The sequence below is a fragment of the Chiroxiphia lanceolata genome, chromosome 14 (assembly GCF_009829145.1).
Source record: "Chiroxiphia lanceolata isolate bChiLan1 chromosome 14, bChiLan1.pri, whole genome shotgun sequence".
Classification (NCBI taxonomy): Eukaryota; Metazoa; Chordata; class Aves; order Passeriformes; family Pipridae; genus Chiroxiphia; species Chiroxiphia lanceolata.
In genome coordinates this window covers 18,581,532-18,649,470 of record NC_045650.1, presented here as the reverse complement: position 1 = coordinate 18,649,470, position 67,939 = coordinate 18,581,532, and the positions used below count along the sequence as shown (strand labels likewise).

At 55.0% G+C, this 67,939-nt stretch overlaps 7 protein-coding genes across 12 annotated transcripts in view; 3 read left to right on the top strand and 4 right to left on the bottom strand.

The window, feature by feature from the left end:
* The first annotated feature begins 13,725 nt into the window (after nt 1-13,725).
* Nucleotides 13,726-17,255, top strand: LOC116794051 (proline-rich proteoglycan 2-like). Its single transcript, XM_032702369.1, has 2 exons — nt 13,726-13,769; nt 16,337-17,255. The coding sequence occupies exons 1-2, from the start codon at nt 13,726-13,728 to the stop codon at nt 17,253-17,255; spliced, it is 963 nt and encodes a 320-aa protein (XP_032558260.1).
* A 135-nt stretch (nt 17,256-17,390) lies between these two features.
* On the bottom strand, nt 17,391-24,355 carry CNGA2 (cyclic nucleotide gated channel subunit alpha 2). The gene is given in 4 exon segments (XM_032702058.1): nt 17,391-20,464; nt 21,162-21,268; nt 21,704-21,811; nt 24,114-24,355. Coding segments are annotated over 4 exon segments (1,881 nt in total). The 3' UTR covers nt 17,391-19,040.
* Nucleotides 24,356-27,382: 3,027 nt separating this feature from the next.
* On the bottom strand, nt 27,383-37,878 carry FATE1 (fetal and adult testis expressed 1). Of its 2 annotated transcripts, XM_032702054.1 has the most exons (7): nt 37,774-37,878; nt 34,935-35,162; nt 34,235-34,401; nt 33,398-33,486; nt 32,375-32,536; nt 29,986-30,064; nt 27,383-29,513 (listed from the first exon to the last, which is right to left on the bottom strand). In XM_032702054.1, the coding sequence occupies exons 2-7, from the start codon at nt 35,128-35,130 to the stop codon at nt 29,382-29,384; spliced, it is 825 nt and encodes a 274-aa protein (XP_032557945.1). In that variant the 5' UTR covers nt 35,131-35,162; nt 37,774-37,878; the 3' UTR covers nt 27,383-29,381. The 2 variants fall into 2 exon arrangements, with proteins under 2 accessions (XP_032557945.1, XP_032557946.1); XM_032702055.1 differs by lacking the exon at nt 32,375-32,536.
* Nucleotides 37,879-39,139: 1,261 nt separating this feature from the next.
* Nucleotides 39,140-49,028, bottom strand: PRRG3 (proline rich and Gla domain 3). 5 transcript variants are annotated; one of them, XM_032702057.1, is made up of 4 exons: nt 48,962-49,027; nt 45,875-45,916; nt 41,920-42,080; nt 39,140-41,407 (listed from the first exon to the last, which is right to left on the bottom strand). In XM_032702057.1, exons 2-4 carry the CDS (start codon nt 45,879-45,881, stop codon nt 40,868-40,870), a joined length of 708 nt encoding a protein of 235 aa, XP_032557948.1. In that variant the 5' UTR covers nt 45,882-45,916; nt 48,962-49,027; the 3' UTR covers nt 39,140-40,867. The 5 variants fall into 5 exon arrangements, 2 of the variants coding, with proteins under 2 accessions (XP_032557948.1, XP_032557947.1); XM_032702056.1 differs by lacking the exon at nt 48,962-49,027 and adding an exon at nt 48,753-48,822 and having other exon boundaries at nt 45,875-48,720; XR_004359614.1 differs by lacking the exons at nt 39,140-41,407; nt 41,920-42,080 and adding exons at nt 43,725-44,208; nt 45,113-45,286 and having other exon boundaries at nt 48,962-49,028.
* A 255-nt stretch (nt 49,029-49,283) lies between these two features.
* On the bottom strand, nt 49,284-52,663 carry RIPPLY1 (ripply transcriptional repressor 1). The gene is made up of 5 exons (XM_032702405.1): nt 52,184-52,663; nt 50,550-50,850; nt 50,231-50,306; nt 49,637-49,707; nt 49,284-49,557 (listed from the first exon to the last, which is right to left on the bottom strand). Exons 2-5 carry the CDS (start codon nt 50,693-50,695, stop codon nt 49,335-49,337), a joined length of 516 nt encoding a protein of 171 aa, XP_032558296.1. The 5' UTR covers nt 50,696-50,850; nt 52,184-52,663; the 3' UTR covers nt 49,284-49,334.
* A 603-nt stretch (nt 52,664-53,266) lies between these two features.
* CLDN2 (claudin 2) lies at nt 53,267-54,679 on the top strand. Its single transcript, XM_032702404.1, has one exon. It carries the CDS (start codon nt 53,527-53,529, stop codon nt 54,214-54,216), a length of 690 nt encoding a protein of 229 aa, XP_032558295.1. The 5' UTR covers nt 53,267-53,526; the 3' UTR covers nt 54,217-54,679.
* Nucleotides 54,680-67,157: 12,478 nt separating this feature from the next.
* The window catches only part of NUP62CL (nucleoporin 62 C-terminal like), a 6,442-nt gene continuing 5,660 nt past the window's right edge, over nt 67,158-67,939 (top strand). The window contains 2 exon segments of the mRNA XM_032702389.1: nt 67,158-67,537; nt 67,540-67,562. Coding sequence (XP_032558280.1) covers nt 67,277-67,537; nt 67,540-67,562 — 284 coding nt within the window. The 5' untranslated portion in view covers nt 67,158-67,276.

Genomic DNA, 67,939 nt, shown 5'->3' with positions numbered 1-67,939 from the left:
GTTGGAAGATTTAATGCCACCGTTCCGCAGCGTAGTCACCAAATGAGCCCCCCCACGCTGGCTGCTGCTACCTGGGATGGGCACTGCCCGGGCTCCCAGGGCTGGTCAGGGCTGAGCCACCACAGAGGGCAGCTCTGAGCCAGCCACAGAGGGAGAGAGGTTAAATAACAGAGGAGGCACTTCAGAGGGGCTCAGCATCTCTCCCAAAGTCCAAGGAGGGTCAGGATGCCACCAGCCTGCTGCAGCCCAAATGCAGGATGCACCGAAAGGCTCAGACACCAAGGGCATCATGCTGGTCCTGTCCAGTGGCACACAGCAGCAGACCCACACGTCCTTGTTCCCACAGCTCTGACAAAGGACACTACATTTCCAGCCCAGCTGCTGCAGTGCCCCTTGTCCCAGCCACGGAAAAGAGGACACAGCCCCACGACAACATCCCAGGGCTGGAGAGGGTCAGATCCTGAGAAGGTCCTTTCCTCGCCCAGCACAAGGTGTACAGAAGCCCTGCCCACCCTCTGAGCTACTCATCTGTCTCTGCATCACACGGGTCCTGCTGAGCAGGGGTGTGCACACACACTGCTTTACCTGCACCCTGCACGTGTCCTCCCCTCCATCCCACCAGCCCTCAGGTCCTTGCTCCACTGGTGGACCAGCAGACATGCCCAGTGGGTAGAGCTTTCATGGCAAGGACTTGGGGAGCATGAACTCAGCCAGAAACAATAAACCCAGGAGCCTCTCCCCGAGCCCGGGGAGGTGGCTCACTGCCCAACAGCACCAACAGCAAGGAAGGAAGCCCCTGGCTCCAGGCAGGGACACTGGGGCACCAGGGGACAGGGGAGGAGCAGCCACAGCCAGTGCAGCCTCCAGATCTGCAGATGGATGCCATGGGAGGTGCCTGCCTCCCCCTCTGCAACCGAGCAGCCGTAACATGCTCTCCCCGAGAGCGAAAGAAATCAGGTGAGCAATGTCTACAAGTCCATATGGAGGGGCTGGGATGCTGCCCAAGCTTCAGCTTGGAAAAAAAGTGCACATTTTATGGTATAAATATTTTGGTTTGCCTCCTCTTCTCCAGCCCACAAGCTCCAGCACGGAAACCACAACAGCAGCCCTCCTCACAGCCGTCTGGCTGATCCCCACAGGAACCGAGGTGTGCCACAACAAAAGCCCACACACACTGACCTGGTGGCTGGGGCAGAACCCCCCAGCTCTGCACTGCTCCTCTCCCTGCAAACACCCACATGCCTCCCAGGCAGTGCCTTGAAGGAGAGAGGCTTCTGGCAGAGTGGAGAGGGGCTCTGAGCTGCTGAAAGCGATTACCACGTTTAGGACCAATTTGATGCCAGGCTGCCTTGCAGCACCACCCAGCTCTCATGGAGCTGTTTGGTGCCTTTTGTTCCTGTTATCTCCCGTGATAGAAAAGAGCTGAGTCTGATTCCTTTCCTGTTAACAGCCTAAAATCATAGAATGAATCACACAATAGCTTGGGTTGGAAAGGACCTTAAAGATCATTTCGTTCCAACCCCCCTGCCATGCGCAGGGACACCTTCCATGGATCAGGTTGCACCAAACCTCATCCAACCTGGCCTTGAACACTTCCAGGGATAGGGCATCCACAATTTCACTGGGCAACCTGTTCTAGTGCCTCATCACCATCACAGTAAAGTATTTTTTCCTGATATCTAATCTCTAAAAACTAATGCTCGCTCTGAAATTCGAACAAAGGCTGCAATGCAATGGGGAATCTGTCCACCCTGTCACAGCACTCCCAACATGATGAGCCCTTTCATCATCAGTAGGGCATCTCCCTGGGATGCATCCACACTGTTGTGGGTCCTGTCTTTACCCCACACATCTACCAGCCCACCACAAGCCACAAGCCTCCCCATTTTCCAGTCTCTCCCTCTTTTCCTCAGCCCATCTGAGCTGTTCTCTGCCATGGCCAGTGCAGGATCTGCACTGTGATGTACGAGCACAGAGGGAAGAAGGGGGTGTTATCTTCTTAAACTATCAGAGCACCTGTGGCCTTGTCTTACCATTGTTGAGTACAAAGAGGACTGAGCTGCCACCTCCCACAGGTGCAAGGGGAGCACTGTGATTTAGCCCAGGTGCCAGCTCCAAAACTTCCTCCAAGGACTTGGGAAAATGAGGTAGGAATCTAGTGGTGTGAAAATGTATTCATTTCATTAAAATGGAGAGGAGAGAAAATCAGTCAGCGACTTTCTTACCCGTGTCCTCTTGGAATGAGTATAAGAGAAGGAAAGAGAATTTGTCTAATAAAGGTGTTAAAAGAAATTATTCGCCAGGGTGTGCTTTATGGGTTTTAATCTTGAGAAATGAGATTGAGTTCTGTCAGCCTCAGCCCTGCTTTAATTGTGACTGCAGCTGACCAGACCCAGTCCTTCACCCCGCTCTGTCATCAGGGAGAGACGGGGAGCGGCTCGAGGAGCTGCTGGTTTGCCTCCAGACATCCAGAGCAGGACAATCTTAACCTGCCAGGCTCGCTCAGACAGTGCCTCCCTGTGTGTGTGCCCCAAAGCTACACACCCAAGGCAAAACCTGAGCTTGAGATCTGCACTTACCTGGGCAAACATTTGTTTTGTTCTCTGACAGCAAGGTGAGCACGCTATTCCCCTGTGTAAACAGCCACTCTCCAGACATAAGCACTTCTGAGCTGTGCCGCCCTCCTCTCTTGAAACAGCCACTTTGTAGGTGAAATCTGCTGCATTCTCCTGTGTCAACAGAGTCAGTGCTTGAGGCTGTCCTGGACTCCACTGAAATGTCTCCTGTCTTGGATGGGACAGTCCGAGAGAGTTTGTTTATTTATCCGTTTATAGTTGCACTCTCTTCATTGTGCCATCCCAGCAGAAGGGGCTGCAAAGCAGGAGTAGAAAGAAAGGAGGATCAACAGCACAGGCACAAAGGAATAAGGGGTAAAATGCATTGTGTGTTTATCCTCTGAGGTTAATGCGACAACTGCCTTGAAAGAGAAAGGCAAAGGGAAGATGTTACAATCCCATTCCCAGCAGTCAAGGGGGCACTGGTTAGACCCTCAAGAAAATCCTTCAGCATCAACAGATGGTGGCATCACACAAGTTTCCCTGGAAAACATTTCTGTCATGACTTTGCCCCTTGGTTTTAGGTTCCTGTCAGGATATGTTTGGTGATGTGTGGGTGAGTTATCACCATTCAGCCCACTCTGGATGCTCATTTGGGTTACTCAGCTATTCTGAGCTGCCTGCAATGGTCTGGGACAGGACTAATGCCCCATATCTCTCCTTTTTATGTTTCTGAGATGTAAATTCACAGGGTATGGAAATGGGCCCCCCTAAAGGACCCAACCTGGGAAGGAGAAAGCTCCTAAACCTTCTATAGCACCTGACTACACCCCATGCCACAGGATGGGGTCATTGCCTCCTCTCTATAGTTAGGGAAGCCAAGGCAGGAAAAGTGAAATTATTTGCCCAGAGTCACTCATCAGAAGGCTATCCACACTCAAGAAGGTTAAAAGGAGCAGAGAAGGACACCTGAGTGAGCTGGTGAATGGAGGACACAGTATAAAAGCAGTGTAGAGGAACAGAGCTTGCTCAGCCTTGATAAAGCAAACTGCCAGTGATGTGATTTTTTTTCCTCTATAAATACATCTGGAGGCCAAACACTGGGGAGGGGGGAAAAAGCTATTTGAGCTGAAGGACAGTAGCAGCACAAGAAAACATCCATATTAATGTCTGAGGAAGTAAAAGAGCAAGTTACAGGGAGAAGGAAGGGAGGAATGAACAGCCTGAAGGAAAGACAGAAGAGATCCAGATGGGACAAACTCCAAAGTTGCCAGGTAGGTGCCAAGCAGGAGCTGCCTCTCCCAGAGGAATATTCATGTAGGAATGACACCCTTGCAGAGTTCAGGGTCCTTCCACACGCTTCCTGCCTGACGAGGTTAAATAGAGAGGCAGAATCAGACAATTTTTGGCACCAAATGGGAGAAGGGGCTGGATGGGAGAGCAGGAGCAGGGCTATGGAGGAGCATCTCTGAGAGGCAGAGATGTGCAGTGCAGGGCCTGAGCAGGGCGTGCAGGGAGCGCTGGGGAAGAAGCTGCCATCCTGCTCCCCCACAGGAGCACCAGGAAAACAAGTGCCTGGGCCCACAGGAGAAGCTGATGCCTCCTTACCCTCACCCTCCCCAAGGCTTTCCCTACACACTGACAGCTGCTGGGAAAAGCCATGATGTCCCTGGGTTGTGGATGGGACAGCACAGGGTACAGATCCCCCTAAATGCCACCAGCCAGCACAGCATCCTCAGCACATCCCCTGTGCTCTGCTGTCCTCTTGGCTCAGAAGCAGAGCCAGACATTGCTTTCTCAGCTCCCCTCTCCCAGGAGCAAGCTGAGATTTCCATAACAGTTAAAAACAAGCCTTTGTTATTAGCCCTGTGAATTATTTATTCTGTCATAATTAATGCAGGACCCTTAACGGCCATGGCAGAGCTCCCCAGCTCGCCTGTCTGCAAACACCGCCCCACCTCTGCTCACCGCCTCGGCATTAAATATGCATTGGGGCTGATAAATGGCCCCATCACACTGATCACCGCCAGGCTGTTGAACAAAGCGCTCGGAGCACGGACACTTCCCTCGGGAAGGGCTGTGCCGAGGTAAACTGGAGATGGTTGGGGAGGGAGGCAGCTCCCAGCAGCACAGGCTCACTCCCCTCTCACAGCCCCTGCTCTTCCCACCGGACAGAGACACATTCCTGGAGGTGGTATGTGAGCCATCCCCGGATAAATCAGTCCCCTCAGGCTCTGGGTTCGTGTCTGGCCCTCTCTGTTTTCAGGTCAGGTTTGGAGCAGATGAACACCCCCAAATCCTCCTTGCTTTTCAGCCCTGTTGGGTTTGCAGAGGTACCAGCTGGGGCACAGGTCTCCAGGAACAGTGACCATGAGACACTGGCACTTTCTGGGAAGGTGCCCAAGCCTGCAGAGGGCAGCAGGAACCACAAGCTTCCCCAGACTTTCCAAGCCTTGGTAGTGAAGGACACACAGCCACCTCCCTTTATCTCCCCCAGGCATCTCTGTAAACACTCCTTTGACATGGCAGAGGATTTTGGTATCCCATTCCTCCATCCCTTGCACCAGGGGACTCAGGTGCTCTTGGAGCAGCACCAGTGCTGGTCACTTCACCATTTCTCACCCTCCCAGCCACCTATAGGGAGATGGAGTGAATCCCACCTGTGCAGAGCACAGCACACTGTCACTTGTCCCCAGCCATGTCCAGTCACTTGTCCAGCAGGGAGGCTCCAGGACTGGAGGCTCTGAGTCTTCTGTTGTGGAGGTGACTGAGAAAGGAGCCTGCAGAGCCAGAGAAGATGCCCCCAGCCCAGCCCCTGGAGGGGGATGCCCACACTTCCTGGGCCTCCCAGGACCATAAAGAGAAGGGGTGGACTTCCATTGCCTTCAGGAGTTTTACAGGGTTTAATTAAATGCCCAGAGAGAAGGAGGGAGGGGGAATAGCTTGCCTAATTAATAAAACAAGAGGAAATTAACAGCTGCTATGAAGCTGCTGAACTCTTATGCTACTTTCTCAGACCAGCCCTTAAGAAGTAAAGCAATTTCAGAGTATGAGGCTTTCTCAGACTCAGAAGGCTTTTAGGCAGAGAGCTGTGCTGGGAACCTGAGGAACAGAATCCCTTAAGGACAGGTATTACAGAATGCCTCAGGAACTCTGTAACAAGCTCACTGGTCGTTAAACAGGTGAAAAACAAAACAAAGCAGCCAAATCCAGGCTCAATGCAACAAGTCAACCTGCTAGGGATCGACACCTGGAAGCTGTTACTCCTTACCCAAAATTCCCTCCCATTAACATCCCTCTGTCAGGCTGTGTCCTCCAGGACACCTTGTACCTCAGCACCCCAATGCTGCTCGTTCTACACCTTCTTCCTTTTCCAAAACTGCCACTCCTTCTGGTTGGCAGAGGCAAAAAAAAAAAAAAGAGAGAAAATCTGGTCTCAGTAACAGCTAAGTTTGATTTAAATGTGGAACATGGGTATAGAGAACACAGATTTGATCAGGAGGCCTGGAGAGCAGCAGTTGTGCAGCCTGGCTCCGTGACTTTTCTCCAAGCAGCCTTTCCCTGGCTAAGCTGGTGCCTGACAAAGGATTATTTCGAAACATGCAATGATCTGACTCTAACATGGAGGTCTGAACCCAGTAGTTGTGCCTGGGGCTCGTGGAGCTGCTCCCGTCCCACCACTCAGAGGGTTTAAAACAAGGAGAGGGAAAAAGAAGCATTAAACAGGTATTGTCTGGGCTAATCCTGGCCCAGCAGTGAAGTGCACTTAAAATGACCCTTCCCTAAGCTTCATCTCTCTCATTTGACGTTTCTCTTATTCGAGGATCTTTCTGTCTGCAACATCTATTTCTCTGTCAACAGCCCTCGGTGCATCTCCCTTGCTATCTTTAGTCTCGGTTTATTGATCCCTCGTTCCTATCTATCCATCTAACTCTTTTGTGCTTATTTCTGCCCGCCACTCCATTTACTGCAGTACACCTGTCCTGTTTTACAATGTGCAGCTCATGTCAGCCCCTTTTCCCGCGTTTCCCCTTCCCTGGTGAGGAGGGACACCAGGCAGGGCACTGCACGGCTGCTGGGCAGGGGCTGGGAGATGAGCAGCCTGGCAGACAGAGCTGCTTTCTGCCAGGAAGAAACCCCCTTTGGCAGGGCTGGAGCAACCCCTCGACTGCGCCTGGGAGGGAGTTAAATAAAAATCGGGCAGCAGCCACCGGAGCTGTGATGCCAGACCTTCTGCCCCGCAACTCCTGCTGGGACACACCTTATCGGAGGAGATTAGTCAGAACCTCGATCCTAATGCTGCCTCTGAATCCCAAACACCAGCCGTACCCTTGGAGATAAGGGCATCTGTGTCAGCGGCGTCAGCTCGCCACGCCGGCTGCTGGATCAGGGCAGAGCAAGGAACAGGGAAAGGCAGATGAAGGGAGGGGAAAAAAAAAAAAGACCGAGAAAAGAGGGAGGATGAAGGTGTGCCCTCAGAGCTGCTCTTGTTTCGTTTTCACCTTTCATGTCTCTAAAGGTGAACTGGGAAAAGGAGAGGCCAAGAACAAAGCCCTGTCACTTACTCCGGCTCGTTAACTCATTATCCTTAATGTGTGCCATGCTGTGGCAGGCAGAACAAGGTGAAGGAGAAGGATTTTCTGTCTCAGAGCAGGGAAATAAAGCCCCTCCCTACGCGGCAGGCAGCCACTCTCACAGGGTTTGAGCTGACGGATGCCCAGATTGTCCCCCCACTCCTCCCCAGGGCTGGGCAGAGCTGAAACCCTCACAGAGCATCTGGCCCAGATTTTCCTGATCTTCTGTGGGACCAAGCATGCTGGAGGCCCCTTCTCTGGACATCACCAAGCCCACGTCTACTGTGCACAGAGCATATCGAGAGTGACACACAAAACCACTGGGACATCCATCTGTCACGAAGGTTGGCAGCTGGAATCTCTTACCCTCTGCTGAGGAACGGGGCTGGGAGCTTTAACACAGGCTCAGACTCATCAGCAGTCACCACAGCTACATGTGGTGACGAAGGTGGGGATGGAAACCCAAACCCTGGGCAGAAAGTAGGTCTGGATCCTCAGCAAGTGCCCCTTGTGTCTATAACAGCTTTCCTAAGGATGGTTCCTAACTGGAAAGCAGCCTGCCCTCCAGGCAAAGCTAAGCAGGTACATTTGCAGAGTGTGGACTCACCTGGAAAGCCAGAAGAAAGTCCAGCACTTGTTGTGAGTGAAACTGAGACCTCAGAAAATCCCAGGGAATCCCCAAATCCTGAACCCGCCAAGGAGTGCGACGTGACTGCTCCCAGGAACATGGATAAAGGTTGAAGGGGGAAAATGCAGCTCCATGAAAATATGGCCAAGGGAACTGCCAAACCTGACACCCCTCTGTGGAGTGAGTGCAGACAAATATGGCAATTATCTATGGGAAAATTTAGGGGTTTCCACTGAGCACTGTCCTGGATACCACTGTAGGGTGGTATCCAGGAGGACAAAGCACTGCAGATGTGTCCTGAGTCACAAAGGACTTGTGCAGTAGAAATCTTGAGGCTAAACCTCATGGCCCACAGCAGCTCAGGGACAGAAATTCTCCATTTCTCTGCCTGGTTTCATGGACTTCTCAGGCTGGCTTGTTTGGTTGAAAAGATGTTCCAACCTGGGCCATGGCTGGTTCATGACCACCAGAAGATAAGGGGACATCCTTCAGGGACAGGATGTTTTTAGGGACCCAAATGCTCATCCACATTGCAGAAGAAAGAGGAGGGGAAGGGAAGGGAGGAGAGGAGAGGGGAGGAGAGGGGAAGGGAGGAAAGCTAATCAGCCTTAATTAGGCTCATCAAATATTCATCTGGTAATTTCTCTGAATTTACAGAGAACATTAGCAACATCAATACAATTCATTGACTCTTTGAAGATCTGCAGCATGAAGCAGAGTCACTCCAAAAAAGAGAGAACAAGCTGGGAAGGAAGGGCATGGGTTTAAGCAGGCAGTGAAGTACTGTGGGGATGGGAGGCCTCAGGCATTGAGATTTGCTCCATCAGGACCTTCAGAGATGCTGAGATTAGCTCAGGGCCCTCCAGCTGACACACACTCCCCTGCCCTGCATTCCAGCTGCGACTGAGGCTGGAGAATGGAAAAGGCATAACAGCCTACTGCTCCCTGCAAACAGGTCCATCAGTCTGAGTTCTCCCAGAAAGCACAAGCTACGCCCATCACGTCTGACAGAAAGCAATCAAGCCAAGGCCAACTTACAGGGAACCTTTGCCATTGCTCTGCAGTAGAAAGATTTCCATAAACTGCTGGTTTGGTTGGGTTTTTTTTTTCATGAGACATTTTCTCTCAGTTTGTCTTTCACTAAAGGTCACTCTTAAAGACAGCAGCCCACTGGCGCCCATCAGTCAGAGGCTCTGACAAGCCAAGGGACCTGTCAGACCACATTTTGCCTCAGGGTTTTACGTTCAACATTTTCTGCTTTCCTAACAGAGTTTCCCCTCCGAGGCCAGCACACCATCAGAAACCAGGGAGCACCAGTACAAGGTAGAACATGGCATAGGAGAGGTCTCACCAATCCATGTCACTGCCCGGGAGGTGCAGGAAATCTCAAAGCAGCCATTATCCAGGTAGCAGGATACAGTCCCAAATTCAAGAGTGTCCAGATAATGATGAGATATGCAGGGATCACAGGGGGTTGAATGGGAATAAGACTCCCTGGAAGAGTCTTATAAGAAGAGCTTGTATCAGCACACGATATTAAGAATAATCATTTACACTTCCCTTCCATGGAGGGGGCTGGAAGGCAGGCACGAACCACGTCTGCCAGAGTCATGAGTTCATTAAGGATGCAAGGGGTGGCCCAGGGAGACCTGCTCAGGACACCACCTGGGAATCCCACCTATGGGTTAAAGACCAGGCAGGAGGGAGAAGGGAGTGCCAGGGAGCAGAGAAGGCTCACTGTGCAGTACAGCACCACGTAGTTGTTTGTAGCTGTGGTATAGATAAATTATTTAAAAGCTGAAGTAGGGTGAACCACCAGAGGCCCCAGAATAAGCTGCAGGGGCAGCACTATGAGCCCAAGCCCTGAAGCTGTGGGCACAGGTGATGTGGGACCCCTCCACACACACATCTCATGGATGGGAATGCAAACTTGGGAGCTGAGCAAAACCCCCCTCAGGGGTAACAGAAGCATCAGACAAGGAGTTGCCACGTGGATGTGCAAGGTTAGCAGGTTTAGTCAAGTCAGATGCAATGTGACCTCACAGATGAGTGAAGAAAGACCCTGTTGGAAAACACATGAAAACAGCCCAAAGTGGACTCCAAGAGGAGGAATCCCCCGTGGTGAGGGGCTCAGTGCTCCTGGCAAAGAGCTGAGGAGGGTGATGGCTCCTTGCCCCCACTGCCTGCACCCCGAGGCACCCAGGGGAGCCCAACACCAGGGGAAATACGGGCTCTGACTTACAGAGCAGCTTTAACTGCAGCAGTGCTGATGGCATTTGTTAGGTATTGATTGCACAATCGATAGGCTGTCAGTGTTAGCAGCGTTTTAACTGGACTGGTAATAAAAACAACTGTTCATTGCATTTTTGGTTATATTGTTAAAATTTTAAACTAGGCAAACAGTTCATTTTGAGGCTTGGCATGAGAAAGGTGTATTTGGCTTTTGGCAGATAACACCCTCCAGCTCAGCTAACACATCTCGGTCCTGCCCTGCCTCCTAGAGTGGATGGGATACAGGGAACTGCCATGCCCTGAGAGCTCAACACCATCCCTTTCACAGAGACCTGGTCAGAGCTAGCACCTCTCAGCTCTTTCCCCTGCCAAGCAATACTCATGGGTCAGGGCACAGGCCAACTCAACTCCTCCACCTCACACAGCTGCCCACTGTGGCTGTGTGAGCTCTGAAAGCCCCTTCAGCAGCCCATCTCTGCCTTGCATCCAAGGCCTTGGCATGCCAAGGCAGAGTGGAAAAGCACAGAGCTCTGCTCTCAGTCTGCTGCTGATACCACTGCAGAGGTAGCTGAGGGGACAGCAGGGACTGCCTCACATCAGGTAGCTGAGCCACATCCCCAAGAGCAGCCCAGGTCAGAGGCAGGAAAGAGAGGCTTTAAACCTCTGTGAAGGACCAGTCTGCCCTTGGGAAAGTACATCCATGCCCATGTAAACAGCATGTTACCAGTTCATATAAGCACCTGAGGGTATTACAGCCTACTGAGCCCCTGTGGCATCAGGAAGCCTTTTGCTCCTGTGCATGGGGATCGACAGGATCCCTTTTCAGGGCAGAGGACATCCCCCTGTGGCTGCTGGGGCTTCCCACCTGCATCTGCCCACAGCACTAAGCTGGGTCTGAGCAGGGCTGGAGGGATGCTGTGGAGCTGAGAAAGTACCCAGGATATCTGCCTGCAAGCAAGGGCTCAGCCCCACACCAACCTCAAGCCAAAGGGTCTGTCCCTCTCTGCTTCACCTCCTGCAGCCTTCCCCAGGATGCTTCTGGGGGCAGATATAACAGGCACCATTCTGAAGACTTGCCTGGGCCTTACAGCCCCCCAAATTCTGCCCCAGTGTGAGGCTGCTCAGCCCTGGTAAAACCCCTCTGTGTGCCTGTGCACGCTGCACCTTCTCAGTCCAGAGGCTTTGCCCACCATGAAAACCAGGTGGAGGGATACAGAGCAGTTTGGCCACCTGGCAGAGAGCTGGCTAGCCCCAGATCCCTCATCTTAAGCAGGGACTCTTTGCTCAGCTTCCCCCAGCACCCCAAATAAACCAAGCTGTTCTCCATCTCCTTTGCATGCTCCCCCTGCAACTCCTCTCAGCCTCCATCCCTGTGCCTGGCAGCATCTCAGTCCTCCCAGGGGCAAGAAACAGCCTGTCCTTACAGCCCACCCAGGGTAACATTTCCCCACAACAGGCTCACTTTTAATTTGCTTACCCAAGCAATAAAGCAGAAATGAGAAATGGCAGCTAATTAAAAGTATTGATTCCTGTGGCATTCAAGACTGTCCGGACTGAGTCACAGGGGGAAAGAGGGATGAGGAGCCTGGAAGAAGAACAGGGGACAGTAAGACTGCAGTGCTGCAGACAGGTGTCTGCAGCAAATAACAGCTGCTCTGACAACCCTGCTTGTACAACACACTGTCCACAAGACACCGGTTCTTTTCTTTACCAGAAAAATCTCCAAGATTCCCATTACATCAGCTCCATGTGAACCCTCGTTTGACATGGCCCTTTTATTTCTAAGGCTAGCTGGTGGTAGGCAGACAAAAATCCTGAAAAGGGGGAAAGGCACGTTGGGGATGTGTTTGTGCAGCGATGGCACAGCGCACTCAAAGTCACCGCTCGCAGAGCCCCCTGACCTTCACGTCTGAGGAGCCACACGCAAACACACAGAAGATGTTGTCTTTGTGGCTCAGGTACACACAGGACTCAGAGGGTGCCCGGGGCCAGCAAATCCAGACAACTTCCAGCTCATCCACTCTGCACACACCACTGGAACCTCCCTGCTTCGAGACGGGTTTTAAAACCAAAGTCGGCGCCTGTCGCTGCCTGTCCATGGGGATGGGAGTGGGGGAGATGGAGGACACCAGTAGGGCCTCAGGGCTCTGCCATGGCCAGGTTTCTCTCAGCAGAAACACACAGTTCATGGAAATGTACTCAAACTGAAAGACAGTAGGTTTAGATTTGATATTAGGAAGATATTCTTCCTGCGAGGGTGGTGAGGCACTGGCACCAGAGGAGTTGTGGATGCCCTATCCCTGGAAGAGTTCAAAACCAGGCAGGATGGAGCTCTGAGCAACCTGGTCTAGTGAAAGACATCCCTGTACATGGCAGGGGGTTAGAACTAAATAATCTTTAAGGTCCCTTCCAACCCAGGCCATTCTGTGATTCTATATAGGTGAGGAAGATGCTCATGACAAGAAAGGAGCTGGAGTTGCCTCTGCCAAAGGGAACAGGGTACCCAAGTGCAGCATTTTCTTCTGAGGACTCAGAAGCAAGGAAGAACCTGAAGAAAATTCCTTCTCCTCTGAATATGCCCCAGAACCTTCACAGAGAAGTGCCAGAGTACCTTCAAAATTTCTTACCTTCAAAACTGCCCTGTCAGCTTCCTCAGCAAGGTTTGCACCCACTTCATGGGGAGATCTTCCCCCATTGCCTGGTGTGTTATCCTAGCTTCCCCTAAGCTCCAGGGGGGAATTCAGGCACACACTTGGGCTCCTTTTTCTCACTTCTTCCAGCCTATCCTGTTTTCCCCAGAGGGCAGCCTGCTCTGCCCAAGCTCTTCAGGCCATCCTGCCTTGCCAAGGGGGTAGCTCTTTCTAAAGCACAGCCAGGCATGGAGAGGGCCAGTGACCACTTCACCAGCACCCACCTGCCACCATCCCACACCACACACGGGGATCACAGCACTGGAGGGGATCAAAGGTCCTGCTGCAACTGCAGGTAATCCATCCAGGCAGGCAGGCAGAGGGATTCACTCTCTGCAACAGACTTTATCTGGCTCCGAGATGGATAAACCTAAATCCTCTACTGTATTTCCCCTCCACTCTCTAGTCCAGAAGATGTAATGTGACATGTGGCCGAGATCAAAAGGCAATTTTGGGAACAGTTCCAGCAGAAATGTGTCACTTGGGGCAGGGAGGGTGCAAGGATGACTGAAGTCACAGAGGAAGGAGAGGGAAGAAGACCTGCAGTCTACAAACATCCCTCCTTGCAGACCTTAAACCAACTGCATGGAGGAACCAGCCAAGGTAGGTGCCCCCATAACAGGTAGCAAGCTCACAGGCAACCAGTCCTGTTACCTACCCCAAGCCTGGATCCTTACTCCAAGACCTGCAACCCTGCCAAAGCTGCCTGGCTCCCACCCCCTGCACTGCCCAGGCACAGCTTGTCTGAACCGGGCTCTCCCAGCAAAGGGAAGAGTCTGCTGGGCTCTCCTAAAACCCACCTTGCTCCAGCTGAGATACTGAACACCATCTCAGCTTGAGCCTTTCCCCCATGGACCACCAGCCCGGGGAATTTCTCTTGGGAGACCACCTGCAGTTCTGGGCTGAGGAGGGCACCAGGGAGAGCCCCATGATGGGACGAGGAAACCTTCACCCTCAGAAGCCCCAAACCAGTGGGGCAAGGGGAGAAATGGTGCTGGGAAGGCACCCAGGATCTTCCATCCAGCCCTCCAAGGGAGATGGTTGAGATGGCTGCACCTCCTGCTCACCATCACCCCGAGCTGCTGTCATGGTAACATACACTTGGATTCAGGAATCCAAGTACTTCGGATTGGGTACTTCTGCCTGTTTAACCAAAGAGGAGGCAGCACCAGGAAAGAAGGGGAGCAAGTCAAACACCATGGGAGCTCACAGACAGGCTGGCCTGGACCTGCATGATGTGCAGGTCTGCAGCCTCCAGCCACCTACAAGAGGGGTGCGTTCATCCACTTAGGTTCTGCTCCTCATGGCTGGGAAACATGCTCATGAAGATGGTGATATGGCCCCCACACCACACTGAGACCCCACATGAAGACAGGGAGATAGAGGACTTTGGCTCCACAAGAAAAAACTGGGACCCAACACCCACCAGTCTGTGTGGTGTGCTGGGTGCTCAGCACCAACCTTCCCCTCCAAAGGGCAGACCACACCTCGGAAAGGTCCTCAGATGCTCATCAGGGGCTGCAAAGAAAACACACATTGCCCAGCACCACCACACCCCCTTTGGCAGTAGCTCCTGTGTGGGTGGGCAGGGGTTGCACTCTCCAGTTGTTTCCCAGGAGCAGCCCCAGGACAGGGCACATCCAGCATCACCCATGGACCACGGGAACAAGCCGAGCACAGAACCTTTGCTTTGGAACCCCACTCATACCTGCAGGAGAAGCAGGCAGTGCTTTGATTTCAGAGCTATTGAATCCAAATGAGAATGAGCAAGCCATTCCCCCTCCAGGAAACAGCTGCATGGGAGGCTGGTGACCTTCTACACCACCTCCACATCCCAGCCCCTGGAGAACGAGTGGAATCTCGCTTGCAGCAGCCCTCTGCATGCAGTGCCTCACTCCTGGGATGGCAGCACCAGCACCACTCGCAGTCCTTGGCTCCCCTGGGTGCAGAGGAGGCAGGAGCTGGGGGAGGAAAAGCCATCTAGGGAGTTCTCAAAGAGGCCCATGCTAGAGAGCTTGGAATTGCTTCCAAACTTCCCTGATTTTCAAGAGACTCTGGTCCAGGTAGTGTATAGGAGAGACACAAGACAGAGCAGGACTGGACAGCCAGACCCCACCTCAGCAGCTCAGAGTAGCTGTCACAGAGGCACAGTATTGTGGGGAAGAGCAGCAGCATCAAGTCCAGCAGCACCAAGAGCAGCTGTGCTGCTGATCCTGCCACGGCACACAGGAGAACCACAGACATCTGGGCTCCTGGTGAGCCATGAGCCAGCCATCCCCACGGCCCCTGTGCTTCACACCTTTCCCCCAGCTCTGCACACCCCACAGCAGATCTCACCTGGCTGAGCCTGCTGTGCTGCAGGACTTCAGGCTTCACGCCAGACCGTGGGCTCAAAGCTGCTCTGAAACCCCAAAATCCTCTGGTCCAAACTCACACAAACCTTGCTTGCAGCCTGCTGACATAACTTCCCTCTGGAGAATGGGCAAAGCCAGGTGGCCTCCTGTGCTGCAGTGTCCAGCCCTGCTGTCCACAGCCTAAGAAGAGGTTATTTTGGGGCTTGCTCCAAATGGCCTGTTCATGAACATCTTAAGAAAAACAAAAAGCAGGCTTCTGGGAGAGAGGAGTCATCACTGTTGTGTCCTGCTGAGTTGTCTCCATTTCCCCCAGCTGTGAAATGGGTACTTGCACTTCCCAGAGGTCGATGAGAGAGCTTTTTCTGGGTATCATCCAGGGATGACTATTTCATTCCTAGAAATGACGCTCAGAGGGGAGAGAAACCCAGCATCACACAACACATTTCTGGTTGATTCACCTGAGCATCCCAGCTCTTTTCCCGCAGCTCTGGTAGAAGCAGGTGAGGCCTGAAGATGCACCCTCTGGCAGCAGAAAATATCTCTGCAGAAGTCAGGGGGCTTCCCTGCTTCCATGGCACTGCCTGGGGGGCTGCCTGGTGAAGCACACACATTTCCCCCTGGTATGACCTCTCTGAATTTCAGTATATTTGCTCCATATTTGACCTCTCCCATCCACAACCCACAGCTGAGAAAGCTTCTGTTGTCCAGGGCATTATTTTTGGCAATGGGAGAGATCTAAAAGAAGGAAACAATTAATAATATATAGCCAATTAGCTCAGTGCATTGTGGTGCTGGACAAGTCACTGCAGGGCACTGAGCAGACCCTTACAGTGAGTACCCTTGGGTTTTCCTTCTGGATGCCAGCCCTGAGGAGCAGCCTTTGGCAACCCTCTTCTCCCCATCTCCAGGAGAGCCTTAGCAGGGAAAGGTAAAACCACCTGTGAAATGGGCAGCAGCCAAAGCTGTGTCTGCTGAGCCCTGTGTCCGCTCTGCCAGGAGTTCAGGCAGCCTGCAAGTGCAGCTGTGCCATTGTGTGCTTCCCTCCAACATCTGCCTGTCCCGCTCACTGAAAAAAATCATGGAGCTGCTGCTAATTTCATTAGCAGGCCCGTCAAGCGGTTCATCAATCCATGATTTCCTGGCTTGCCGCCTTGAGGAAACAAGCGGGATCTGCTCTGAATTCACAAAGCCATCCCCTGGGGTCATTTGTCTGAAGGCTTAAAATTTCCCGAGTGCATTATTATCTCGGATTAAAACCGAGGGGGAGGGAGGGGGTTTGATTCCTTTTTCTCCCCGTCCGCAGGAATAAGCCAGACAGCCCTAAGCTGCCGGCAGCTCCCGACCCCGGGGAAGGAGCAGAGGATCCGCTGTCCCTCGGCCAGCCCCGCTCCGCCCCGCAAATGAGGCAAAGCCCACGGAGCGGGGCGCGAGTCCGGGTGGAAGAAGCTTCGGGAAATACTTGGGGTCGTGTTGCCGAAGGGTGTGACCCCGCCGCCTGCACTCTGAAAGGTCCCCCTGTCCGCACAGAGGGTCCCGCACAGAGGATCCCGCTGCCCACTCGGAGGGTCCCGCACAGAGGGTCCTTCACCTACCCGGAGGGTCCTGCACAGAGAGAGGGTCCCTCGCACGCCGGGTCCTGCACGCCCAGAGAATCCCGCACAGCCAGAGGGTCCCCCCCCACCCGCAGGGAGGATTCCGCACAGGGGGTCTTGTCCGGAGGGAGCCCGCACACCCGGAGGGTCCCGCATACCCCGAGGGTCCCGCACAGAGGAACACACCCGGAGGGTCCTGCAGACCTGGAGGGTCCCGCACACCCCGAGGATCCCGCACAGGGCATTCCACCCGGAGGATCCCGCACCCGGAGGGTCCCTCACACATCGAAGGTCCCGCACAGGGGATCCCACCCAGAGGGTCCCGCACATCCGGAAGGTCCCACTCGGAAGGTCCCGCACACCCGGAGGACCCCGCACAGGGGATTCCACCCGGAGGACCCCGCACATCCCGAGGACCCCGCACGAACGCGGCGGTTCCGCGGCCCGCAGCGCTCTCTGCCGGCCGCTGCCGCCCCTGCGCCCCGCAGCGCTGGGCCGGGGGTGCGGGAGGAGCGGGGGGTCCTGGTGGGCTCCGCAAAGAGCCAGTGGCAAACTCAGGGGCGACAACTCACAGGAAAGGGGGAAGCGGGGAGCCAGGGCTCGTGCCGTTGTACGGAAAAGCAGGACTGAAACCACCTCGACTTCAATGAAAAGCGTCTTGGTAATAAATGTAAAGAAAAAAAAAGACAAACAGAAAATCTACAATTTAATTTAGAGATGGCAAAAAATACCTTCTTATCTTACCCCGAATTCTAATTTTGATAACTTAACCGTTCCTACCCCACCAATCCCAAAAAAGCAAGGCAATTGTTTTTAAAAGGAAAATGTTCATATGAAATGAAGAGAGGCAATCTCACGTTGGAGGCAAAAGAAAGGACAAAGGAAATAACCTGTTTTCCACTATCAACCTTTCTGAGTTGATGCTTCCCTGTGTGCCATCCCATTATTTTAGCCAAACTCTCAGCTTGATTTGACCCAGCACATGAATCTTCTTCTCCACCAAACGTTCTCCTGTTGGAAACCAGCCCTAGCCCACCCCACAGATGCCACATGGGTGCCCTACATGCCAACACATGGGTCAGAAGCAAGAAAAGAGGTTGCATTCTCCAGTTCCAGCATCTGCCCAGTACCCTGAGGCATGGGTGGCACTGCTGCTTGTGCTGAAGTTGCTGCTGCTTGCAGGTTTTTGGGGCTGTTCCTGCACTGCACCCCTCAACATCAAGCTGCTCAAACCGTGGAGCCCACAGGGCTGCAGCAGGGCTTTGCTGGCACACACAGTGGTGCCACGTTTCCATCCTCACACGTGTCCCCGTGGCTCTGCCACTCATTTCTCCTCCAGGAGGCAACTGGCGTGCAAAGCCCCAAAACTCCCACTGAGTACAAGAAAACCTCCTGCCTAAGAAAATAAATGTGTTCTGTGCTCTCTCTGAGCTACCCACAGCAAAGCAAATACGGGCACAGTTGGCTCCCACCACGGTTCTGTTCCTTAAAAACATGTCATTTCAGTCAAACCCTTCCTGGCACATCTGGCTGTCATCAGAGAGAGGAGAAAGACAGTCTGTGTCTTCCTCCTGCATGTAGCACAACCAGCCCTGTACCTCGGTATTGCACTTGTCATCCAAGACATCCACAGCCCAAATGGGAATCCCACTGGCTCTGCAGTGAGAGGGCTTGGCAACAGCATCCTCAGGAAGGCGCAGTGCTCTGGGTACCAAACCACCTGCACCAAATAGAGAAGAAGAAAAAGAGAGGCATCAGGAGGCAGCAGCTGCAGGCCCTGCCAGCTCAGTTTCCAGTCTCAGCACGGGTGGTGATGAACTGGGCAGTGACAGTGACCCAGAAATCCTCTCCTTTTGCAGACGTAGGAGGTACAGTTTGGCCTGCCTCAGCTGAGTTTTGGTATCTTGAAGGTAAGGAGTCTCTCGGTGCAGACTGGGCGTTCACAGACACTCCGTGGGGACTAATTACCAAAAGTGAGTTATAAAGGCTGAACACGAAAAGCATTTGTAAATATCTGGCTTGTGTTTTGGTCTCTCTCATCCAGGTACCTCTCCATGCCAGGTTCATGTCCCACCTTCTATTAAGGCAAACACAAGGAAGGAGGGCTGGTGGGCACAGACCTTTTGGAGGAGCTGGAAGGAAACGTCGTCTGTGACATTAACCATTCTCCTCTTTTTAGTGACCCAAGTCCAAGGTCTCAGATCAAGGCAACGAGAAAAGGGACAGGATGGAGGAGGAGCCAAGACAACCCCCTGATTTGGAGCCATGTCAGGTGCTGCCATCAAGGCAGTGGCAGCAGCAATACTAAGGACCTGAGAGAAGCCCTTGGCAAGGCAGCCACAGGATCTGCCTTGTGAAAGAGCAAACACTGCCTCAGTGCAAGGCAGACATCATACATCTCACCCCTGCTCCCCCTCAGTGCATCCCACCAGGTGAAGCTTTCTCCTCATCCTCAAGCAGACTGTCTGAGCTATCAGAGAAGAAGTCCTCCAGTTCCTGCTGCCTCATCTTGGACTCCAGGGCAGTGATGCGCTGCTTGAGCTTCATCTGGGCATCACTATACTCTGTCAGGAGCCGGCCAAAGCGGCTGTGCAGTGTGTCCAGGCTCGAGGCCACCCTGTCCAGCTTCTCCTCCATGCTCTTCCCTTCTGTGCTTTCCTCTGCAGCCGACTCATCCAGCAGCCCTTCCTTGATCAGTATCTCCCGGCCACGCTCCTCCAAAATCCTTCTGGCATCAGGATACTCTGTGACTGCTTCCATAAGATCTTCCTTTGACAGGCAGAAGAGATCAGAGTAGCCCAAGCTACGGATGTTGGCCGTGCGCCTGTTGCCCATTTTGCTCCCTTTGATGTTGAGGATGCTGATCTCACCAAAGCAGCCTCCTGCAGTGAGCAGAGCATACTGTGTGGTTCCATCATCCGCCACCACCGCCAGCTTCCCCTCCTTGATGATGTACATCTCTTTCCCAATGTCACCTTTCCGGCAAACGTAATCCCCTGGGCTGAACACCTGAGGGTGAAGCTTCAGCACCAGCTCCACCAGGAGTCCTGCCTCACAGTCCTGGAAAATCCTCACCTTCTTCAGTGTCTCCAGGTGAACGTTGATGGCAATCTCTGCCCTTAACTTATCAGGGAGGTTTTTGAGGACCTCCCGTTCGTCCACTGCCTTCTGGTTGGTCCACAGGTAGTCAAACCACTTGATGACTTTGGTTTCCAAGTCTTTGCTCACCTTGCGGAACTGCATGTAGTGCTTGATGGAGTCAATTTTTGCCTGGAACTCTGCCCTGGTGGCATTCATGTTGGATATCATGGATCCCACATTCCCCACAATGGTGGCAAAGATGAGGACCCCGATGAGGAAGTCGAAGATCACAAAGAGATATTCTTCATCCCGCACAGGGGGAGGGGTCTCTCCGATGGTGGTCAAAGTCAACGTAGACCAGTAAAGACAGTAGACATACCCCCGGGTCAGATGCCCATATTCGGGGTCTGTGACATTGGGATAGACCCAGGTGTCCTCCCCAAAGCCTATGGCCTTAGAGATGGCATAATAAATGCATGCATTCCAGTGGATGATGACCAGGATGTAAAGAACCAAGTTGCTGATGCGGAAGATGTTGGGGTGGCTGGTTCTGGTCTCAGTCCTATCAAAGAACTCAAACATACGGGAGAAGTGCAGCAACCTGTTGAAACGTAATTCAGGGCAGTGCAATCCCACTGCAAAGTATGCCAGGTCTGTGGGCAGGACAGAGACAACATCCAGCTTGAACTGTAGGGTGTGGATGTAGTTATCCCGTAGCTTCTTCAGGTCCTTAACCAGAAGGCCCTGTTCCAAAAACCCTAAAGAGAAGCAAATGATACGATTATCTTGGCTTATGTTTGACTCTTCTGTGTGTTTTGTAAGCACTTGAGCAACAGTTTATGGTTAATGTCTTGCACTTGTGTGCATGAATACACAGGGTCATCCAAATACTACCAGTTCCACCTGCTCTACTCAGTTTACAAGATTTGTTATCACCAAAGCCCTTCATCTGTCAAAAGCCACCTAAAGATATCACTCAGGGATTCAGCCTGTTGCCATGAAGCAATGGGGACAAAGATTTCCATCCTCCAGATCATGAATTATTGCAGTTCCGACAGAAAACGTACAGCCAACAGCCGCATTCCGAGAACATTAAATTCTACCATTTTTCCACGTAGATAATTCATTAGCTGAACTGATGCAAAATCAGAGATACAGACCTTCCAACTATGCCTGAATACTAATAGTAATGCAGGTAATTTTGTACAATTATTCAAAGGTGAAGCTGAAAGCTGGGATGATTAATCCTTCGTTCTGAAACTTACTCCATTTCTCAGATCTTTTAATTAGATTCTTTCTCTGGAGACTGCTTCGTACTAGTGAGTGCCAAGGTAGACAAAACCCTCCCTCTAACGGAACTGTAGATTAGGCCTCTCCCTTGCAGCCCATCTCCACTTTTATGGGATTAAAGCAAAGGACTCAGAATCCAGGATGCCATGAGTTACCTGTGCTTACCTGTGCGCAGGCGGATCACTGTGTCCCCAATGTAGAGAGCATCTGAGATGTAATCTAACACCAGCCAGAGGACAACGTAGGTCTCTTGCAGGTCAGTGAAGCAAGCCCTGGAGGAAGGTCATAAAACAGGGTGCCAGACCAAAAAACCTCCATATTATCTCTAATTATTACAGCTGAATGTAGGCTGATTCTGAAGTGCCTAACTCCGCAACAGAGCTTGGCCGCTGGCCACTCCTCTTCTAGAAATTAAAACTCCCTTCTCTGAAAAATCTGCCCTCCCATGATGTAGGTAAAGCAACGTCTTGAAACCACCTCCCAAATGCAAGTTGTAGCTTTACCCTGAAATCATGGTCCTTTCCAACCAGGGCCAGGGGATGGAGGCTCTGCCTTTGCGCCGCACAACTCGCAGTGATAGTGGAGGGTCCCTTTCCTTTAGGTGCCCACCGGCCCCAGCACCACCAGTGTCAGTTGTCTGATCCTGGTTGAGCCACTGCAACCAGGTGGAACAGGAGGCTTAGGGAAGGCAGGGACCCCCAGCTCACCTGGCTACGAGCAAGCACCAGTTATAGAGGACAGGAACTGCAATCACAGCCAGCCAACGGTAATACCAGTCCCCAGCAGGGTCCACCACAAAGAACTGCCATTTCCTCCTGGAAGCAGAGAGAGGCCAGAGCTGGCAATGTATGAATAAAAGGCTAAAGATAGAAAACAGGTTTGGAAGGAACCATCTGAGCCACATCCTTCATCCTTTGCACTACACTGGCTCAAACATTGCTGCAGCTTGAATGCCAGTCTATAAGCTCAAGCTGATCCCAGCAGTGCTGAACAAAAATGTCCAGCACTGTTTAAGCTCCTTTATCCCTAAATCTGGGCTCAATAATGTACCAGAGGAGGAAACTGTAAGGCAGAGCAGGCATCCTACATGACACAGCACCCCAGTGGCAGAGCCAGGAACAGATGCATGGGAGAGAGTGATCACAAAACTTCTTGTGACATGACATTGCCTCTCCCAGATGAGGTATGAACTGGTGCCAGACAGATCTTAAAAGAAGATTAATTACAGCAGGAAGGAAAGTGTGCTGCAGATCAGTGGCAGCACCAGGAGGGGATGCCCAAGGTCCAGAGCAGCAGCCCTGGGGGCAGCTGGCATGGTGAGGCTGCCACCACGGTGCCTGCAGTCTGCACAGCCCTGGCTCCAGCCTTTGAACTGCTCCCAAGTGTTTGATCCTGCTCGTCTTGGGACTTGGAGATAAGATGTGTGTGCTCCAGTTGCCAGATCTCACTGGAGAAGCCGGGGAAGAGAAACTCTGGCTGGGCTGATAGGCTTAGCTGCTGCAGCCTGGCAGGGCAAAACACCCTGTCCCCCTCCCTCCTTCCCTCCCTTCCAGCTTTTGAACAAGCAAAACTCCCTCCAGTGATAGGAAAGAAAGAGCCCACTTGCCAACAGATTCCCCGTGCCCACCCCATGGCTTCTGACAGCTTCAAAGGCAAAACCTCTGCCTTGAAGTCTCCTTCCCCAGCAGCACAGGCAGCAGCACCCACGGTGCCTGGAGCGTGGGGACCAGCAGTGGTCCTTCACATTCAGCCTCCATACAGCCACAGACAAGCAGGTGGTCCAGCCTCCCCATTAAAAGTGCTTTTTTTTTTTGCCAAGAAAGTGTGACTTAAATATTTGGGGTATTGAGAAAGGAACTCTGCTCCCTAGGACATACAGCACTGCCACGGGGGAAGCACAGACTCACCTGCAGCCAGCCTGGCCAGTCGTAGCACCCACAAGCACTAATAACCTCAATAACAGTGCTGATGCAATCTCAGCTTTAAATCACCAGTGCTGCCCATGAGAGGTGGCCAAAGTCACTGACATTATGCTGACAGTGGAGCCAGGGATGGAAAACCAGGGCTCAGGGTTAGCCCAGGAAGAGGGAATAATCATCTGCCTCTTCCCAAAGGCTTTGCACTCAGGCCTGCAGCCGTGGAGCCTGCTACAGCCATGAACAGAGCTCACATTTGGGGTTACCACACCTGGGGCTTTTCTTACTTCTGGAGCTGAAGACCTAGAAAACTGCAGAAGTTCCCATCTCATCCCCAGGGCTCACTGGCACTGAGCAGCCCTTTCACACTTCAGCTCCTCCTGGTTATTAACAAACTCCCCTCAACCTCACAGGGCAGAATGTTTTTTTTCTCCCATTACTGGTAAAGACCCAGATACAAGGCTCAGATATTTTTCTCCTGCAGAAAACAATTATTTCTTGGTGGTTTAATTACCATGTATAATGGTAGGGTCCAGAGTAGTCCATGAACTTTGCCCTCTAATTAGTCAGCAGAAGAAAAGCCAGGTTATTGCTTTTCACCAGGAGTGTGAGCTGAGGAGATGAAAGGGCTGGATTTGAAAGAGCCTTTTCACAAAGCTGTTCTTCAGGGGGGAAGGCCCGGGCAGCAAACACATTCCCTTCATCTCCTTTCATCCTGCAGATGATGGATGAGTCTGGCAAATCCCACGTGTCTGTGGCTCCTGGGTGGGATTGCTGTGGTTGCAGGGTGGAGACCCCACACCCCTGGGCTGGTGTCCAGCTTCTCATGGACACAAGTGTCCAAACACAACCCTAATGTGGAACTGCTCTGCAACTGGGGAGGTCTGCTACCTGTCACAAGCCATGCCAGGTGTGTTTCCTACCAGGGCATGGACCAGAGGACAGAAGACCCCACGTGCCAGGTCTTTCCCACAGGGACAGACCACCAGGTCCTGTGTGCCAGCAAAAGAACCCAGCAAAGCCAGGCTGGCAGCCAAGACAGGGGCTGGAAAGGGCAGGAAGGACCCTTCCCACCCCCGCCTCCCACCTCCCTCTTTCCCATCCCATCCACCTCCATCAGCCACCACCACTGGGAGCCCCTGAGCACCACGGACAGCTGCTCCAGCCGAGGAGGGCTGGGACCACAGCAAAGGGACCCTACTTGTTGTTTAACTTCTCAGCCTCCTCATCCTCTGGTTCATCACCAGTGCCTGCAGCCACTGTCGGGAGCTCGGGGCCTTGGAAGCGCTCCAGGAAGGGGTCTGGCCTCTGCTGCTCCTCGTGCAAGCTCCTGTTGGCCCAGTCCCTCAGCACCAGCACCAGCCGGGCTATCCTGGGCAGGGGAGAGAGGCAGAGTCAGGGGTTGTCTACAGAGCAAGGAGAAAGCAAAAGCTTGAGAACCATCAAGGCCCCCCATCAGGGGGGGCTACAGAGAACAAAACTCTCACAGCTCCCTCTCAAGCCCAAAAACTTCTTTTTCCCCCTGGTAGTGATGATGTGGGACCATAAATATACAAGCAAGAGGGACCACCCTGGTAGAATTCCACAGCTTCTCCCCCAATCCTGACGCCATTTCCACAAGAATTTGAAGAATCTGTGGGTGACTGGGGCAGAGGGGGGCTGCCTGCAAGGGAAAGGAGCCCCTGAGCCCTCCTGGGGCCCCAGTGGGGGTGAAGCCATCCCATGTCACAACCCTCTCCATGGCCAGTGAGGCACAAGGAGCAGCATTCACAGACACTGGTCCCTGCATCCCATGAATGCCATACAGCAGGAGGGGATCCTGACCCCCTGCAAGGCCCCAGTGGGAAAGCCAGGCACAAGAGGCTCAGGCTCACCCCGGGCCAGTGGCACACACAGGTACCTGGCCAAGGCTCCCTGGCCTCGGAAAGCAGAGGCAGCTGTCTGCTCCTCCCCATCCAGGGGAGCTCCTCTCCACAGCTCTGAGGAGGTGTCATCCTGGGTTGAGCAGGTCCTGCAGTGGGGAAAAGGGGTGTCACAACCAACACTGTGCCATCATGGCACCTGCCACAGCCAGGGGAACTGCAGGGAGCTGGCAGGAGGGGTTGGGCATCGCAGCCCTGCCCGTGCCAGGTCTCAGCAGGCATGCCAAGCTGGCCTCCCCCTCCCCTGTCCCACCACTGCCTCCCTCCACCACAGTAGGGACCAGCCTGACCTCCTGGTGCTGGGCCCTGTCCCCTCCATATCCCCCTCTGCTCGGGTGTGGGTGGGTGGGCCGGGGTGGTGGTTGGCTGCTGAGCTCTGCAAGCCATTGCTCTTCGCTGTCATCACCACTGTGGAGATACCACAGGCACCTGCAAAAAGCAGAAAACAGACACGAGACGTGCAGGACACATCACGTGGTTTGAGCCCTTGCATTCCCTCCCCTCCCTTGCCTTGCCTACCCCTCCCCATGCCTTTCCTTTACTTGCCCTGCCTTTATTACCCCTTCCCTTGCCTTGCCTATCCATCCCTTTCCTTGCCTTGTTTTCCCTGCCTCCTCCTCCCTTCCCTTGCCTTGCCCTGCCTTCCTCTCCCTTTTTTGCCTACCCCACCACTCCAGTGCCTTTCGTTCCCTTCCCTTCCTTGACTCCCCCTCCCGTTCCTCACCTCCCTGGGGCAGCAGTGCCACTGCCGCGAGGCCACCACTGTCCACTTACTGTTCTGGCGTCCCCCGAAGCCTTCAACACTGCGCTGCTGCCTCCGCGGGGCTAGCAGGGGTGGCAGGGGAGCATCCCTCCCCGGGAGCGTCCCGGGCTGCCTCGGCAGCGATCAGGCTTTTAAAACACGCGTTGGGCTGCAAAGCCAAGCCAGGGCAGGCGGAGCTGCCCGCACTCCCGCCGGGGCAGAGAGGCAGGAGAGGTGGCTGGGCAGCACGCCGGCGGTGGCGGCGCGGCCCCGGCTGTGCACGGGGAAGGTGCGCACACGCACGGGCGCGGCTCCCATCGCTCCAGCACACCCGTCCCCTGAGCATCCCGGGCGCCCTGAGCGCTTCAGGGGAGTTAACAGCAGCTTTGTGTCTGGGGACGAAGGGGGAGGAGGGGAATGTGCTGCTCGGAGATGCTCCGTTCGCCTACCCGCGTGTTCCCCTCTCCCCGCACCCGTCACCTACTGGTGGCCGGAGGGACCCCAGACAACTCCCAGGGCAGAACCTGGCTGGAAGTCGCAGCCATCCTGAGCAGCCCAGTGACTCCCGAGTCCCCAGCAAACCTTGGTGAAGGGTCACTGCCCACCCCGGGACAGGCACAGCCGGCACAGCCCAGACGGGCTCAGGTCCTGCCACAGGAGGGGATGGCACCTGGGATGCTTCCCGGGCAGCCTGTGTCTGCTCCTGCTCCCCTCCCAGCCCTCTGCCCCAGGGAAAAACAAAGACGGTGGCTATTTCCCTGCTTTGGAGGCTGTGCCACAGCTACTGCTTTGATGGAAAATGGGCAGAAGCAGCCACATTTTAACACCCTCACATGCACTTACCTCTTCTCGTGCTCAGGGAGCAGGAGACCAAAAGTGCTGCTCTGGAGTCCCCTCTAAGGGAGCTGCAGAGTTTGAAGGTGATCATGAAACACATCTTTTACCAATTTCTGCCCTCTTATTTTGCTCAAAAAGCCATTCTAACAACCAGTCAGCAAAAACTTTGCATCCCCAAGGCAATAAGGAAGGGGTTAATTTTTACCCCATTCCTCCAGGATCTAACCACTTGCAGTGGCCAAGGCTGGATCCATCCCTGACCTGCACATGGAGTCCTGCACCTTGTGCAGGGTTGATCTGAAAGCCCCAGCACTGGGAGTGACTTCTCCCTTTGCTATCAAAGCTTTACCTTTTCTTTTCCCTTCAAAGCCTTAAATTCCACTGGTTCTGATCTCACTGAACACTCAGACAGCAGGGAGTCCAAAGGCAGAAACAACTTCTCAGCCTTGGCCAGGGCTGCTGGCAGCACTGGGAGGTTCCTGGGTGAGCACCCAGCAGCAAGGGCCACGTCCCCCTGCTCTTGTCCCCACGTCACAGACCCCAGCACTGGAGACAGTGCTCACCAGGAGCACTGGCAGCAACACATGCCCACCTTCCAACTCTCCTTTTGCTCCCTGCCTGCAGCTGCCTTCGAAAGGAACATGGGAACTCCAGGAGCTGCTCCCTCACAGCTCCCTCGAGCATCATCTTGCACTTTATTTGCTGTGCACGTCGTTGTGGCTCTGACCCTCAGAGACACCCAGCCCTGCCACGTGTGCTGCCCTGGGACACAGCCAGGAGGAGAAGGCAAGGAAGAAAGAAAGGAAACAAAAGCCTCACATCCCAACAGGGACAGCGTTAACCAGAGGCTCTTCTCCAGATCCCTCCCCTTAGTCAGGGCAGCTGGGGCTGAGACATCCAGCACCAGGTCACAGTCCTGCTGCCAAGGGAATACCAGAATCAGACTCCATGGCTGGTAAAAGAAACACATCCAGAACACACAGAGTTTATTAAAACACGCATTTTGTGGTCAGTGTTTCCAGATTTACAGCAGAATTTATGCCTTACATAAAAGTCATACTGTATCTCTCCACAACCTGCCAGTAATTAGCCTGTGAGAACACATATAGCTTGACCACCTCTCCTCCAAACATCTTCAAGCCATACTTTGAAGGTGTGCCTTCACAAAGGGTCATTCCTTCTCACCCTAAAATACAGCTTAAAAAAAAACCAAAAAAACTCAAGTTTCTTCCAAACACATTTGCACCTCTCAAAGAAGAGAAACCAGACCAAAAAATTACCTAATTTCCTGACATGATTCACACAGAAGTAGCCCTCTTATATAATATACCTGTTGTGTAAGGTCCTCTGGTAACCCTGACCACATCCCTGAGCCACCAGAGCTCCTGTCCCTTACATACCCCCACATGCCAAGCCCACCACACCATCCTGGCTCTCCTCTGCAATAAATCCCAGCACTCTCCTCAGCTCAGCAATCAGCCACAGGTTCAGACCTGCAATTACTTGTGGGACAGTTATTTATTAGTCAGTGTCCAGCTGCCAGATTTACAGTCACAGATGCTTGATGCAGTTTCAAGCAGAAAACAGCCAAGCATCCGTGTCTGTAAATAAGCTATTGGGACATCTGGATGACCTGTGGATCCAGCAATAATTACTTATAGGTGGCACAGACAGGTCCTGTTAAGCCTTGCTAAAACCTGTCCCCAGAGCCTGCAGGCACAACTCCAGCAGATGTGCTGGATGAGCAACCAGAAGCATCTCAAAGTCACCTCAGATCCAAGTGTTACTGAACTCCACAGAAGGAAAGAAACAGCAAAGCTGTTGAACTGGGCTCATTTACAGCTAAAGAGCACCTGGGTCAGGAATTTCCTTCACCTGTGTTCTTGTACTATCACTGAAGTTACAGCTTGGCAGCAGACCTGGGAGAGATCCTCCCCTCAGCAATGGAAACCCAAAAAATACCTCCTGCTGCTAATGGGTGATTTTCCATGACCTGTCTGGGACTATCACTGCTGATACGAGGTCTTACAATCCATAGAGTCACCATGTAAATCTCCTTGGGAAAGAGCCAAGCTCCTGGGTAAGCCCAGATGTCAGCAATGCTCTCACAGTCACCCTGGATCTGAACATCTGCAAACCCACTGCTGAACTGCCTCCAGCAAGACAGGAGCTGACAGGGGTGGTGGCACAGCAGCAGCTGCAGGGATGGGAGCTCCTGGCTCCTCCACCTCCATCCCTCCCAGAGCAGGGGCTGTGGTACAGGAGACCTGACAGTGCTACCACCACCAAAAAGCAGTTTTGCAAGGAAAAGAAACCCCAAAAGCAGTTTAGAAACACTCAGTCACTCTACAGAAGATGAGGAGCAGACCACAGCAGTTGGCTGAGAACATTTATGGGGTCAGAGCTGAGTTATCCAAGATGTGGTGTGGTGAGGGGACTGGGCTACAGAACCACATGCTACAACTGTAACAGGACCCCATGTCCACAACACCAACACCTTGGGTTTGTGACTCCCCTGGCAAACAGCCCAAGGGCCAGAGGGTCTCCCCTTGCTTTGCACAGAACAGACACCTCCTGTGCCATCCACCGATTTCTTTAGAAGGCCTCAGTTTTTCACAGCAGCTTCCTACACAGGCACTGACCCCACTGAACACACAGGGTGGCTGCTAATGTACACAGAGCCTGGGACTGCACCTGCTGGGCCATAATCCCTGGACCCCACGGCCCCAACACCACCTCCACTTGCTGGAGCACGAGGTCCAGCTCCAGCATCTCCCTCACCCACCTCTGGTGCTAGAGAGGGATGGCACCTTCATTGTCATCAAGGCCTAAAGGACACAGATCCTCAAGGGCCCACAGTGCAAAAAGCAGGTCGAGTTAAGGACAAACACGTAGTTTTACTGCTGGCAAGTACACGAGAAAGGATCCTCTCCCTGCCCGGGGGAGCAGGGAGGTCAGGCATGGGCAGTCATCTTCTGAGCCAGAGCCATGTGTTGATGAGGCAGGCAGAGATCATCACAGAGTAGACCAGGGCCTCCTTCTGTTGCCAGGCGTGGCACTGCTCCTCCAGCACACGGAGCCTCCCCGAGATCCTCGCCAGCTGCAAGGGAAGCAGTGGGGCCAGAGTCAGCCCTGCAGCAAAGCACAGCACACTGGCTGCACCCCAGAGGCACGGGACAGCACAGGAGGGAGGGATGGGAGCTGCTGACTTCTTCAGGTCCTCCTTTTCTAAGGAGAGAGCTATCTTTGTGAGGGAGAATTGGCAGCAGTGCCTCAGGTCTGCAGCAGATGCTTCAGGAAAAGGTCCTTCCCATCAGAAGAGTATCTGAGCCCCTCTCCCTACCTGCAGACAGAGAGGTCTGTCTGTCTCCTGCAGCCTTACAGCCCCTAAGGGTAGGAGCTCAATGAGTCAACACGCGTGCAAGTCTTCTCCTGCTTCTCCATTAGGTAGGACCAGCATGACAGCACCAGCCCATCAGGACTGAGCAACAGACCCCTGGAGACTCCTCACCCACCCTGCCTCCCATGGCTTTCCCAGGAAACATCTGCAGCCCTTCCCCCCCCAGTCTCACCTGCTTTCTCATCGCTGCCACCTCAGACACCCCGACCTCCTCCAAGGTGCTCTCTGTGGCTGGACCAGCCTCCTGGGAGCTGGGAACGGAAAACAGAGGTACAGGTGGATCAGCACTGCTCAAGGGGTGCAGCTGTCCCCCCACAAGCACTGCCACAGGGAGCCAGGTCATGCAGGCAGAGTGTGTGTGCCCAGGCTGTGCTGCCTGGATGCAGCACCAGGAGAAAGGAAACAGCACCTGCACAGCATCTACTCATCTCTTCTTAACCCCCACCATGCATATTTATACCCCTCCACCATGCACCCAAAGGGATCACAAAAAACCACACAGTACATGCCATGACAGGTAACAGGGAACACACATGCTTGTATTCCTTTAGAAGTCCAACAGAGAGAAAACTTATCTACCAAGCATCCATTCTCTACAGTCCCAGGAATTCACTGAGGGTTGGATCTTACAGCCAGACAGGTAAATACGTGTGACAGGGCCAAAATGGAGGGATGATCTCATTTACAGCAGCAGGTGAGGATCCCACAGGTGGAGGGAACTATCACTTCTTGCTCTTATAGCAAAGTTCACCTGTAACTTGAAACATAAACAAGCAACCCAAACATTCACTCCTGAAAACACAGGGGCTGCCTCTGGGATTAGCTGCTGTACTGGGATTCCCTGGGGATACAGCCTCACTGCAGGGTCTACAGCACTGAGCTACAAACCAAAGTAGATCCAACAGTGAGAAAAATCAAAATTGCCATGTTCAGTCTGTCGTCCCTGTCACCACAGGCTAGCCCAAAATCAGCTGTTCTATAACCAAAACTCCCCCGTGCACCAGCAACACACAGGCACTCACTGATCCCACAGGGCTTAACAAGCATCTAACCCTGCTCCTTGGAGACCCTGGGGAGGAGAGGGTGTTTATTCCTGTTTGAATCTCTGACTGAAAATACATTTGTGAGATAATACCTCCATATAATGCAGCTGCAGTGTAAAATGCCAGTCACAACAGAAAGCAAATACAATTTCCCCCAGCACAGAACCATGGAAAAAGGACACATCCTGCAGCTTTTGACTCAAAATCCCAGTTGATACAGGGGAACAACCTTTAGAATAGAAACTAGAAATTACCTTCTGATGACTCATACCCTTCAAGAGGTCACTGGCAGGCAAATATTCCAGCCTCTGTTTGAGACCAGACTTTTCTTTACTAAAATTTGAGGACAAACAAGTCAGCACAGTCTTTTTTAATTTATTTTTATTTTCGCACAGAGGCACAAAGTTGACATATCGGAGGGATCTTGCCTGCATCTGAAGGGATGCAAAAGTACCAAGAAGAGGTGTTTGAAGGTGGCTGATTTCAAAGGGAGACCGAGACCTGGAGAAAGGCCTGGGAGTCACCCAGGCTACCATGGCATAAATGTCCTCCACTGCTGATGGGAGGAGAGAGAAGGCTTTATGTAGCCACTAACTAGATCTGCTGTTGTGCCCAGTCTTCATTAAGAAATTAAACAGAGTCTGAAGGCAGCCTCAGCCTACTGTGTTTAAAAGCAGGGACATCACTTTGTACCACTGGCAAGCAGAGGCCAGCTGGGGAGGGAAGGCAGGATGTGCCACTGATGATGGATGCAATGATGGATGCTCACTCTCCTCCCTTTCTGCCTGCAGGCTTTACTCAAGGAGAATTAGAAGTACTTAGATGTTTCCCCAGGTGCTCAGCAGTCTTAGAGCAGTGGGGACACCTTAAGGCTGCAAGGATGTCTTCAAACATGTTAAATTTACTGCACTGGCATGGATAAGGGTGGTGGAGATCGTTACTCCAGCACATCTGGAGGGATTGAGGTCATTGCACTACCTGCTGTAGTGAGCACAAAGGCACAGCACCCCCTGGCCAGGGGCACGGGCTGTGGGATGAGTAACTTAGTGCTGCCAGTTCGTGGAAAGGCTAATTAAGAGTGACCAAAATACAGCCAAGGGTGCTGGGACTCTGCAGGAGAGGATCTCTCAGGGACAGGGCCTGGGTAAGGCTGTTCTGGACTTGGATTCCCTTCACACATTTCTCTCCATCAAGCTATGAAAGCACACAGAAAAATTAGTACTTGCTTAGCAGTGAAGAGAATTCCCAGCAATGTCACAGGCAGTGTTAGATCACTCAGGGCACCCAGGGGACTGGTGTTAAGCTCAGCAGAAGACACAAGCCTGGCTGGGTTAGTGGGGTGCACCCAGAGCTGGCAGACAGGACAGGCAAGAAGCAGAGTCCAAGGCAGCCATGCAGGACCATCCTGCCCCGTGCAGCCCACAGCTCACGGAGCTCGTGCCTGGCTCATGTCTCAGCAAGGCAAAGGCCAGGCCTTGCAGAAGGACAGGGAGCTGGCTCAGGACACACCAAAGTCACCTGGATGGCACTGGGCCTTGCAGAGAGTCCTGGACACGGTGGAAGAGCACCTGGCCCAGGAGGTACATGGTCTGGAAGATGTTCTGCATGGAGTAGATCCTGCCTGCCCCTGCGAGGAGGGGGAGAGGGGCACTGCGAGCGGGCAGGGGGCTCGTGTCCGGCCTGGGGTGCACACAGAATCACTCCTGTTACTCCCTGACCTCGTGCAACAGGGCACAGCCTGGCATTAGGTACTGCCCTTCATCCCTTCAGCAGCTCCAGGCACCTCTGGGCAATGCCATGGGCACCCAGACCTCGATGTCACCGGGTGGGAGAACCCTCTCCTGCAGGCACCTGATTCCTCCAAAGCCAGCCACGGCTGCGTGCCTTGCTGCTCTCACAGGGGTTGCAGAAGGCAGCTCTCATGCCACCCAGGACGACCCTGAGCTTCTAGGGGGAAAGGTGGCTCTGCTCTGGGATTAGCTTAAAGATAACTCCTCCACTGGAGAGACTCCAGAGCCCAAGGCCATGAGCAGAGGATCACTATCACTATGTTACTACTCTGCAAGTTTCATCGACCCCTGCAGAAACCTGGTTAAGCCCTGGTGCCCCATTTCCAGTGGTCTCCTGCCCCCAGCACAATGCCATGCTGGTGCTGGAGCAAGAGAGCATGTTGCAAGGCACCCAGAGGAAGATGGGCAGAGCCAGAGAGACCACGACAAGGCAGAGTGGGCAGCAAGGTCCTCTTGGCCCAAAGGCCAGGACCAACAGCACTGCCAGCCTGCTGTGAGAGGGGACACGCTGTCCCATGTACATCTCAGCAGAGAGCTCGTCACCCTGGGGACCAACACTGCCTAGCACAAACCTCTGACACCAGAGGCCAGGTTCCTCTCGTGCAAGAGTAGGACTTGCCAGGCATTGCCTTGCTCTGATCTGGATCCTCCCCCTCTCCTCAGGACACCAACACCAGAGAGCTCCAAAGCAGCACAGTGGCAGGAGATGATGATCCCCACCCACCCTGGATGGCTCTGGGCTCATACTCACCACTCGTGGTGCTGTCCTGGGCTGTGCAGGGCCAGCTGGGCACAGTCACCTGGGATCCTGTCCCGCCGGGACCTGCTGCTGTGGTGGCCCTGTTGGAACCAAACACAACCACACTGGCACAGACCTGCACAGGGCAGTCCTCAGTGCCCTGCCTGGCTGCACAGGGAGGGTACTCAGTGCTGGGAGAACTACATGTGCCCCAGCCTGCTGAACTCATGCTGGTGCAGGTGAGGAGACATGCTCAGAGCAGAGAGAGGCTCACCAGCAAGGAGCTGATCTGGACTCCAACCAGATCAAAAATCCTGCACATGACACATCCAGGAACAGCTCCTGAATTTCAGGGAGGTGAAAGCCCTTGAGAAGGCAGAGCAACAGCTCCAGAAGCCAAACCAAGCTTCTGCCTGCCCATGTCAGGGACCTCTCTTGGAATTAGTTTCCCCAAAGGGTAAAATCTGCTTTCAGCTCTGACTCCAGAACCCTTTACACTGCAATTATAAACCAGCTCTGCCTTGTACTTCATTGAGGAGAAAAAGAGATTGGAAAGGGACTTCAAGAGTAGCAGGAGAAGGTTGTGGGGGAACTGCACCTACCTCAGCCTACCTCCTGCTCACAAAATGCAGCAGGAGATCTGGCTGGATCAACATCCCAGCACGCAGGTTATGGGACAGAGAGGGATCCCACCATCCCTACACCCTCACTCCTGGGACCTCCTGGGAGGAGGCAGCCCTCTGGAAGATGAATTCTGACTGGGGGGATGACAGAGCTCTGGAAAAACCCCAAGCTGAGATTGCTCCCATTCCCCACCAGAGGCAGCCCCGGCCCCTGCCAGTACAGTACCGATCGTTTGCGTCTCTGGGCGCTCGACCTGCTGGGTGTGTGCAGGAAAGGGAGCTCCCCCAGGGGGGTGGGCTGCCCACAGGGGTCCGGGGACATGTGCACCACAACAGAGGGGACCTTCCTCTGCTGGCTCAGCGGGACCGGCCTCAAACTGGCATCTGATATTTCTACAGAAAGGAGAGAGAGAAGAGTTAAGCCCCAGGAGAGGAGGGAAGAGAGATCCACCCATGTAGGAGAACCAAGCCTGTGTGTAGTATCAGACATACAAAAACCTCGTCCTGCAGCTCTGAGCAGCAGCACAGCCCAGGGAGGCACATCCCCTGCTTCAGGACAGCAAGGGTTCAGTGCTGGTTTTCAAAGACAGGGTCAAATGTCCTGCACCCCAAAGCAGGGAGCCTACCAGAGGCCAAGAGGGAACTCTAAGAGACATGGAGGGAGATGCCTCCACATTTTGCTCCTCACCTTTTGGAACTAAGGCCCCTCCTGCCTTCTGTTGGTCATCTTTGTCCACCTCTTCCCAAGCACCTCTCCACCACCCTGTCCTACCTTCCAGAAGAAAGCTGACTGCATTTTGTGCCCCGTCCTCTCCTCTTGCAAAGCAAATGACTGGGGTCTTTTTAAAGGGATCCTACTCCCTAGGATGTTGTAGTGCCCCACCAACCTTCAGCCACCCCAAAAACCAGACAGCCCAGGACTTTACCTGCAAGAGAAATCCTATCGGGGATGTGCATCCGAAAGGAAGGAGGGACATCCTCTGTCACTCGCTCCTTTTCCCCAGGGCTGCAGCTCTCTGCTACCTTCAGCCTGTTGGGAACCTGCATCCTTTGATTGATGGCTTCTGTGAAGTGCAGGTCACAGCGGACTCGGTTCAGGTCCAGTCCCCACAGTGGCCACATCTTTGCTGATCTCCTCTGATGCCTCCAGCACCCTGGGGTTTCACACAGAGGGAAAGAAAGCTGAGCAAAAGTGACAACAGTGGCAGCTCTTCCAAACTGGCACCTGCACAGGGACAACACATGTGCTATGAGACAGCCAAAACACAGGCAGAAACAACCCAGAAGACAGGCACTGTAGGAGCTGTCAGGGAAAAGGGGCTGTCCCAAAAAGCCCAGCTGGTAGGGACAAGGCTGCAGGGCCACTGCAGGTGTCCTAGGAGCCAAGTATGAACTTAGCACTTACTGCTCTCAACTGACAGCAAGGAAAGCGCTCTGCACACGTGTGTGAGGAAAGCAGCTCAGCACACCCTCAAAAACAGTGAAAAAAATATTTTCCATCCAGAAGTAAAGATTTTTTGGAGGGTTGGGATCACATTTTCATGTTCACACACCTTTGAGGAAAAATGAGGTTTTCTAAAAGCAAAACACACATTTTGGTGATGAGATTCCAGGTTACCACGGGAAAAACTGAGCACTAAACTCTCTGCACACACTTTCACTGCAGCATCCCCATCCCCCCCCACAGTCCAGCACCCATCTCCTCAGGTGCACCAACCAGCTGAACAGGATGGAATTTACTCTGAGCTCAGCTGCCAAATGCTGAACCATCCTCCCAGAGGGGAAGGGAAAGCACACATCACCTTCCCCAGCCTGGAGCAGAGGCCCCCTGCTCAGCTCCCTTCCCAAAGGGGACCAGCAGTGAGGAGGGACACAGTCCCCAGTTCTCACTGCACCTGGGAGCAGCTGATAGCAGGACCAGAACACGGGGCTTTGCAGCTGCTCAGGACACACAAATACCCCGTGCCTCAATTTCCCCTTTGCCAAGTCCCAGGGTTTTGGGAAGTGCTCTGGGGCCACAATGTCCCAACACTTTCACTGATTGATGCAAGTGAGGGCAATCAACATGCACTTCTGGGAGAGGAGCCCCAAAAAACCCCTTCCTGGCTTTCAGTATGGGCTCTCTTCATTCTTTCTCAAAAGGTGCAGCCAAGGAGAAAACCCCAGGCGAGGGCTGGGGAGGCTGGCAGACCCCAGCCTGACCCCAGTGCTGCCCCGGTGTTCCAGAGGTGCCACATGCATGCTCAGCACCCCTGCACCTCCTTGCTATCACCCTTTGAGCTCACCATGCCCCAAAGGGTCCCCCTGTGCTTCTAGGTCAAAATCTCCATCCTGTGCCTGCTCCAGCACAGCCCAAATAGCTGGAGGAAGGAGAGGTTTCCCTCTCCAAAGCCAAAGGGGTGAAGCTGGATGAGAGCGAGGTACAGGTGGGTGGCAGAACCAGCTCCACACCTGCAATAACCAGCACTTCCAGTGATCACCTGCCTTGTGCTGCTCTCTCCTCCTATGTCATTAAAAACCTTTTAATTGCAAACAGGCATTTGCCCAGCATCAGCAGCGACAATTTCCTGCTTCCAGCCATGCTGACACTACTACATCCCTGTCCCTGCATCGAGTCTGCTCCAGAGGCACTGCTGGAGACACGGTGTGGGGGGGCCCAGCAGCCCCTGGCTGTCCCACACCTTCCTCAGCACCAACACTGCCATGGGTGGGTGACACACACACACCCTGCTTCTCCCCAAAACCTTAAAGAAAGTGGATTTTTGCAGGAACCCCCCCACTTGAGAACAGAACAGCAGTTCCTGGGCTGGTCCCAAAGGGGTGTCAGTCCCATAAGGGAAACCTGCATCAGACACCCAGCCCATGGTCCACAGCCTTCCTTCTGTGAGCTTCTTCACATTTTTGGTGAACACCCTGTGTTGCTCTCTCAGCCTGTTCTCCGGGAAACCAGTATATATTAATAACAGTAAATCTGGAGAGGGCAGATGGGTTCATTTTCTAATCACCTGTGAAACCACTGCAGCTCCCAAGGAGCAAAGAGATGGGAGGGGGTGAGAAGCAGGCTCCGAGAGACTAAGCTATTAAGAAAAGGAAAAAAAAATAGCTGTCAAAACTCATAAGAACAAAATGCTTAAGTGGCTGGATTTCCTCCTTTAACTTTCTTCAGGGCTTTTTCTAGGTCTTGCCAAGCACACCCCCCGCTCACCGGCACAGGCTCAGCCTCTGCTTTGGCACTTCTCCTTGGATTTGCAGTGACAGGGATTTCCGGCTCACTAAGCCCGAGTAGGTTTAAGTCCTGAAAGCCAGGAAAACCTGCCTCGGGGAAGGAAACTCTACAACCTCCCTCTCTCTGTCCCTCCCCAGCCCAGGACACCCCAAACAAGGCAGGCGGGGTACCAACCTGGTCCAGCGCCCCCTCCACCTCTCGGGATGGGGTGCTGGAGGGGGTTGCTCTCAGCTCTGCCCTTCGGCTCGGGGAGCGGCTCACCGGGGCCGAGAGAGGCTCAGTGGGAGAGGAAAGGGTTCGCCACCCGGCTCGGGGTGAGCCCGCTGCCCCCCGCCATGGGCCCCGGGGACCGCGGGCTCTGACCCCGCGCGGGGCAAGGAGCTCGGGACACGCGGGAGGGGACCCGACCGGGGCGGGTGCGGGGGGATCCCACGTCCTCCTGGGGGGACATCCCGGGCACGGGGGACGCTCCAGCGGCTCCCGCTGTCCGGGGCTGCCCGCAGAGCCCCGGCACCCACCGGCTTTGGGGGGGAACTTACTTCTTTTCGCAGACCAACGCAACTCGTCGGACCTGTAAACAGCCGCGCCCGCTGCCGGGACGGGGCGGTGCCGGCAGAGGCAGCCCGGCCCCCCCGGTAATCGACCCAACCCCCCCGATAACTAGACCGGCCCTCCCCGGTAATTAACCCGCCTCCCGCCCCTCCGCGCTTAAAGCCGCAGCCGATAATTAACGGGCTGCGCCTCATCCCGGCGTGTGTCCCCCCCGGACCCTCCCTGTGCCCCCCCTGTCCCCAGGACAGCTCAGCCGTGTGCTGGAGGGGTGGGATTGCTCTTGCCGGGGGCAGAAGAAAACCCAGGACCTTCACCACGTCCCCGTCCTCTCCCACACGCGACCCCCGCGACGTGCCCAGCCCGCAGCCCCCGCAGCCCCCGCAGCCCCCGCAGCCCCCGCAGCCCCCGCAGCCCCCGCAGCCCCCGCAGCCCCCGGCCCGGAGCCCGGGCTGTGCTGAGCTGTGCCGGAGCTAATCTCGGCCTCTCCGCGGCGATAAAATGATCCGTTTGGGATTAAAGACAGTTTTAAACACTTCTGAATGGGGACAGGGTCCAAGACCTGACCGTAAAATCTAAGTTTGAAAGGACTTAAAATAAATCCCCCGCTGCCCTAGTCTTGCTATTTAAAGGGGATTATCTAAGGGGTTTAGGAGCACAGAGAGGAACAGCAGGACAACCTGTGCACCTCAGTCCCCTCAAAGACCTTAGGAAAACCCTCTGCACCTCACCTGCCCACTGGTCAGGGCTCATAGGACACCCTCCAGCTCTCACTCAGAAGTGCACACATGCCCAGGGAAGTCCAAGGCTCTGGCTGGATGCGTGGGATTCATTCCCAGCCCCATAGCAGCACACATTTCTTCTCCAGAGACCCTCCCATCCTCCCTGGGGACTGTCCTGTGCCGCAGTGGAGGGTATTGGTGTCATCCATCATCCCACAGCTGCCACAGCCACCTTACAGAGCTGAACCCCAGCACCCCCCAGGATGGAAATCCAGCTGTGCCCAGTGAGACATTCCCCCTGTGCTGGGGGAGAAGGAAGGGGGATGTTTGGAGTGATGGCATTTTGTCTTCCCGAGTCACCACTACATGTGACGGAGCCCTGATGTCCTGGGATGGCCGAGCACCTGCCTGCCCATGGGAAGTGGTGAATGAATTCCTTCTTCTGCCTTCCTTGCATGCAGAGCTTTACTCATGAAACCGTCTTTATCCCAACCCACGAGTTTCTCACTTTTACTGTTCTGATTCTCTCCCCCATCCCACCGAGGGGGGACTGTGTGGATGTGTGGGGCTGAGTTGGCAGTTGGATTTAAACCACAACACCCTCTGTGGGAAAAAGCCACCCTGTGCCGTTAAGACAGTGAGGGTTTTTTAATAAATACCTTTTTTTTTTTTTTTTTTTTGCACAGAAATATACCAAGTTTTACAGAGTACAAACTGCAGGGATAATGACTGAGCATCAAAGACAGAGGATGCAGAGAGCCCTGCTGTCTCCCTCCGGTCTTTTCCAGGCTCTGGTCTCCCCATAACCTTGATTTGCTAAGGCTGGGGAGGGGACAGACAAGGTGCCAGCATGTCCTGCCCTAGGAAAGCCATGCTGGGCAAGTCTCAGCTCTGGGCTGAGGGCACCTGCTGCGAGAGCATCACTGGGACCGAGCAGGATGCAGGCCACCTATGGATGGACAATAGCCTTTTGGTGCTGGTGGAGAGACTGGTGCTGGGGTGAACACCGAGTGGTGGCAGTGCTGGAAGTTTCGGGGGGGGGTTGGTGAGCACAACCCCCATTTTAATCCATCAGACATGACTGGGAAAGGACAGTCCCATTGTTTGGACCCCAAAGGCAGCTGCCCAGCAAAAAGGGATACTCTGGTCCCACAGCAAAGCACCCGGCTCTGCCTTGCCCTGGCTCCACAACCACCCAGGCAGGGCTTGGCCCTGCTCCCGCCTGGCATGGCCAGGTTGAGGCATGGCCTCATGGCTCCCACCCCTGTCAGCAAGCCCCCCATCCACAGCCCTGGCCACCGAGCACTCTGCCCACCAGAGGAGCCAGGAGAGTGGGGCCTCATATTCCCCTTTACCTGATCTGGAGGAGAAAGAACCCCAAAGAGAGGGGTCAGGCAGGGCGGATTGGGGTAGGGAGAGGGGAGGTTTGGCCTGTCCACAGGCTCCCTGTGCCAGAATCCCACCTCTGGGGCAGACATCAGGCAGGCCATGCTCCAGGAGAGAGGAGCATCCTCACCACTTAAAGCCATGGGACCATGTTTGGCTTGGGATCAGAGATGACCCTCTTGGCCAGCTCTGCCAGAGCCAGACCTTCAGATGCCCAGCAACCCAGATGGGGAAAGCAGAGAGCATCAGGAAAAGACTCTGCTGCTCCAAAGCCACTTACCTCAGGTACAAGACCACCGTGAGCCTTTCCCCCTTTTCAAAGGGATCTAGGAGAACACCTTCCTTACTGCTCCTCCCTGATCTCCGGACAGCAAATATTGCTACAGGCACCAGAGTATGGACGGGGCTCCCCACTCCCACTTGGCAACAAATCCACACAGGGGAAGAACCATCTCCCCAAACACAGAGCGTGGACACCAACTGTGAGGATGGACAGAAGTTTGCCACACCAATCCTGCATCCCCAACTCCTAATCAGAGCCCTGAGCAGAACAGGGCCCAGTGGGGACATGGGTGAGGCTGGGCAGCAGCCCAGGGAGGCAGCGAGGCTGTTCTAATCATGGGAAATGTTATGTCTACTCGAGGGGGAAGTGAGGGAATCAAATGCACCATGGGGAGACCCCCGCGTTGAGCCACGAACAAGCTGCTGCTCGGCTCTGGCTGCTACAGCACTTACGTGAGTGGGGAGTGAGGGGCAGGAGATGGCTGGCTGGCTCCAGAGCCACCCCCACAGCCCAGCCTCACCCCACCTGGGGACAGCTATTTTTGGTTAGGAGGGTAAGGCTATTGTGTGATGGCACCAGCTTGTACAGGTGAGACGGGGGCCCGACGGACACCGGGAGGGGTCCCAGGCACGGCGAAGGGAGGGCGGGTGGGTAGGTGTGAGTGTGTGAAGAGGCAGGAGGGAGGCAGACCCGCTATTTGCCCGTGGCAGGGGCAGTGGCCACGATCTCTTCGTACTTGGGCGGCGGGTCATTGTAGGAGACGCTGGTCTCCTCCCCACTGCTGCTCTCCGGGTGGCCCGTCACCTCCTCGTAGGAAGGCGGGGGGGTGGCACTGGACAGTCTGGAGAGGATGGAGACCGAGTGCTCTGGCGGGCAGAGGGTGTTGTCTTGCTGGGGGGGGGTGCCCCCAGCTCTGCCGTCTCCAGCCCCCCGGTTGCTGGCTTCCCGCTGGTACTGGGTTTCCCCCTGGCTCTGGGAGCGCTCCCGGTACACCATGACCCTGGGCAGGCTGCGTCCCGTCCGGCTGGCCAGGTACCGGTTCTGGGCGTAGGAAGGGCGGTGGCGGGTGGCCTTTTGAAGCTGGCACCTCCAGATGATGAAGAGGGCGATGACTATCAGAAGGGCCACTCCCAGCAGGGGCACCACCACATACATGGCGTCAGAGCGCTCCGTGCTGTGCCCAGGGTCCTTGACAGAGTAGACGGAGTTGGTGTAGCCCTTCCAAAACTCCATCTGTGGCGGGAGCAGAGAAACAACCATCATGTGCTGCAGGTGGGAGAAGCACCCCCTGACCACCACCAGCAATAATCACTGCCTTCCCCAGGCCCACAAAAGGGGTAGCTTTTCGGATGTTCCCCACCACTTTCACCTGAGGTGCTGTAGGAACCAACAAAGGTGGTCATGGGAACATCCCTCAACAGTGGCCAACAGCCCCTACACCAAGCAGGGAGAAATTTAGCTCACACCAACCCCAGGCTGGAGAGTCAGGGACAACAGCACAGATTTCCCAGGTGCCATGGGAGTGCCAGCTTGACCTGCAGCTGTGGGCAGGGTGTCCTGGCACAACCAAGGTCTGGGAAGGGAAAGCCATGCTGGAAAGTGAGGCCACAGCATGCTGCCTGCAGACAGAAGAGGACAAAGGGGACAGGAGAGGCTGTTCCCGCTGTGCTTTCCCTCTCCTTCTCCAGCTTGCTGAAGTGTGAGCCCTCACACATCCACTGGGGAGCAGGGCAGGACAAACTCACCGTCTTCTCCTTGTTCTCAAACACCTCCTTGACCTCCTCATAGCTGCAGACCTCCTCGATGCACTCCCGCTCGATGGTGCCCTGACGGATCTCCTCCAGGAAGCCATTGGCTCTGGGAAAGCGTTTCAGGACCGAGTGGGCATTCCTGGCCCCCAAGAACACTGCAACACACAAGGCAGAGACGTGCTGAGCAGGGACAACCCCATACCTGGCCTCTGCCCAGCCAGGCTTTCCCACCTGGCTTCCTGGTGCTACAGGCATTCCCAACACCAAAAACCCAGGGCTACAAATCAGGTGGCACAGCAGAGTGCCCACTGTGGGAGAGCACACCCAGAGGGGCACAGGGCTCTTGGGGCATGCCCAGAGATGTATGGCCCCAGGAGCCCTTCCATCAGGGCTGAGGTGCTAGAGACTTTGGAAGCAGCAGCTGCAGCCACACGGGGCAACTGAAGAAGAGACAGAAGGCTCCAAAAATACTTGTTTTCAACCTCCTGCCCGTAATGAACTTCACCTTTCTGCCTCTTTGCTGCAAGGGAGATCCCACCAGGCAAGGGAGACCCTGCAGGGCTGGGCTGGAGAGCCAGGGCTCTGGCACGAGAGGGACTCACAGCACACAGTTCACTGCACGACAGCCTGCTGGGAGCTGCTGGCCCTGCTGCCAGCTGCTGAGGGGTCATGCAGGCTCAGGTGGCTTCAAGGACTCTGCTCAGGTCCTAGAGAAACCACTGTGTCTTCTCCCAGGCCAACATACAGGGACAGCACAGGGCGTCATGACTCAGGTACTCAGGAGGGCCTGAACAACCTCTCCTCTGATCACATTCTCATCCCTACTGTGTTTTGGTGCAGAGGCCTCACAAACCTTCCTCTGCTCCCAAAGCCTGGGAGACTCCTCAGGTGTTCCCACAGAGAGTGCAGTCGGGAAACCAGTGAGCAGGAAGAGCACCTTCCTGCCTGCGAGAGAGACATCAAAGCCTCTCCCCACATATTCTGCAGGAAGGAGACCCCCATGGGGCACAGGAGGCAGGCACCTACCAGGACCTGCAGCAGCACAGGAGGCAAACAAGCTGTTGCCCAGAAAGCAGAAACTTCACACAAAACATGATCCTCCCAGGATCCAAACATCCCATGCACACATTTCAGGAGTGAGTGTTTCCACAATGCAGCTCAACACACTCAGCTGTAGGCTGACTCCATCTCTTCCCACCACGCCACAAAATCATGCTGCTTCCCTTGAGGAAGATGAATTGGTTCAGCTGGCTGATCCACAGGAACATATTTACCTCCTTCACCCTCAGGCTTAGTCGTCCACTGGATCAACAAGGTGAACCAATTCACAGAGCAGCAGCACCAAAGATGCAGGAAAAGGAGGCAGGGGGACACACCGAGTCTCCCATGTGACCAGCTTGGTGCTAACACAGAAATACTCCTTTAACGAGGATCTCAGTGAAGATCAAACACAACAGTCAGTGGAAAGCTACCAACTTCTTTCCTTAGGAGCCTTTTGCCAGGGAGAAAGGCAGGTTTCCTTCTGCTTTACCTTCCACATATCCTGCTCCTAAAACAATACAGCAAGGTGTTTGTGAGAGTATTTTTAAATATCAACAGGGATGAGATCATGGTGTGAGAGGCAACTACTGCTGTGCTACACCATCCTGGGCTTGGAGGCACTGTGCTCCTTTTTGTGCTGTGTAGGTGCATTTTCCCCTCGTGATTTATTAATGCCTTGCTTCAGTGAGAGAGTTTGCAGAAGGCTGAACCACTGAGGTGTGAATGAAGAGCAGCATGAATGATGTGAGTCACAGATCTTCCCTCAGAATCGACTTTATTATGCAAACCTTTTTTTTTTTGTTTTTGTTTTTTTACAAGGATAACCGAAAAAGCATTTTCAAGAGGCACAGAAGGCATCTCACAGAAGGGCAGGCAGGGATCAGCTTGCCTTGGCTTTCACAGTTGAGGAGGGTTATCCTGGCTGGAGAGAGAGCAGGCTGTCAGGCCGACCTCCTCTTGAGCCTTTCCAGAAGAAGATGAAATTTTACAGAGACAGCACCCATTCTGCAAATGTCCCATCCTTCGCTGGAGAAGTCTGGCCTCACCTCCTTTGCCTCCCACCTCGATCAGGCTGCAGTGTGAACACTCCCCTCCTCAGCACTTGAGCCTGAGACTCTTTCCAACTTCCTCAGCACACGTTGGAGCAACAAGCTTGGCTGCAGATCTCACTGTCAGGGCTTTCCATCCCTGCAGACACCGGTCACTTGACCCCTTCCCTGCTTTGCTGTGCTGAACTGGCCACTATGGTGGGAAATAAAAACAGACACACAGGCAGGCAGGTATCACGAGCAGTGTCCCAACTCTAAGCATGCTGTGACAGAGGGGTGTGTCTCTCCCCACATGCAATTTCCTACAAATGGCAGGAGAGCAGAAACTAAGTCACTGCTCCCTCCCCTGTTACACGGAAAGTGCAAAGAGCTCCCACGTGCCTGGGGACCAGAGCAGGAAAACCACACAGGCCTTCAGGAAACAAGAGCCTCTCACCCCCAACCTGGATCCCCAACTGACATGAAGAGCAGACAGCAGAGCAGGTCCTGTCCCCAAGGGCTGAGGGGACTTCCCAAGGCCCAGCAGCCTCAGCACTGACCCCCTGTGCCTCTCCAAGTCTCCCCACACCAGCTGGAGAACCGGTGCTCGGGAAAGATCAGAGTTTTAGGCGGGGGAAGCAGGACTGAGGGCTGGGTTCACCTGATCCCTGCTGGTTTTCCTGGGCTGCTGATGGCCCCTGGTGGACACCAGCCCACATGTTGGCTGCCCAGCTTGGGGACCCCCCAGGGCTGTTTCTCTGGAGAAGGACACAGAGCTGTGCCTGCAGAGGGACAGACGGGGCTGCTCACTGCTGCACAGTGTGTGATGGGGAACAGGCTCATCACCACATCCCCCTCCTGCACGTCAGGGTCACCATGAAGGGGTGACTTGGCAGGGGACACTGCCACCACAGGGGACATCTTCCACAACCAGGAAATGCTGGTGAGCCAGCCCTTGAGCTCTGGGAGGGAGAAAAGGCAGCAGTGCAGGAAGGCAGGGACCCAGCTGGGCACCCTCCTCATTAACTGGAGATTAAAGCAGCCTTTTAAAAACACTGCCTGAAGATCTCTGCTCCCTCCCCCACCCAGCACAGCACACATAATGAAAGAAGGCATACCTGTCATCCCTGGGGTCCTCCTCCTCAGCATGGACACTGCCTCCACCTTCACCGCTGGCTCCGGCGACACTCCGAGCAAATCCTGAGATCCCAGACAGATCTCTGTGTCTCTCCACTCACTACTGCCATGCTCCTTGAGCTCCCAGCACACGCTGCACGCAGCCTCCGCACAGGCTGCCCAGGAGAGCGAGGAGGGAGGGTTGAGCCCGGCTCTGAACAGCCCACACGCCATCCTCCACCCTGCACCCTCGCCAGCCTCAGCCCCGCCGTCCAGGCACTCCTCTGGGGGTGCCACGTCCACAGGAACACAGAGCCCCAGTGCCACCAGCACGCAGGCCCCAGGGCAGTGTGGCCCCCTGGGTGGGCACTGGTGGGGTGACAGCTCTGCTGTTGGGAGGTGCCAGAGCAGGCCGGCAGCCCCTGCGGAGGGGCCGCTCAGCCCACAGAGCCTCGGGGAGGCCTGTCCTGCACAGCAAGCACCACACACAGAAAGAAATGCTGTGGCCTCTGGGTAGTCCCAGAGAGGTCAGACCTTCAGCACCTCCTCTCGACTCCCACCTTGCAGAGGGGAGAGAGAAGCACAAGTCAGGCCGGACCTCAGACCTCATCCAGGGGTAACAGCTGATGGCATCAGCTCCCCATAGAGGATAACACCCCCCAAAAAAGCACAGGCCCCCCTCCCGTGAGAGATGGCTGCCAAACATCCCCCTTCTCCTCTCCAGCACCACTGCCACCTCTCCATCTTGCCTGGGGAGCACTTACTTGCCATGCTGCCTCACTCGGCCACGGGGGGCTCCTGCCTACCTGCAGGGAAGAAAACAGGACAGTCACTGACAGATTAAATCACCCCCGAAAGCCCAAGACCTCCATCACCCAGAGTCAGATTCATGCAGAAAGCAGGGTGCTGACTGGTGGACAGATCCCAGCTAAGCAGTGACCCTGCAGAGAGCCAAGGACTCCAGCTGCCTCCCCACTCATTGCATGGCTGGAGGGGCTCAGGGACCCTCAGCTCCTGGAGTGCTGGGAGCCCAGGGAGGACCAGGGCCCAGCCCACTGGTCCTGCCCAAGCAGCCCAGTGCAAAGTAGGAAGGGAAGAACTGGATGAAGGAGAGACCACATTTCTCATCAGCAGACACGATGACCTGCCGTGTCGGAAGCTGTTGGGAACAGCCTGGTGCTCTTCCCTTCTACAAGAGATTGATGGATATAGGTAAAGCAGTCATCTTGTTTTAGAGCAATGTCACAGCCATGCCAGTTCTCACTCCTGAAACTCCTACCCACAATCTGCAATAAATGGGGCCACACAGTTTGCTCCACTGCCATAAAGCTGACTACACAGCAGGAAAGGAAAGGACATTCATCTCCTAAAGGTTGCTGGGCCTCTGTAAGGGCAGCAGCAAGAGTGACAGAGCTCCCTGCACACCCAGGACAGCAGCTCTCCAGCTGGCAAAGCACCGTTTTTGCTTAAAGAGCAAAACTATAATAAACAAAACCCCACAAGAGTGAAGCAAAGCCCTGCAGAAGGAGAGGATACTCCTCTCTGCCTGCAGGAGGAGTGTCATCTACTTGTTTTTCATGCTTTGCCTTCTCCCTGTGCTCAATTCCCCATGGATCAGACAACCCTGGGCTAACTCTCACTTTGTGTGACATCTTGCTATGGCAAAGCCACCACTCTGTCAGGAGACAGAGGGACAGGACTCCCAGCTCCTACAGTGATCTATTGTGGATGATGGAGCAAATACAGTTAGAAACAGCAGGAACTAAACCACATGCTGGTCTCAGGTCCAGGACTTCAGACACTCAGCTATTCCAAAAGCCCTTGGGTCCGCTCAGCAGGAGCAAGGCCAGGGACAGCACAGAGCCATCCACGGGGTCAGCAGGGCTGGAAACACAGCTCTCCTCCCACATAAAAGTCAGGTACCCAAACACAGAAGGGCTGGTGCCACACACCATCACAGCAGGCAGCACTACACGTCACAACAGCCACCTTCCAGTAAATGGAGCACCTCTCTCTGCCAACATCAGGTTCCCCGTGGTTTCCAAGGTTCCTACACCGTAAGTGGCAAGAGGGCAAGCAAGCCTGGACCTGCCTCCAGAGGGAGAAAGCAGCTTCCTCCCAACAGTTTGCAAAGCTCAGATTGCAAACCTCAGTCTGGAGTTGAAGCAAGAATGAGGGAAAGCAGGAGAGCATCAGGACTGCACAGAAGGGGTCTGCTGCCTCCTATGCCCCCAGCCCAGCCCTGCTTCTCTGAGCCCTCCTGGAGGATGTGAGAGGCCCCCAGATTCATGCATTCTCCCACTGCACTCCGGATCCATGGATTCCCCCACAGACCCCTGGATCCATGCACTCCCCGGCAGGATGTGTCAGCTCTGAGCAGGGACCACCTGACCCGCTTTTATTGTCATCAGTTTTTAAAAAGAGACCCAAACCCCCAGGATAAAAGAAGGGACAGCACAGAGAACTTGCCACAGTTCCCACACAAGCACTCGTTGTTATGGGCATTCCCCCTCTTTGATGGACAGGAGGACAGAGACACAGAAATGAGGATATTCAAGACCGGATCTGTCGGGATCCCCAGCTCCATAACCCACATCATTCATCAGGCAACAAATTTAACGTCATTTCATTTAATTTACAGTATTTCAGGTTTTTTCCAAGCATCTGTGTCAACGCTCTCAGCGTCAGAGCTCAGGGGTGGTTTATTCCAAGTGCAGTGCAAACAATAAGGCAGGTCCACACAAGCCCAGAAGCACGAGCGACGCTGGTGAGAAGAGCACACATCCCAGACACTTATTTTTATTTCCACGTGCAAATTCCTTAACCACCTTCCCCGGCTCCTGCGAGCAGGAAAAGCTGGAGCACCACACACGCTGACGCCAAGGGGAGCAGCATCCCTCCCGCCCCCACACAGCCACGCAGGCTGAGAGAAGCCTGAAGCTGGAGGCTGACCCAGCAGACGCCCACCCATTCCCGGTCCCCCCCTCCGGCTTCCCATCCTCTATAAATACCCCATCGATAGGAGGTTGCCAAGGCAACCGTGAGGAGGCGCGAGGGATGCAGCCATGGGAGTGAGGATGCTGCAGTCGCACATTTGTGTCTCCCCCAGGCTCCCCCATCTCCGCCCCCGCTCCCGTCACCGACGCCAGAGGAGGAAATCGTGCCGGGAAAACACGGTGCAACGCGTGGTGCCGACCCCCGAGCGGGCCTGGGGGGTCCACACTGGGGGATGGCATCTCCTCGACAGGCTGGGAGGGCACAGGTCCAGGGCAGGGGGACCCACAGCCCCCCGTGCCGCGCCGCGCCGCGCAGGGAGGATGCTGACTCTGCCGGCATCACGTAGCCGCGGTACCAGCGGCTCAGCTGGATCCAGCACTGGGGGTTTTCCGTGCCAGGATCCGCCGTGAGAAGAGGCTACACCAGACAGGGACCGTGGGATCCCCACGGGAAGCCCCGTCCTCCCAAAACAGCCTCCAGACCCCACCGCGCTCCCCGCGCCGGCTGCCCCGGCAGCCTCCGCCCCGGCCCCTCCGTGCCCAAACCCAGCTCCAAATTACTCCCACCGCCCTCGGCTTCCAGAGCCGCCCCACGGCGGGTACCCCCAGCTCACCTGTCACCCCATAACAGGGACCCCCAGCTCACCTGTCACCCCACAACAGGGACCCCCAGCTCACCTGCCCGGGGGCTTCCCAGCCCCGGGCGAACCCCTGCCCCACCACACCCCCCGCCCCACCGACACGTCTCCCCGCGGCTCCGCCGCTCTGCTCTTCCCCGAGCGCCCAGAGACCCCTCGCCAGCCTCAGCCCGTTCCCTGTCGCCCCATCCCCGGTGCCCCCCGGCCCCGCCGGTACCTCATGGCGGCCCCGCGCGCGCCGCAGCCGCTCCCTCCCGCCGGCGGGCAGGGAGGGGAGAGGAGGCCCCGCCCCCGACACGCCCCTCACCGCCCCTCGGCCAATCGCGCCCCGCCTCCCTCCTGCAATAGGAGCGCGAGGCGGGCAGTGGGCGGGGTCACGCGCTTCTGCCCCGCCCGACTCGTACCGACAGCCAATGAGGGCGCGCTGCGGCTGCTGGGCGGTGCCGCGGTGGCTGCTGGGAGTTGTAGTCCCACACGGTTGCGCGGTCCCCGCACAGCCCAGGGCGCGGCCCCGGGGGCGGGCGGAGAGCCCCGGGCGGGTCTGTGCCCGCTCCGCTCGCAGCAGGGTCCGCCTGCCCCTGCCTGCCGTCTCACAACGGCTTGCCGGGGCCGGCGCTGCCAGCCTGCGGCAAGAGACCCGCTGTCACACCCCCTGCCTCCTCCTCCTCCTCCTCTTCTTCTTCCTCCTCCTCATCCTCCTCGCTGCCCGAGTCCTCATAAAAGCAGAGGGTGGCCTGCACCGGGAAGTTCTCCAGCAGCTTCTCCCCGACGCCGTACAGGTGGTCAAAGGCCTTGGACTTGGGCCAGAGGAGCCTGTGCGGGAAGAGCCGGGGTGAGCCCCCCGCCCGCCGCCGGCCCCACGCCCCCCGGGGCACCGTGCCGGGGCTCCTACCTGACCGGGTGCCTGAAGAAAGACAGCGCTTTGTCGGGGCCGCCATCCCTCACTGCGTCCCGAGTCTGAGCCTGAGGAGACACAGCCGGGTGGTCCCTGTCCAGGGGCTCCTGCTCCCCCCCTACCCAGCTGGCACCAGGGGCTGCGCTCTCCCCCCCCACCGCAGACCCGGCAGATCCCCCCTGAGTTGGGGCGCTCACATCCCCGCAAGGAAGCTGGCATCTCCCTCCCCCCGCCCCGAGGCAGGCTTTGTGCCAGGGTAATCTCCCCCCCGTGCTCAGGAGCTCGTGCCCAGGCATCCCGCTAACCCCCTGAGGAATGCCCGCCCGGGCTGCAAACAGCCGGCCCTTTCAGGCTGCTGGGGGGGTTGTGCTGGCCGTGGTCCCCCGGGGGATCAGCCTGTCCCTGCCCCCGCGTGGGGCACCGGGGTGATGCACCAGGGCAGGTGGGCACGGTAACACCACAGTGCAACAGTGCCGGCGGCGAGGGACTCTGGGGGAAAGGACTCCGGGGAGAGAGGCTGGTTTTCTGCCTAACAGGGACCCCAACCTGTGGGACACGGGGACAGACACAGTAGGGAAGTGTCAAACTCACAGGGTCCGTCTGCTCCCGCCGCCTCCCGGGTCCCTCCTGGGCTCGGGGCAGCCACGGTCTCCAGAGAGGAAGGGGTCTGGGTGAGACAGCAGGTTCAGCGCGACAGCCGCCCACCCTGGCCCGCTCCCCTTTGCCTTGCCCCTCCCACCACAACCCCCGAGTCTCCCACCCACCCGATCAGCCCCTGCCCGGGTGCCAGCACCCTCTGTCCCACCCGTGGCCGCTGCGATCAGAGGGGTCCCCACCAGCGCAGCCTTCACCCGAACCCAGCTGGAGCCTTCCCCACCCACCCTCCATACACCCTCGGGCAGCGCAGTACCTTCCCCCTTGCTCCAGCCCCAGAGCTGGGCAAGCAGTGGCCACAGGCACCCGGAGCCCGTGGGGAGGCAGGCAACAGGCAGCAGCTTGCATGGTGGCAGGCAACACTGTCCCTTCTGACGCTGCAGACCCTCGGTGAGGACACATTTATAGCCCTGCCTCGGCGGTGACTCACAAATTCTTTGGGGCAGGGGAGCAGAGGACTTGGTGGTGTGGGGACAGCAGTCCCTGCGGTGTGAAATTTGTCCCAGTTGTGTAAACAGAGGGCTGGGGGGGGGCTGGGGGCGGAGGGGCTGCGATCTCTGATGGAAAAGCAAAACACACAAGGGAAAAGTTAGACACCATTCGTGAGAAAATCCCCAGGGGGGGAACAGGGGAGGGCAGAGACAATTAACAAGGATGATTAAGTGTTCTTTGTAGCCATTTACATAAGGGAGGGGGAAGGGATGGAGAGTGTTGGGGCAGCGTGATGGACATGAGATGGGGACAATGCAATGGGCATGGGATGGGACTGCATGGTGGGCATGCCATGGGGACAATGTGGGGGGCTTGTGATGGGGACAGTAAAACGGGCATGATGAGATAGGTGGAATGGGCTGCATTGGAGGCAAGCACAGAGCAACCAGGAGGCAAGTGATGGGATAATCAAGGGAGGATAGGGAGGGAAGACAGGTGGCAGGGCTGGACCCCAGGCAGAGGCAGGGCAGTGGTCTTGCTCAGGCATCCATGGCCCATTGTCCCAAGGAGCTGCCAGGTCCCATTTCCCCACGCTGGGGAAAGCACACACTTGCCTGTTCTTCCTGCCCTCTCCTTTGGCATTTTGAGACCACACTGGGAGGTACAGAAAAACTTCTTGATACGAGGGTGCAAGGCTGATGCCCCCCAGCACTGCCCCCCATCCCCTCCCTGCCCACTGCTCCTGCCCAAGCACTCAAGGCAAAGTGCTACTGACAGACAGGTCACCTCCTGCTCCCAGGAGTGTTTCAGTTTGGGACAAGGAAAGAAAATAGCAAATGGTCCCCACTGTAGCTCTGCTATCAGCATCCAAACACCCCTGTCCAAACGCCGGCCGGACCCTGCTCGGCTCTGAGCACAATTTGTCACCAGGGGCCCTCCCTGCCCCTCTCCATCTGTGGCAGCCGGTGAGCAGGAGGGGGCACGGGGCCAGCACAGCCCTCATTACCTTCTCCATTTGCTCCTCATTTGGGCCAGTAGTCTTACAACAACAAATCCCGCGGAGGACAAGCAGGGCCAGGCAGAGTGAACCAACAGCCCAGGCTTACTCTGAGGCATGTGGAGTTGAACCTGCTGGTGTTTCACTGCCCCTCCAACCCCACACAGGCAGCCCAGCCTAGAGTGGGCACACAGATGGTGGCACACAGTCACCTGCCAGCCACTAAGGCTGGCCAGAAGCGTGACAGCAAGCGTCAGTCCCGAGCCAATTACTCAAAACCTACCCTGATAATTCACAAACAACAAGCAAAACAAGGCATCCCAGCTCCCCAATCCTTCCCGACGCCAAAAGGGTTTAATTCCGATCTGCAATAAGCCTCTGATCCAGGCGGAGATTTGCAGGTGGATTTTGCAAAGCTGTAGCTAAACAACTCGCAGCCCCTGATCCCCCCGGCTGCTCACCCTGCCCCGACCAGCCGCCTCCAGTCCTGGGTGACCCCGGGCTGCAGCTGCCCTCGGTCCCGCACTGCTCCTCCAGCTCCTCCGTAAGTACCGCAGAGCCCCGGCACAGCCCTCCCGGCCCTTTTTGCCAGCACCCTGGGCACCCCAGGCATTTCTTTTCCAGCAACACCCCTGGGACGGCACGGGAGGGCTTGGTTAGTGCACAGGAGAGGAGGTAGAAAGTTGGGAAACTTTGGTGCCAAGCATTTGAGGTGGCAGGGGGGGACGGGGAGCGGAGCGGAGGCCCTGGGGGGTGGCAGCACGCTCAGCCAGGAGCGTTCCCGGGGTGACACGGAGGCCACTGGCCGCGGTGGTGCCAGGGCGGAGTGGGCTCAGTCCGGTTTCGCAAGGCACCGAAGGAGGAGGAATTCTGAAACAAAGCAGAGGGAAAACAAACCAGCTCGCTCCGCCACCTCTGCCAACCTCCACACCCGCGTGCAGGGCTGTGGGCAGGAGGTGGCACAGGCAGAAAAAAAACAGCGTGAGCTGCACCCCGTTGTGCTCACCCCTCCATGGGACAGGTCACCCTGCTCAGCTGGGGTGCTTTCTGGAAGCATCCCCAAGGCAATGGCAGCCTGCTTTGCCATGATGTGATTCTACCCTCCGTGGACCTCCAGGCTGTCCCGGGGATGCAGGTGTCATTGTCATATGCATCCCTCTCCATCGTTGTCCCCAGTAGCATGGAAAGGCTAATATCCATGGTTCAACCTCAGATGGGCACATCCCATTGTCCCAGTGGAGCCTCAGCAGCTTGGGGTGGGTTGTGGGTGACTGCAGATGTCTTGGGTGAGCCCCTGCAGACGGGGAGGAGGTGCCATCCCTATTCCTCTGCTGGGAAAGCCTCAGGGTCACCACCTTAAGTCCCAAATAACAGTGTTTGGCTTCCTCGGCTTGGGACATCACAGGAGACAAGGGACCTCCAGGAAGAGTGTGGGCACTTTCCCCCCACCAGCAGCTGGCTCTCCATCCCTGCCCGTGGCGTCAGTGCAGGGGAGGGCTTTGGCGTCCTTCCTGGGCAGCACTGCTCTGCCTCTGAAGCCTGGCTGGGGAGATAGCGGAGGTGAAAGGGCGCTTGGCGCTCCTCCACGGGCTTGGGTCAATCGTTAATCTGTGAGGGATTGCTCTCCACTCCTGCAGGTAACTCCCCACAGCTCCCACCCTGCACAAAACCAGCAGCCCCGGGAGCGGGGTGGAGCTGCAGCGCTGCGAGCGGAGCTCCTCGCAGGGCCATGGGAACGTGAGCACACAGGAGGGAACGGGGCGAGAAGCCGCAAGCCCTGGGTAGGTGACAGCCGGCCCCCACCATGGTGTCCATGGGGCTGCAGCTGCTGGGCTACACCGTGGCCTTCCTGGGCTACATCGGCACGCTGACGGCCACGCTGCTGCCCAGCTGGAAGACCAGCTCCTACATCGGCTCCAGCATCGTGACAGCCGTGAGCTTCACCAAGGGGCTGTGGATGGAGTGCGCCACGTACAGCACGGGCATCACCCAGTGTGACATCTACAGCTCCCTGCTCAACCTGCCTGCCGACATCCAGGCGGCCCAAGCCCTGATGGTGAGCTCCTGCGCCGTGTCCTCCCTCGCCTGCCTCCTCGCCATCCTGGGCATGAGGTGCACTGTCTTCAACCAGGGCTCGCCGGGCAAGGACCGGGTGGCAGTGGCGGGCGGCGCGGTCTTCATCCTCGGGGGGCTGCTCTGCTTCATCCCGCTGGTGTGGAACATCCACGTGGTGCTGCGGGATTTCCGCAACCCCGTGCTCCCCGACAGCATGAAGTTCGAGCTCGGGGAGGCTCTTTACCTGGGCATCATCTCCTCCCTCCTCTCCCTCGTCGGTGGCTTCATTCTCTGCACCTCCTGCCCTGCCCGGGACCCAGCAGCCACCTACACCTACCAGCCTCAGCTGCTGGTGAGCAAGAGCCCCCAGCCCTCTGTCAGCCAGGTGCAGAAGCCCAAGAGTGAGGTCAACTCCTACAACCTGACGGGATACGTGTAGCGGCTGCAGGTGGGATCCAGGTTGGCACCTCTCCCGGCTCCCCAGAGCGCCTGGGCTGGCACCGAGGGAGCGCGGTAAGAGGAGAGGACACGGCGGCATCACCCGTGCTCAGCCCTCTCACATGCTGCGAGGGGGTCGACCCTGCTCTCTCCCTGGGGATCCCGAGAGCCTTGTGACTGCTTGGAGATCCCAGCTGGTGGCTTATGTTTTTGAAGGACCCTGAATCCGGCTTCTGTTTCCTGCTCCATGCTGCCAGCCTGCAGGCAGCCCCTGGCACAGCAGGACCCCAGAGCCTGCAGCCCCAATGAACCTATCTGTATGGGAGGGGTGGTCTTGTGGCCCCAGGGACCAGCCCCCTGGCCACGGAGGCATCATAGCAGGGTCAAGGGCATCACGGAGTCGCTGCTGGGGGGTTGAGTGCTGGTTGCAAACAGATGTCGCAATAAATTTGTCTTTCTAGCCAGACTGTATCTGAGCTTTCCTCTGGCACGGAGGGGCCCTGGCAGCTTCCCCAGCAGGGTGGACTCTGCGGGCTATGCTCACCCACCTGGAGCTTCTGGCCCTTGCTCTGGCCTGCCTCCCCCCACCCCACACCTCATGGATTTGCCCCCCAGGAACCCGGGCAAGTGGGAGCACTGTTGGGAGGGAGGAGGGTCACTCCCCTGCACAGTCTGTCCCTGGGCACTGTGCTGACAGGTTGCCATGTGCCACTGCTGTGAGGGTGCCAGCAGGGGCAAGCAGAGCTCCCTAAGGGCTAATGGCAGGCAACACCTTCCCCCCACCCCTCCACTCCCAGCTGTCACTGAGACTGGGGTGCCCACAGGGGGATTCCCTGCCCCTGGAAACACATGGCACATCGAAGTCCACAGGAGGTGGGAAGAGCCCTGGCATTCCCACATCTCCATCCCAGGATGGAGATGAGCACTGGCACCCAGGCAGTCGTGGTCCCAAGCACCAGAAGCAGCTGCTCACCATGGTGGAGGCTGAGCACCCCAACATAGCTGCAGAGGGGTCTCACAGGCAGGTCCTGAGCCCTGAGGTCCTTCCAGGGGCTGTTTTTGGAGGGAAAATGCCACCAGTGACACATCAGAAAGCCGCAAAGGATGGGCAGGCAGGAGCCAAGGCTGCTCCACACAGCTCTTTGGCAGTGGTGGGATAACACTGTGTAGCTGCAGCTCTACACAGGAGCAGCATCATAACAGGTCACACAGGCTGCCAGTGGCACTGGGGGATGCTGGGCACGTGCCAGGGCATGGCAGGAGGAGAGGAGATGCAGGAAGCCCAGGCCCACAGCCCACCAAGGACCAAGTACATTTTAACACATCTGATGTACCCCTGCCAGATGCAAGAGAACCCCCTGCTCTGCCACGCCACAGAAGGGACACCCTTGCCCTGGCTCCCTGTCCTCCAGGGACAAGTTTTACTCTACCTACTGACCTCTCATAAAGCAATTTAGATTAGGTCCCAGAGAGGAAGGGACCATGTTCCCCATGGAAACGTCACCACTGTTACCCTTGCACCAGTGAAATCATGTTTGCTGTGGGGTTAGCACACTCCTGATAACAGGGGGTCATGCTTTCTCCCCTCCCCAGTGAGCAAGGAGCCACACAGGGACCCAGTGATGCTCACTAGAGGGGACCAGGCTGGATCTCAAGGCAAAGGCCAGTCACCCCATTTCCATTACCAAGGGTTATTTATTGCTGCCCTGGGGAAAAGAGAGCCCTGGGGCATGCAAGGGGCTTAACCTGCCAGCTGCAGCCCCCCCAGGAGATGCTGCAAGTTCTAAGGGTCCTTCATCCATAAATGTTTTGTTTCTGGGCAGCTCATGCAGGGAGGAGGCAAGAAAATATTTGATATGAGGGGTCACACTTTGAGGAGGAGGAATTCCTGGGCACTGTGTCCTTGGCCCTCGCCTCCCACCCCAGTCTGGCGATGTCTGCAGGGAGAGGCTGTGCTAATTAAACAAAGGGGCATTTGAAATGCTCAGTTCATAGTTTGATTGGTGGTGGGCTTTATTAACATTTCAATTCAAGCAGCAGAAGGGAAGATTTCTGGTTTCAAAGGAGTTGCACAGCTTTCCCTGAAGGAGAAAGGCACAGGCAAAGGCAGGCAGAGCTCAGAGCTCAGGTACAGAAACACCCATGGTCTGGACAGTGCAGGGCAATGGGCCCCAATGTCCCCAACAGCCCCTCAGGCTTCTTTCTCAACTGTGCAATGCCAGACCCCTGTTCCATGGGTGTAGCGTGCCAGCTCCAGCTGTGGTACAGCAGGAGAGGAGCTGAAGAGCTCCTCACACTGAAGCTGGGATGAGCCTTTCCCCAGGTCCCCGTGCTGCCAGCCCCGCCGAGGGGGAGCCCCTGCATTAAGCATGGGTGGGCTCAGGGAGAGGAACGTCTCTCCCCTCCGGCTTTCCTGGCCTTCAACGTGAATGCACTCAAAGATGTGAACCTTGGCTACAGGGCAAGGCAGGTTGACAAGGATTTTCCACTTCTTTAAGCAGCAAGAGGGGAAGGAAAGGGGAGGACGAGGTGTGCACGGATGCAGTGGCAGTGGTTATCTCTGCCTCACGCAATAGTCACGTTCCCCATTATCGATAAATTGGGTCCTTGAGGGCACACTGGATGTGGCCCAGCCCAGGGCCAGAGAGGACAGGAGCCCAGGCTGCCCCGGGAACCAGCTCCGAGCCAGGCAGCACAGCACAGAGCCAGCCCCTCAGATTGCCTCTCTCCCCTCACCAGCTCAGTGGGAAAAACTGAGGGTGTTCCAGGATTTCCTGCAGGAAAGCCACAGAGGAGCACAGACCACCTCGGGACACAGGCAGGATGCAAGGGGAAGGGGTAGCCAGGGGAAAAGCTGGGGTGGGAAGAGGGCTGGATGGGGAAGGGCTGTGCCAAGACCCCAGGCTGGAGCCCTCCCCTTGTAGGATGGTGCAGTGGAGTGGGGAGCCCTGCAGCCCCTCACCAGAGGCCAAGCTGCAGTGACTAATCCCCTGTCGTAAGGAAGTGAGTCCTTCCCCTCTCTTCTCGCTCTGGATGATGCCCTGGATGGAGAAAGGGGGCAATAAAATACTGATGTGCCCTTATCTTCAAAAGCAATTGGAGGCACTATAAATGCCCAGCACACTCCAATTCTAGGTCAGGACCTACGACCTCATCAGCTGGTCATGAGGAACATGTAAAAAGTCACGACTCCTGAAGAGGGAATGACACAGCCCATCACCAATCCCTTGCCCACCAGACACTCCCCCAGAGCACCCCTGGCCCAGTAGAGCCTGGCCACTACCCTGTGCAAATGGAGCCTCTTCTCATGCTGGGAAGGGATGCCCACGGCTGGAAGGGCACAGGTTTGTTCTAGACCCACCAGGATCACACATCTCCTGCCTCCCTGGAGCCCTCCAGGCAAGCAAAGCACAGCTCCCTCTGACACCCCCAACCTGCTTCTTGTTTCTGTCTGGCACAGCTGACCTGAAGCAGCAACAAAGAATCTGTGCAAGTCCTCTGAGGAGTATCAGGCCAGGTGCTGGGAGAGCCTATCTCTGCCCACAGCCCACAGGAATTGCTCAGATAGGAGAGACGGGAGGGGGAAGAAAATTCAGGCCAAGTTCCTGATGGGCCAAGGCACTTGGAAAGGGCCTGCACATTCCTCCACCCTGTCCCCAGCTGCAGCACACTCCCAGCTGCCTCCCACGCCATGCCAGAGCCTCCTGGTCCTTCAGCAAGCCAGGGTTGGTGTGGGAAACTGCCCATGGCCTTACAGCAGCCTTTCCAGGAGCAGCAGGGGATGCACTATGGAAAGGGGCTGCTTCAAATCCCGAATCCCAGGTTGGGCTCAAGTCACGCACCAGTGGGAATGGGAGATGCACTCCCTGCCCCAGTCATGCCTCAGCTGTGCCCCAGCTGTGCGCCAGGCCCCACCTGATATCCCTGCTGATGGTCACACTGCAGCCCGAAAAACAGCCTCACAGTTTCACCTCAGGGCACCTGCGATGCTCAGCTGGCAATTTTACCTCCAAAGGCTTCCTGCCCTCTTGAATCCATGGGATGGCCCCGTCTGGAGTCGGAGCAGGCAGCACACTGCCATGAGACTGTCAGTGCCTGGCTCTTCTGGTCTTAATGGGAGACGTTGCAATGGAGGTGAGGGGTGCTGAGGAACAAGCTCCTCTTTGGAAAACACCTTCAGTCAGAGGAAAAGCTGGTGCACAAGCTCATGGTTTTTCACAGCCTCCTGGAAGACACCTGTTTAAAGGAGTGTTAAAGGATCTTTTGGTCTTTAAAGGAAGATATGAGGGAAACAAGGTGGAATGAACTCCATGGCAGTGCAGAGGACAGAGGCCTTTGGGTGCACCAAAGGAGATTGCTGGAAAGCAACTTCCTCTTTGAACAGCAGCTCAGAAATCTATCAGAAGGGTTATAAAAGGTGTTTATCTCAGAAAACCTGATAGCCATAAAGAGGACATGGAGGTTTGATCTTCCAGGCATTATATTAACATCACAATCAGATTGTTCCATATTTTGAATCTAAGCTCTACTGCAGGAGCTTCCGGTCAGTGATCTTAGCAAACCTCAAGTACATGCAATGTAGAAGTAAGAGCAGGCTTTGTAGTAGAACCTACACCAATTCAGCGAGAAAAATAAGCTTTATGAGCAAGACACAACATAAGCTCTTCCAGGGATCTTACAGAAGTATTGGTGAAAACAGACTCCATCTCAAGCTAAGATCTGCCTTGAAGAACTGGCCTAGAGAGGTGCAGAGAAATTGTCCTGCACCCTCGGCAGCTCCAGAGCCAACTGAGGGTTACACAGCACCACACTGGACAGAAGAGAGGAAGACCAGAGGATCTCAAACACCTTTACATGGACAAATGTTGCTGCAACCTCAGCAACCAGTCTACAGAGTCACCTCAAGAAATCCAATCTGCCAGCCTGTCATCTCCATGCTTCAGGTACACTGGGAGACACCAAGATTTTGGCAGATGCTAACCTAGGGTCATACCTAGAAGACACTCAGACCCCAAACACAGCTGAGCTCCTCCAAGCTCTCTGTTGAGCACCAGGAATCTGGAAGAAACAAGTCACCCCCTAAGCAGAGAAATAAGGGGGCTTGACCAGCTCTGGGGTTGCCTCTTAGCTCAGGATTTCAGGGTGTGCTTTGATGAAGCTTTTCCCACATAGGCAAACTAATCTTTCCTCAAGGCAGGTGCCTTTTTTCACAGAACTTGCAACACCCTGTATTTCTGGGATGTCCAGCCTGCTAAAAAAGGCTGAAAGCAGGACAAGACCTACGTCACAAATAGCATGACTGCCTTGAACTCACTTTCCAAGAATAGCTATCTCTCTAGGTTTCTCAGGTCACTGGAGCAAAGTCCCACACCACCAGCACTACCTGGCAGGTGCTCCTAAGTTTGCTCCAAGAGATGCATTTTCATTACCCAAAGTTTTAGCCCTTTCCTTTGAGGAGGTGGACACAATTCCAGTCTTTAGTACTTCCTAAGAAGTAGAAAAGCCCAGGGAGTCTGCAGGCATTACAGAGCTAAGGGCAGGCTGGGTCCTCAGCCATCATGCTCCTGTGCCATTTGAGCTATTCCAGCACACTTTTACAGGGATGAAGGCTGGGCTCCTTGCCTTTAGTTTTCCCCCAGCTGCCACAGAAGCCAGACACACATCTCACAAAGCCCAGGGAGCCTCTGATTCCCCCCATGACTGGATGCCTTCTTATCAGCCCTCTTCTCTTCCCAAACACCCTTTGTTTTCGTGGTGTTTCCAGACTGTGAACTGGCAGGGTGTTTCACCCCAGGCCTGGCTGCTGGCCAGTGCAAGGCTGCTCGCTCCATCTCCGTGCAGGCACAGACTGCCCGGGGGAGGCGGCAGGGGAGAGACTTGGGGGCAAAAACAATCCACTCCTTGTTTTCAAGGCAAAGAGAGCAGGCACTCTGAGACCAGGGACATCCTCGGCAAGGGAAGGACCCCTCTGCTGCAAAGCAAAGCCCCTGGAAAGGGAAAGTGGCTCCCAGCACAAAGTTCCCCCAGCCCAGCCCAGGATGCTGCCAGGAGCCTGCTAACACACATTAAATATCCACCTCCCCAGGCAGACCTGTCCCTGTAGCTGACACCCCAGGGCCTGCTCACCAACAAGGGTCTTGCTGTGAGTTGTGGCCTCCTTCCCAAAGCTGAAACATCCCATCTCCCAGATGAGCTGGAGTGATTAGGGCCCCACGTAAGTCCCACGGGCTAATTTGTGCCTTGTAATTCTGCAACTGAAAATGGGTAAGTTTACCACACAGGTCACAGACAGATGCAGCTAATCCACCCAACTTCAGTATTGAGTAAAAGCCTCATGGGCAGTAAAAGGAAACAACCAGAGCAAAACACAGTGTAAAGGTAGCCCAGTCTTATGTGAAGAGACAAGTTTATCCTCAGCTGTCCCTGAGTGCAGCTGCCCTTTCCCATGGGAGATCTTTGCAAAGCAGAGAGAGGCTGCCCACAAAATGCAGGGCTAAAGCTTCCAGCTCGCCAGTGGAATGAAGAGAACCACGCTGCCTTTGGCAGCATGAGCTGAGGGGAAACACAGTGTTCCTCTTCCCTGGCTCCTTGCACCGCTGCCTGCTCCTGCACACCCTTCACACAATGCTGGGACCAAGGGTAGGACAGGCTGGGTTCCCCACCAAGTCTTGCCAGGGCTGCTGGCTACAGCCCCAGGACTTCGTGGGGCACAGCATGGTACTGGCAGGGTGGACACAGAGAGCTCTGGGAGGAGAAAGCTTTGCCAAACAGCCTTATCTCTGAAGATGCTTTTCTGACCTCCTCACCTGCTATAAGTGTTTATCTCCACTACACAACTTAATCCCCCCAGACTACTCTGGCAGCAACCTTCTGGCACGGGCACTGTTGAGAGAGCTTGGAAAGATGCAGGAGAGAAGTGCCAGGTTTCGAAACCAGGTACTCTGATACCAGCTTATCTAAGGAAAATTAATAGCTGCAGTTTGCCAAGCTACATCCATTTAGTAAATGCTCCATCACAGAACTGCTTTATGTTATTTCCTCACACTGAGGAAAACAAATCAGCACAAGAAATGCCAAAAGACCCATGTATTGCTGTAAGGAGCATATATTTTTGTCTTGCTGGTGATGTCAGACACGGAGAGGTGAGAATATGAAGGCTGCTAGCTGTTCACAGGCTGTTGAATGCTTCCATAGGTTCTTGGATCTGTGCTGATGGATGCTTGCATCAAAGCTGCCCTTTGCTCACACCTCCTTATTCAGCAAAGCCCCTTCCTGTCACTAACGTCTGAGCATCTGTTTTCTGTACATCACTGTGCTGGGTTTGGCTGGGGCAGAGTTAATTTTCTTCACAGCGGCTGGTATGGGGCTGGGTTTTGGCTTTGTGCTGGAAACAGGGTAGATAACCCAGGGATGTTTTAGTTCTCACTGAGCAGGGCTTACCCAAAGCCAAGCCCTTTTCTGCTCTTCACCCCACCCCACCAGCGAGGGGGCTGTGGGAGCACAAGGAGCTGGGAGGGGACACAGCCAGGACAGCTGACCCCAACTGACCCAAGGGATACCCAAGACATACAGGATCATGTTCAGCACACAGAGCTGGGGGAGAGGGAACGGGGGCGTTTGGAGTGGTGGTATTTGTCTTCAAGTCACTGCTACACCTTGGAGGCTTTCTTTCCTGGGAATGGCTGAGCACCTGCCTGCCCATGGGAAGCAGTGAGTGAATTCCTGGTTTTGCTTTGCTTGCACGCACAGTTTTTGCTTTACTTATTAAACTGTCTTTACCTCTATCCACAAGTTTTCTCACTCTTACTTTTCCAATTCTCTCTTCCATCCCACCAGGGTGGGGAGAGAGTGAGGGGCCATGTGGGGCTGAGTTGCCAGCTGGGGTTAAAGCATGACAATCACACAAATATATTCTCCTTTTCCTGGGTGGCAGGAATAAACCAGGAGGAGCTCTGAGTTGTACAGGCTGTGCCACAGCTCCCTCACGGAGACAGGTTCTAGCTCAAGGGCTCTGCACATGCCATGAAAAACATTAGTGTTATCTGTGAATAACCTAAAAAAGTAAGATAAAGTATACTAGGGATAAAGTTCAGAAACCAGAGCTAGTTAGAATAGATAACTAGCTATTATAGTTACTGCTAGAATAGCTATATTATAGCTATAACTAGCTAGAATAGCTAAGTAGAATAGCTAATAGGGAATAAACAAGGTGCAAAGAGGAGGAGGAGCAGCAGCTAAGATTACTGGCTCAACACATATGTGCTGTGAAAAACATTGAGACCAAGTCTGAAGGAGGTGTGGACATTTCCTGCTTTAGAAGCAGCTTTGGAGGAGAAAATAAAGGTCTATCTCTTCACCCACCCAGGGTAGATGCTTCAAAGGATGGCTGGCTTTTGGGATAAAACTTCCTAGAATGATCAGAAGCATGGCTGCTCCCCGAGATCATTGGCTATTTTGTACTTCAGAAACCGTATTTCATGCAACCATAAAAACTAATGCAAGCATATAGGAATAAAGGAAAACTTCATCTCACTGTGATATCCTGGCACAGATTCAATCTCTTCAACAGCTCTATTGAAAACTAAATAAGGTGGGGGTGTAGGCCTCTGGCTTGAGGACCAGCTGGAGAGATGTTGAAAGCAAAAAAACAAACATGAATGAAAACCATGAATGGAGGGAGGTAAGGGAGCTGCCTTCAAGCTCAACACCTGCAGCACTGGCCTGAAAACACACTAAACCACACAATCTGAAAATGTCAAGAGAGGTCACAGAAACAGCTCTGAGATCTAGAAACATGAGCTGAAAATGAAACAGGATTCAACCAGGCAGGACATCAGAAATGGTAGACACAGAGACAGCACCTACAGACTGCAGAAAAAACGCAGTTGTAGAGATACGTCCTTTCTACCTCCACCAGCAACCGTGAAAGTCTAGTAACATGTGCAAGTGCAGCCTTGGCAGAAATGACGTGGCAAAGTCCTCACCACGCGGGATGGGGCACTCTCTGTTCACATCACCGTGTTGCTCAACTCTGACTCCCGGGCGATATATTCTACACGTGTTTGGTGATACCACCTAAGCCACTAGTTTCTGTCTCATGGTCTTGTGCCTTTCCAGGTAAAATGAGGTGTTTGAGTCAAAGGAGCAATGCCATGCTGGCCACCCACACACCTTCTCCTCCATGCCCATGACCTGGAAGAGGAAATGTGCTTCAGGAAGGACAGGGAACACGTGACTGTAAGGGCAGGTTCTCCTCGACTCCTTTGAGCAAGTCATTTTATACCTGTGAGAAATCAGTTTTAACTCAAGATGCTTCTGAGCTGGAAATAAGTCCAGGCTTGAAAAACGTTGAACTACTTGCACTTGTCCTTAGCTTCTTCCCATGAACCACATTCTGCAGGCAGCACAGGGAGTTGCAGCATCCTTTGAGTGTAACTGCTCCCCTTTTCATGGCTGGCTGCTCTCAAAGCCCTCGTCTTCCTCCAAACCCCCCCCTCAGCATTTTCCAGGTTAAAAGGAGAGTCACTCTGCTGGCTAAAGAGAAGTCTAAGAAAATAAGCCTAAAGGCAGAGCTGCCAGGCAGGACAGCACCTGCTGGAAGGAGCTGGGCTCAGCCAGGCTAACCCAGAGCCTTGCAGCAGATCTCACTGCGAGCCCCAGCGTCACCACACCACGGGCCGTTCCCATAGCTACACAGGAAGATAAATTGAGTTCAAGGGACCTCATGTCGCTACATTATTTAACAAACAGACAGACACACTCAAGAGGAAAACACAGGCAGGGACCCAGTTTAGCTGCTGCGTGGGCTGGTCAGACCAATGGATGCCAGGCTGCCTCACAGAGTGAAAGGGCCCAAATCCCAAACCTCGGCACCACGGCGCTCTAGCCCCAGCCAGGCACTGTGTTAGTCACAAGAAGACTCCAGTTTGGCCACAGAAGAGCCATGCTGGTCCTGCAAGGCCAGAGGAGGGTAAGGAGAGCCCCCTGCCCCGCCAGAATGATGACCTAGAGCACAGATAAAGAAAGCAGAGGATACCTGACCCATTTGTAACACAATCCAAAGCCTGACTGCAGGAAGGGAAAGGCCAGTCCCTCTGCAAGTCTATGTTATGGCCCAGGCCCTCGGACGGATTCCCAGAGTCCTTAAACGGGATGAGGAATGTGGGCACAAGGAAAAGCATAGAAAACAGCAGGGTGTGGGGAAATCACAGGGATGCTGGGAGAGATGAACAGGGTTGGAAGATAAAGATGTTGATGGAGCTCATTGGAGGTGCTGTGGAGAGCTTATGTTTGGAAAGAGTAGTTCAGTATGGCAGTAGTAAAGAGAAACAAGAGGGGTCTGAGCCAAGGCAGGGAAAACAGGAGCAACAGGAGGTGTTTGGCCCCACCATCATGATGAGAGAAGCGTCTTTGAGAATAAGTGCCCTGAGCCAGCGAAGGGTGAGCAGGACTGTTCTTATCACACAATGTTTGGGTGTAACCCAGTGTCCTTCTCCTTCCCCAAGATCTGTCAAGGAGGAGCAGAAGGTCACCCAGATCGGGTGCAGAGGGCACAGAGAGAGGGATGCCAAGGTCCGCTGGCCTGTTCTCAGGAGAGCCCAGCAGCCTCACTGCAGACCCTTCCCTGGCAGGCAGCAGGGACGTGCGGGACACAGCCAGGCCAGCAGTGCCACCGTGTGGGAGCAGGTCACCTCGTTCTCTCAGGACACGGGCAGCAAGGCTTTCTCGAGGGGGAAAGAGCAGTTGGAAATACATGACCAAATAAAAAAAAGAAACAAATAAATCGTGTCTCAAACTCCCCCTTCCCATCCCCAAACTTAATGAGAATGTGAGAGTTATGCAGAGACATTCCCTCAGCCAGAAACCTGCTTCCTTGCTGGAAGCTAAAAGACTGTGTTGTCTCTCAAGTGCTTTTCAATAATGCCCAGAAAAATAACCCTCCATCATTTTACCAGGCACTGAAGTGAGACTGACAGGCCTGTAATTACCAGGGTCTTCCTTCCTACCCTCCTTGGAAACTGGGACATTTTCCAGCCTCCGGTCATGTGGAACTCCAGACTCCCAAGACTTGAAAAATAATGGAGAGAGGTCCCATGATGACATCAGCCAGCTTTTTCAGTACCCTGGGATGAATCCCATCGTGCCCCATTGATTCATGTGCATCCAGCTGGAGCAGCAAGTCTCAGACAAGTTCAGATTTGGCTGGGAGTTTATTATCCCTCCAGAGACAGTTTTCCAGCACAGAGCTCTGGGGGTCCCAGGGCCCATCACTGGTGTTGAAGACAGAGGCAAAGAAGGCATTAAACATCTCTGCTTTACTATGCTCCCATAAGTGAGGTGACTGACCTTGTCAAGTATGGACCAATGTTATCTCTGGTCACCCTTTTGCTGTCAACATGTTTTAAAAAGCCCTTTTTGCTGTCCTTTACTGGCCAGCTTAAATGCTAACTGAGCTTTGTCCACAGGAATTTCCTCCTTACAATGATGAACAGCACCTCTCTGGTCTTCCTGTGCCACCTGTCCTTGCTTCCAATGTCCACACGCTTTCCTTTTCCACCAGAGTTCTAGAAGAAGACCCCTGCTTATCCAAGGTGGCCTTCCTTGACTTCTGACACTTTGGAATTGCTTGCTCTATGGTCTGAAGAGGTGGCTCTTAAAAAGTGACTCTTAAAAAGGAACCTTCAACAGCAGATTCCTTGGGGACCTTACAAACTGGCCCTTCTGTTCCCCTCAGAAGAGTCCTCTGTAACAATAACCTGTCTTTTTTTCTCAGTGGAGGCTGTTTTGGTGTGAGGTGCAGGCCAACTTGATCTTGGTGACACCTCCAGCATAGAAATGCCGTGTAACCCGTGTGTGCCAGCACAGACCACTCATAACAGCTGCTTCCGAGGGAAGGAACTGCCACAGTCAGGACTTATATGGAAACAGTCTACAGGAAAAGTTCCCTCTGGGCATCACTGTACATTTGCAGTGATGTCCTGAAGCGTGAGATAAAAATCCAGCATAGCTAGGTTTAAAACAGAGATGTAACTGCTACTTTTCTGGCAGCCACAAGTATTGCACAGGTGTTTTCACTGAACTGCCCAACATATTCTTAGGTTTCCACCCTCAGACAATATTGCAAACTTGAGAAATGATCTTTAAATAGAGGTAGTCCTGTATTAGCTCCGTCCTCTGTTGAGGAGGGAGCTAATTTATTATCTAGTTTCTAGGCTGTAAAAACCTACTTATCAGCCTTCTGAGCCAACTGATTTCCTCTCTAGTTTATGATAAAGGCTATCTTATCTATCTTTGTGAAATGCTGAGCTTCAACACATAAACACAATCCAGATGCATGAACCCATTGCACCCTGGAATTTGTTGATCGGAGAAAAGAATTTCCCTTCAGTAACATCCAGATAATTGTTCTTAATCCCAGTTCTACCTGTTCTTTCTTTCTGCTTGGCATTTGAGCCACAATTTTCAGTAAGGAAGTAAAGCTTTTTTATTCTCCAACAGGTCAGGAGCCCTCAACAAGAAACTGTATTTTATTAACAGTTTTGCCATTGGACTGTAATTCATCGAGCACATTTAACTTACACCCATCCAACCCTCTAGGAAAGCTCTTAATTAAAATGGCCAGATTCCTCGAGATTCAGAGGCTGTTATTTTAAAGGCATCAGGGGAAAGGAAAAAAAAAAAAAGGAGGTCAGGAAGCGAGCAAAGCAAGCGAAGTATATTCTTAATTTAAATGCCCTGCTTTAAGGATTCCTGCCCAGACAGCAACGAGCCCCCTCACGCGCGGCCCCGTCCCCACAGCAACGCCCCGCCCCCCTGCCGCCCCGCGAGCCAATCGCAGCCGCGGAATCATGAGTGGCGGCAGGACGGACCAATGCCCGATGAGGGCGGGAAAAGGCGCGGGGGCGGGCGGAGGCCGGGGCGCGCCGGGCGCGGTGACGCCATCGCGGCGCGCGGCGGGAGCGCGCCCGGAGTCCGCGGGTCGCTCTTTCCCTGTTTCCTTCTTTCCCTCTTTTCCTCGTTCCCTCGTTCCCTCTCTCCCTCTCCGCCTCTCCCGCCGCGCCATGAGCCAGTTCAACTTCGGGACGGCCGCGCCGGGCGGCGCCTTCAGCCTGGGCGCGCCCAAAGCGGCCGCCGCCGCCACGACCACGAGCGGCTTCTCCTCTCGCCCCCGCGCCGCCGCCTCGGGCGGATTCAGCTTCGGCACCGCGGCCGCGGCGGCGGGCGGCGGCCAGCCCGCCGGGCTCTTCTCCTTCAGCAGGCCGGTCTCCACCACGCAGCCCGGCTTCAGCTTCGGCGCGGCCACCACCGCCCCCGCCGCCGCCGCCCCGCCGCCGCGTTCCCGCTGGGGTGAGACCGGGGGGCCGCGACGGGGGTGTCCTGGGGCTTCGGGAGGGCCTGGAGAGGGGTTCCGGAGGGAGCGAGCCCCTGGCTCTGGTGCCCGGGAGTTCCCAGCGCCCTGTAGGGTGTTATTGGGAAAGTGCTCGGCGAGCCCCGTGACTCGTCCCCGCTGATGTTTCCCGGTGGGCACTGGGGATGAGCTGCTCCGCGCTTCCCTCTGTGACTGGGGTGGAGACGCCCGGACAGAGATATGATAAAGCTTTGCCCTTTCTGACCCAAATCTGGAGCGCCCAGAATGATTCCTGGGCCAGTTGGGAGCATTTTGTCCTTAGGAAAGGCTGTGAGCTCTGGAGTGGCTCTTCAGAACTGCTGCTGCCGAAGCTTTG

Coding starts and splice junctions, on each gene's coding strand:
- LOC116794051 (XM_032702369.1), top strand. CDS start 13,726: ATGGCTGCACCTCCTGCTCACCATCACCCCGAGCTGCTGTCATG. Junction 13,770..16,336: donor CACCCCGAGCTGCTGTCATG/GTAACATACACT, acceptor CCCCGTCCGCAG/GAATAAGCCAGACAGCCCTA.
- RIPPLY1 (XM_032702405.1), bottom strand. CDS start 50,695: ATGTGTCCTCACCGAGGGTCTGCAGCGTCAGAAGGGACAGTGTTGCCT. Junction 49,708..50,230: donor GGCGGGAGCAGACGGACCCT/GTGAGTTTGACA, acceptor GTGTCTCCTCAG/GCTCAGACTCGGGACGCAGT. Junction 49,558..49,636: donor TTCTTCAGGCACCCGGTCAG/GTAGGAGCCCCG, acceptor CTTCCCGCACAG/GCTCCTCTGGCCCAAGTCCA.
- FATE1 (XM_032702054.1), bottom strand. CDS start 35,130: ATGTGGCCACTGTGGGGACTGGACCTGAACCGAGTCCGCTGTGACCTG. Junction 32,537..33,397: donor CCAGGACAGCACCACGAGTG/GTGAGTATGAGC, acceptor TGTGCACCCCAG/GCCGGACACGAGCCCCCTGC. Junction 30,065..32,374: donor CAAGGCCCAGTGCCATCCAG/GTGACTTTGGTG, acceptor TTCCGTTCCCAG/CTCCCAGGAGGCTGGTCCAG.
- CLDN2 (XM_032702404.1), top strand. CDS start 53,527: ATGGTGTCCATGGGGCTGCAGCTGCTGGGCTACACCGTGGCCTTCCTG.
- PRRG3 (XM_032702057.1), bottom strand. Junction 41,408..41,919: donor TTGAGAACAAGGAGAAGACG/GTGAGTTTGTCC, acceptor CTCCCGCCACAG/ATGGAGTTTTGGAAGGGCTA.